Source organism: Sphaeramia orbicularis, chromosome 12, assembly GCF_902148855.1.
Source record: "Sphaeramia orbicularis chromosome 12, fSphaOr1.1, whole genome shotgun sequence".
In the NCBI taxonomy this organism is placed as follows: domain Eukaryota; kingdom Metazoa; phylum Chordata; class Actinopteri; order Kurtiformes; family Apogonidae; genus Sphaeramia; species Sphaeramia orbicularis.
The window spans coordinates 72,230,183-72,291,974 of NC_043968.1; the positions used below are offsets into that span (position 1 = coordinate 72,230,183).

The window sequence follows — 61,792 nt, forward strand, 5'->3', positions numbered from 1 at the left end:
ACCCAATCAGGAGCCATACCTGGATCATGTGACATTCTCTCAAAAAAGATGTATGCGCGGAAAATACATGGAGGGGGTCTCAAATTGACTGAGACATGTTTACTTTATGACATTGATGCCTAAGTAAGGCATTTTGATACTGGTAAAAGTTTTAAATGATTGGTCTTTTCAGGGCTATCATGTAAATAGTTTTGTTTAATGCTTGTTCAAAGTAGTTCAGTGTTCAAATTTGGCATTTTTAGATGGGCAAGGCTGTCCCGGAGTCAGGTCTGAGAAGGTGGCTCATTGATAAACTTGTGTATTTCATAGTCATTTTATATTTGAGTGTATGAGGCATTTTGACGCAAAATTTGTCATTTCATTTCACTTTCATTCTTTCATACTAGATTTTGGTCAAGTGGCCAATATTGTCCCGGCCTCAGGTTCAAATGAGAATTTGGCTCATTTACAGACTTGTCATTGATTTGATATAATCATTTTATCTGTGAATGTATATTTAATTTTGATGCAATTTTTGCATTTTATACACTTCTAATTTTTATTTTTTATGTTATAGATTCTGGTCAAGTGGGCAATGTTGTCTGGTGTCAGGTTCAAATGAGAATGTGGCTCATTCATCGACTGTTATCTATGAGTGTACGAAGAATTTTCAATACTCATCAATCCTCAGTCTTAAAAAAGTTTGTTCATGGTGTTGCACATCATTTGCCTACATTCCACAACTAATTCTCCTGCCTTTGAGGATTGAAGTATGGCTGGAAAATGGTTGTGTGCCATGAAAACTGAGTTAACACAATTTACTCAGGTACTCCAGGTGTCTAAACACGTTTCTTCACCATTCTACCTTTAATGAAAAAGGAGAGATGTGCTCATTTCATTTGTCAACCTTAAATACATGTGGATTGGAAAACACTAGCAAAGGATGTTTTTTTATGTTGCATTTTGTGCCATCAGTATAAAATACATGTGATCACTGACTAAAACATTTGTAGTTTGTTCATAACTTTTTTCGAAAAACAACTCTGGTGGACATAGAATGTCCTGATTTTGATCATAAGTGAAACCTGTAAAGGCACCAGGTTCTATGTTGGACATAGAACTTGTTGACCAGGGGCAACTTACATACCTTGGAATCCGAAAGTTCTATGTCCATTTTTAACTTCTTATATCTCTAAGCCTATGGAGATTTAGAACATGTTAACAATATGTTTAGGGGACCTTCCACAGTCAACACTATTCCACACAAAAGATGATTGATAACCAGAGCCGTCGGGATGACGTAGGCAAGGTAGGCAGCTGCCTAGGGCCCCCTCGCTGAAGAGGGCCCCCGATGGCCGCATGGTCATTTATCTGCAGAACTTATTAAAAACCATCCATTGTAAACACACCACCACAGTGAGGCAGTGCTAACCCTCTCCTGTACTGTTTTGTGACTGGGGCCCCCCAAACTAGAGGGATTCCCCCTATGCAATGACAAACGCTATGAGGGTCATGTAGAAATGTCTGCCCTTGCGTACCCCCCATCACACCCCCCACTTGCTGTCAGTGGAGGAACAAACGGTCTGTCCACACTGAGCACGGCAGCAAAAAAAAACAAACAAAAAAAACCACTGAGCACGGCGGTGCCGCCATTTAAAAATAATATCAATGAATGATGAAGCGCTCCTACCCTTCAGGGTTTGCAAAAAGACTAAAAAAGAAAGAAGAAGAAAAACGCCAACGACACAGCGGTAAGTATGAAGTAAACCATTGTGTTCTCCAAATAGGCCACAACTGTGGGATATGTTTGAAAGTGTGTGAACAAAAGCCCTCACATCAGTGACCAAAAACAGACAGATGTTAGCATGAGAGGGAGAGGATTCAGTTCAAATCATTTGGATGTGGAGGACCAAAGTACGACAGCATTAACAGTATTTAGTCATGAAAAGCCAAAAGCTAAGCCTACTGAAGTGTTTTCACTTACTCTGGACGGTTGTCTGCTCCTGCTGCGGTCACCCACACAACTTTATTCCAAACTAAATCGTCTGCTCCTATGAATCCCATCCAGTTTGGACAAATAATCCAACCAGTTCAATGGACATTTTCGGTTAGCTAGCAATTTCCGTTGGTGATCTCTCCATCCCATTAGGAGAAAAATGTCCCTTTTCCATTGCATTTGTCCGTCTCATCAATACGTCTGTTCCTTGTGTGTCAGCTGGTTTAGGCACAGAAGAGGACTAGAGTAGGACTGCAGCAAAAGTTTGTATTTTCAAGCCAACATTAGTTCAGTCCCTCACATCAGTTCTGTGCCCTCACTGCGGAACTGAGTTCTGTTCACGTTCAAGGAGGCACACGTTGTTTACGAGGCGTTCAGGAACAATTAGAATAATTAGGAAATTACAATACTTTTAAAAATCGTCAAATATTCAGAATATTCAAATACAACATCAAAAAAAAAAAAAAGAATGGCGGTGTCTGCGAACCATGTCTGTGAACTATGTAATCACAATCCTACATTTTAAACTCTGTAATTATCTGTATTTCCCACACTTGCCCATCAACACATCACAACACTTTGCACCATGTGCTCAGGTAGTTTTGCCGATGAGGTCTGACGTTACATTTTGGTGCATTATGGGAAGTGAACTTCTTCTCCTGCAAAGTTACTATCAAATCCTCTGCACTTTAATCATATACTTCTAGAATAAGGACAAAAGTAAGCCTACTCACCAAATGCCTTTTTTTTTGTTGCTTTTTTAGGTGCTTTGCTTAAATTTCTGTCAGCGCCAGTTGATAGTGACAATGCCACCTCCTCACAAGCTGAAGGTATTTATCAGGCTACATGGAATTAGTAACATCACAGTCTAGGAAAAAAAATCTTATCATTATTAAATCTATCACAATCAGTACTAATTGCATATTATTATATAATAAATAGGCATAATAATAATAATAATAATAATAATAATAATAATAATAATAATAATAATAATAATAATTAAAGCTGCAAGCAGCATTGGGCGGGACCTCGCACCGGGCGATCCGCCTCCCGTGACCGTTGACACCTCAGCTCCACTCACACCTCTCCATCCTGATACCAGTTCCCACCCTTTAGTGTCTGTCCTCCTTACATCTCTACAGAACACCAGTGATCCCCTGCTGAAACCACCAGTACCTTTAAATGACTACTGTGTGTATGTGCATTTGGTTTGTATGTGAGAGAAAGAATCAGTTTGAAAAATGAACTGAAATTGTATGAATAATTGAGCATAAAAGTGATGATTTATCACATTTAAAGCTATTATTTTGGAAAAACCCTATTGTGTGAGCATGTGTGTCTGTGAGAAAGAGTACTTTTGAATGAAGAAACATTGTACAGTTGAGCGTTTGGTCATAAAAATGAAAAGAAGTAATGTAATAGACATTATGTATTATTTTTAATAGGGGTTTTATTTTGAAAACATTTACTCCGTGTACTTTTTAATGTGTGCAAAATGTTCAATATCCACAATATAATGCAGCAAAACCTGTTTTAAAATGTGAGGGGGAGGGGAAAAAAAAAAAAAAAAAGTCAGTGCCTTGCCATGAACCCAGAACTCCTGCACTACAGACCAGTGCTCTTGCCACTAATATATTGTCAGACATATTCAAGGCTGCACTGGTAGTACTTATATAGGGATTTAGTCATTGTTAAAAGTGAAACTAAACCTGGTCTTCAAAAAATCGCCATTATTCCATCACCGTAGGTCGTATCTGAAAAATTCTTTCACTTTTGGATTCTGCAGACTTGTGGGAATTTAACGAGGTATAGCTTTTGTGTCAAAAGCCTGAAATGAATAAGCAGTAATTGCAGAAACTTAGAGTAACTTTCGAAGGCAGATTGCCAACTTCCTGTTGGAGTTAGCTCATGAGTGTCAGTGTATGATTTTTCGGGCTCAATCAGACCAACATTTTGGCATTTGTTTCATGTTTCTGTGACATTCCTACTGGCTGCTAGGGCAGATTTTGTGTTTTTTAGTACATAGGTGGCGCTACAGAGTGCATTTTTGCACCCAAGGGGTTAAATTTGATATTGTATGAAAGTGTTCACCAGCCATGACATACATGGCAAATTTGGTGAGTTTTGGAGCATGTTAAGGGGGTCAAATGGCAGTCTGAAGTAGAAAAAGTATGAAAATAAACAAATTGTTATAAATGAATAATCATACATCATATCTCAAAAATTTTTGCATGTGAGAGTTGTGCTGAGTCCCATGAATGCGTAGATATGTCACATGTGGGGAAAAACTCCAAAGTGAAAAATGAGTTCCATACATCGCAACTTTGCGGGCTTGTAAAAAAAAAAACTAAGACAGTTCTGGAAAAAGTACGAGATCACTTTTGTGAGGAGGGTTCACTCTATCTTTTGGTGCTATTTAGAAGTCAATACGACAAACGGTGTCATCGGAGTTAGTTTTAGAAATTTAATTTTGAAAGGCATATTGCGAACTTCCTGTTGGAGATAGGTCATAAGTGTCAGTGAATGATTTTTAGAGCACCTTCCAACAAACATTTTGGCTCTAGTTCCATGGCTCTACGACATTCCTACTGGCCACTAAGGCCGTTTTTCGTTTTTTTCATAGGTGGCGCTAGAGAGGCCGTTTTGGCACCTATGGGGTTAATTTTTTCATTTTATCAAATTTTTCGCCAGGCCTGACGTGTGCCAAATTTGGTGAGTTTTCGTACATGTTTAGGGGGTCAAAATCCAGGTCAAAGTGGTGTCTGAATAATAATAATAATATAAAAACAAACGAAAAACAATAGGGCCTTGCTTGCAGGCAAGGCCTCTCACTGTGTGAGAGGGCCTTACCTTTCGGTTCGGTCCCTAATAATAATAATAATAATAATAATAATAATAATAATAATAATAATTTTATTTGTTTATCTTTTTATCATCAGCAGTACTAGGCCTAGTAGTACTGATAGTAGTAGAATAATAATGATTTTTTTTTTTTAGGCTGTGATGAAACTTATGAAGTTAACTCTCAAGTCCCAGCCAGGGCCAGTCACCCATCATGTCAGTTTGAGACTGACTGTGCCTCACAGCTACTTACCGCCTCCACCTCTCCAGCCAAACAAAGCTCTTCCTCTTCTCCAGCCAAACAAAGCTATTCCTTTTCTCCAGCCAAACAAAGCTCTTCCTCTTCACCACCCGAGCAAAGCTCTTCCACTGCTCCAGCCAAACAAAGCAGCTCCACCTCTGCAGCAAAAGACACCTCTACTCCTCCTGAATCTGAAGAGGCTCCACTCACTGTAATCACTGATGATCCTGGGTTGTGGCCGGATGTAAAAGATGATGAAACCCGCTGTCAGATTGTGAGGAAGGGACCAGTTCAAATTTTGGACTTTGATTTTCCCAAAAACTCAGAAGTGCCACCACAAAGATTTACAGAAGACCACTACAAGAGAACCGTGAAAAATGGAGAAAAAATCCATCGGTCATGGCACCTGTATTCTGTGAGCAAGGATGCTGTATTTTGCTTTTCCTGTTCACTGTTCAGTAAAAGAGACAATGCTCTGAGCACCCATGGTTATTGTGCATGGAAGAACCTTTCTTATATCCCTAAAGAGCATGAATACACAAAAGCACACTCAGAGTCAATGAAAAAGTGGCACGATCTACACAAAAGATTGCTAACTAAAACTGCCATCGACCAAACCTATCAAGATCTCATGCAACTTGAAATTGAAGATCAAAAAGCAGTTATACACAGAGTCATAGCCATTATCTGTCACCTGGCTGAACAAAACCAAGCCCTCAGGGGGACATCTGATGTACCATTTGATAATCACAGTGGGAATTTTCTGCCACTTGTTAAACTCATGGGTCAGTTTGATTCTGTGCTCAATGAACACTTGAAAAGAATTAAAAACAAAGAGATGAAAGAACACTATCTAAGTCCAACAATTCAAAATGAGATTATAAATTTAGTAGGAGAGAAAATCATCGAAGAAATAATGCGGAGAGTAAAATTGGCCAAGTACTACGCTGTCATAATGGACTGCACACCAGACGTGTCACACAAAGAACAGCTGTCACTGGTGCTCAGAACACTAAACTGTGAGACATCTGTTGGAGCATCTATATCAGAGCATTTTGTGGGTTTTTTTGATGTTGAGGACACAACAGGAAGAGGGCTAACAGAAACTCTACTAGAATACCTTCAGCAACATGGGCTCAACATTTCTGATTGTCGCTGACAATCATATGATAATGGGAGCAATATGATGGGCCATAAACAAGGTGTGCAGGCCAGAATTTTGCAAATAAACAGCAAAGCTCTTTGTGTGCCCTGCAGCAGCCACACGCTAAATCTTGTTGTTTCAGATGCAGCAAAGTCATCTGTTATGTCCATGTCCTTTTTTGGTTTGCTCCAACGACTGTACAATCTGTTCAGCTCTTCAGTGCAACGGTGGGCTGTTCTCAGGCAAGGCAGGACAGGCAGGACACTGCACTGACAAGTCTCAATGACCGTTTCTCAAAAATGGAAGATGTGTATGCACTGTACAGTTTTCTATTTTCCAAGGACAACATGAGGAGAGCTGTCATAGAAGATAAACTGCAAGTGAATTGCACAACATTAGAGAAGACACTTCATGACACTGAGGCAGAGGATTTAGTTTTGGAGGTCAGATCAGCCATCCATACCTTTCCTGATCATGTCTTTACATGCCCACAAGACATGCTGAATTACATTTACAGTGAGGGCCTGCTGGATTTGTACAGCAATCTCAGCATAGCACTACGTCTCCTTCTTACACTTCCTGTCATTGTAGCTTCTGGGCAGAGGAGCTTTTCAGCTTTGAAACACATAAAGTCCTACCTGAGATCGTCCATGAGCCAAGAAAGACTGAGATGACTGGCACTTATTTCAAAAGAGCGCAACGTCAGGAAGTCGTTGAACATGGAGGATGTGGTCACTGCTTTTGTGCGAGCTAAAGTCCGCAAACGTTTCTAAAACTCTTATGATGGTTATTCTTTAACAGCAATCCTTTTTGAACCATGTTGTTAAAGATAGTGTGTGTTATTTCACTGTTTTAATACATCTCTTATAACATATATTGTGTAGTTCAAGAGAAAAGCACTTTGTTCCAAAAAGTCTTCGCATGTATAGTTCTTTTTAGGAATGATAATAATAATAATAATAATAATAATAATAATAATAATAATAATAATAATAATAATAATAATGTTTTACCATTTTTTTTGACTTATTAACAAAAATAAACATTAATATAACCAAATTGTGTCATTCACATCAACAATGCCTAATTGAAGACACTGTGTCCTTTACTACACTCTGGTGGATACTCTGTGTAGCATAATACAGAGTAATTCATAACTCATTCAATGCACCAGAAAACAGGAAATCAAATCTGGATTTTATTTTTCTTCTTCGGTGATTCGACCACCACATCATCGCGTATTAGGGGCCTCACTTTACTTTCTTGCCTAGGGCCCCTAGATATCTTGAAATGGCCCTGTTGATAACTCTCCAAATATCAGAGATCAGACGGGTGAAATTTTCAAACTGGACGTAGAACCAGCTGATTCTCAAGGGACGATATATAAAACAGATAGAAACATATATAAACCAGTTCAGCATCAGTGAACCAGACCCCTTAGCAGATATCTTATAGCTTAATCATCTACAGTAGCATTATTAGCCAACTTTGGTTCATTTCAATTCAGCTAGCTGTTTTTAGTAACATCAAACTTTTTATAAAATTATAAAAGGTTGCATACGTCTATAATTGGATTACTATTCTGCCTCTTCTTTTCACTGCTTTGAAACTGCAGCTAAGGGCTTGGAAGGCCTTTTCATGGTGAGAAATTCTGCAACTTTTAAGGGTGCTTCTGAAGAAAGCTCTATGAATTGCACTGTTTTGGGGCTGAAATGCATTTCAAAGCAAACACTTTGGACTTGTCTGGGATTTGAACCCCTAGACCAACAAGCCTCTTTTACACATTTTCCTAAAGTGGTTTTCGGCGGTATATAGACCCAATGAATGTCGTGGGCCACTGTGGAGTGGTTCATGCATTTCGTGCCACAAGAAAGATGGAGAAAAAAAAAAAAAACAGGGCCGAAGTTGATTTTAGCGCGAACCTTGTGGGCTCACAAGTTGTGCTACAGTTTCTGCAGTGTAGTGGGTATCACATTTGTCTCACACATGAAAGATTCCCGGTTTGAAACTGGGCAGAAACAAGTGGCCTGTATATGTATTCCTTTTGGGTAGCTTTTCCAAGCGGGTTAGGGGTTAGGGTTTTATGTGCCTGACGTAAGTGACTGAGACAACTGCATCTTGCAACCCCACCGACTCAAACCCGTTATTACTCCTGGTTTTAACGCCCTCAAAAAACCCCAGACCTCCATCATCCACCTCCGGCACCGTCACAGCCCCAGCTATGGCACTACGCTACACATCCATGCAAGTCCTCCAGTTAAACCACCAAACACCTCCTTCCATGGAACTCATCACCTCACTAAAAAGCTCCAAACTTCTTCTCCATCCCCGATACAACCACCAAAGCTCACGCCGCAAGTTTAGTTACCATTCCATCATGACAAACAGTATCCCCTCGCTCTGGTCCGATCGCAGCATGGACACCATCTTCCGCACTTCTGCGTTGTGTCATCACAACAACCCCAGCATGAACTCTTTCAACCCCGACTTCCACACCATCAGTTTCAAAACAAAAGCACCTGAAGCTCATCCTCTTCAACACACTATCCCTCAACAATAAAAGCCTCATTTTTAATGAATTCATCACTGACAATAAGTTGGATCTCCTCTGTCTTACTGAAACTTGGCAAAAACCACTGAATTACACTGCATTCAACCAAACCACCCCTGCTGGATATTCATACTTGGATAACCCACACCCCAAAGGACGTGGAGGAGGTATTACTGTTATTCACCGTCATGACCTCAATCCACGACCTCTCTCCATACCTACTGTTTCTTCCTTTGAACACCTGGCTTTTAAACTGCCTGGCCCTAAACCTCTCCTCATCGCTATCATCTACTGCCCCCCCAAACCCAACCCATCCTTCCTATCAGATCCCTCAGAATTCATCACAGTACTGTCGTCAACCTCACCATCTGTCCTACTGCTTGGAGATTTCAACCTCCACATTGATTCCCCTGACTGCAAAAATGCAAATGATTTCCTGGACTTACTTAAGGGCCTCAACTTCACCCAACACATAACTTTCCCCACCCACAGCTGTGGACATATCTTCGATCTAGTTTGCTCCATTGGCTTCCACATTCACAACATCTCCAGCAGCAACCTCACCATCTCCGATCATCTGGCCATCACACTGGATATCAACATTCCCGCCCCCCAACCCAAATAGGACCGCACAATAATCTTCCAAAATCTTAAGTCCATCTGCTCAGCCTCTCTCTCCACCTGCATATTGAACGCTCTCTCTGACCTCACCCTCCCTGTTAACCCAACCCCCAGTGGCGTGCACAGACATTTAGAGGGGCAGGTCCTCAGCCAACGAAAAAGGGCACCCCTCTCTCGAGTCATAAATATTGGTCCGCAACAACTTGCCATCGCTGTTTATTCAGCATTACACATATGTTAGCATTCTACAAAACAATGTACTGCTACTGCAATGGCCTTACACTTTTCACACCAAATAACTAGAAAAAAACAAACAAAAAACATTCTACTTGTAAAGTACAATGAGCACAGGCCTTAAGAGTCCAGGAGTAAAAAAAATGACAAGAGGAGGATTATGAACCACCCAACCGTGTAAAATCTACAAAGCTAAAACTGAGTCACATAACCATGACAATCACTAATTTACTGAACAACCTGTATCAACCTGAACAAACCGTATCATAGAACCAATCTAGGACTGCACACTGACACAACTGTGCATAAGGACTGACATTTGGCTTGATCCAGGACAAAAGAGAGCTGGTACTGTGGGCTGCCTGCTGCAAGTCTCTTTCCCTCTGTTTCTTTACTCTTTCCTTTCTTGGCATTTTGCTGCAATTGATGAATAAGAAACATCAAATTGCGTACTACAATGAACATTGTAGACCAGGGCCGTCAAACTCATTTTAGTTCAGGGGCCACGTACGCTTATTATGATCTAAAGTGGGCCGGACCAGTAAAATAATATAAATAATAGGATAAGAACTTTTGAGTGAAAAAAGTAAATTCTGTAATGAAAATGTTTACATCTACGAATTGTACTTGAACATAACATGAACAAATATGAACAACCTGAAAATTTGTTAGTAAAATAAATGCAATGTTAACAATATTACACCTCAGTTTATCATTTATACAAGTGAATCACAACTTAGAGATCACAGTAGATCTACAAATACACCAAACATTAATTAACAGGGAGAATATTATTAAAATTCCACATACTTCTCTTAAGACATTTCAGATATTCACATTTTTTGTAAAAAGCTTGTCTGTAAATGTAAACATTTTTGTGTAATTTTACTTTTTCTACGCTAAAACAAAGAGACAAATTTACAGTTTACATTATTTTTTAGGTTATTATGATAGTATTTTACTGGTCTGATCCACTTTAGACTGAAATGACCTAAAATGATTTGAACATCCTTGATTCATAATATCTTCAGTGTAATTTTTGCATTTCACAAATTCATCCCAGGGGCCGGATTGAACCTTTTGGCCAGCCGGATTTGGCCCCCGGGTCACATGTTGGACACCTGTGTTGTAGACATACAGATTTTTTTTCATGCTTGTGTAACTTATTACAATGACAAACAACGACTCTGACAATAATTTAATAATCTGAAACTTCACATCCCAATAATTTCCAAAAAAGGGGATTTGATTTAACTTTCATATTATGTGTAATACTCCAATCAATGTGAATGTAACATGAAGCCTATCGTCTGGGTGCTCACCTCTGATCTGCTCCTCTGGTCCACTCCCCACAAACTCCAAACTCCACTCCCTCTGTTCAGCCTGACACCACAACAACACGCACTTTTAGACACAGTTTGGATTCATAGGCTATTACAGATTTGTGACTCTGGAAATATACCGGGTACTCACAACTTTTCATGCACATAAGTAGCAGAGGATTTTTATCGATGTGCTGGTTCACCCCTCCATCTCTCCTCACATTATCAAATGCACTGAATTAGCATCACCGGGCCGTGGGCCGTGACCTCTGTGCTTGTTACAACTAATCACCCGACACACGCTAGTATTGGGTTACTGGCTACACTAACCAGCCAAACTTGTGGAGAACAGGACAAAGATTTGCTTAAACAGTTGTACGTCAAAGGCACCGCTATTCTTACCAGTTTGTCTCTTGCAAAAAGTCGAAGCCATGCGATGTGGGATCAGCAATAGAAGAGCTCCGACCGCACTGAGCGGCATGAGCAGGAGAGAGAGGCAGTGACAGGAGGAGGACTGGGGAAAGGACAGGAGGCACTGGGAATTATTTGGATTTAACTTAACCCTTTCATGCATGAATTATGAGAACCTTAATCAAGATTTTTTTCCTGAGTGTTTTTATTCTATTATTTATTTTATTATTATTGGGGCGTTCATGGCTCAGGTGGTAGAGCGGGTCATCCAATAACCAAAGGGCTGGCAGTTCGAATCCTGCTCTATCCTAGTCAGTCCGTTGTGTCCTTGGGCAAGACACTTCACCCTCCTTGCCTCCAGTGTCACTCACACTGGTGTATGAATGTTTGGTGGTGGTCGGAGGGGCCGTAGGCACGAATTGGCAGCCATGCTTCTGTCAGTCTGCCCCAGGGCAACTGTGGCTACATATGTAGTTTACCACCACCAGATTGAGAATGTGAGAGCGAATGAATAATGGATCAATAACTTAACACTTAACACAATAACACTTTGGGTGTCTAGAAAAGCACTATATAAAATCCAATCCATTATTATTATTATTATTCCTCTTTAGGTATGAAAAAAGCAATGTGATCGAATTTTTTTTTTTTTTTTTTTATGAAACTTTTTTTCATGAGGTTACAAAATGCTGGACACCATGCATTTACTGACATACTGTATGAAAACTATGAAATACATTTTTTAATGCTGTTAATCTGTTCTCACATTTTAGAATTCTATAACCTCCTGAGACCTAGCAATGCATTTTTGTCCTCTGTCAGGGACAAGAGTTTTACAGCTTTATAAAAAAAAAAAAAAAAAAAAAATGCTGTCCACTGCAAAGGACATTCCACAATTAAAAAAAAAATCTATTTGAAAAAACTGTTGCATCATGCTGTTTCCAATCAAGACAATTATTACATGTAAAAAAGCTAAAACTTTTCCTTACCTGGGTCTCTAGTTATTACTCAGATACGCCCAAAAAACATGTTGTTAAAAAACCCTGTTTATTACAGTCTAATAACCATTAGCAATTGATTGGCGCTCAAATATATTACTGCAGATCAGGTTGATCAAGAACAGTAATGGTATGAATTGCATTGTATGGGATGGTGCATAAGCGTCCACTGTGTTGGCTGATACGCAAGTAAAACAACAAAATCCATGAATATACAAGAGAACAACTTTGAATAGCTGTCCACTGGAGTGACCAGTATGCATGAAAGGGTTAATATTAAAATATGATTATAATGTCATGTCGATGGGGACTCTATTGTCTTCTTTGAATGAGGAAAAAAATAAATAATTACATTGAAAAAAAAAAAAAAAAAAAAAACAATCACAAAAAGGGCACCGAGGCCAGAGGGGCAGGTATTGAGGGACACCTCAGGTCTACCTGTGCACGTCCCTGACCGCAGTGCTTCAGTTTCAGCTTCAAAGTTTGTCATGTCTTTTATGTATTGTGGTCAACTCACCATATATTTTTTTTGTAATTTTTTTTTTTGTTTTTTTTGTTATATCAATTACTAAAAATTTCAGGCGACCCCATTTGAATTCCAGGTGACCCCATGTGGGGTCCCGACCCCAAGGTTGAAAAACGCTGTGCTATACAAATAAACTTGCCTTGCCTTACATGTTTTACTTGGAATGTACAATTAACTTTGTGCTCAATGTGGACACCAATAAATCAGATTAGAGTCATAAACTCAGTGTTTTCTGCTCCCACTGGCTGAACACACCTGAGCCTTTTATCTAATATTTCAGAGTCATTCCAGGTCAGGGCCAGACTGAGACTCATTTTCAGCCCTGGAGTTTCATACCTCAGACCGGCCCACTTTAGATAACGACCAATTCGTAGTAAAATCATGTAATTCTAACCTTACATATTATCTTCATCTGTCTCATTTGTGCCTAGTGGTTCAGGGTTGTGCTGCTGAGCTGCTCCTCTGTCATCAGTAGACTCTGCTCTCCCTTTCACACTTCCTCCAGTTTCCCTAGACTCGCCTGCACCTGTATCACAATAAAAAATAATATCTACAGACATTTTGACTTACTTAGCCAATTAAGATATTTACATTGGCAAAATATGCAGGCTTATTTAATATTACTTTATGCTATTGCCTTTCAGTTGTGGGCTTTGTGTATTTACTGTCTCACTTTTAATGATAAAAAATGAAATAGGTCAGGACTATGGTTTGGGTCTAGAAAGTGGTTTTAGTGGAACTAATGCTTGTTCACACAGTCTGTTCCAACAGCTCACCTTTTCCTTCCATCCTGACAGGAACAATCCCCTCCTCACTACTGGCTCCTGGCTCTGCTTCTGACACTAAAGCACAGTTTAAAAATGGTCAGAATTCTCAGCACAAATCTTCTATTTTGCAAAACCTTCATGTCAGTTTCATTCATGTAGTGCTGAATCCTGGAGCATCTCAGAGCACCTTTCATATTGAACAGGCCTACACCATACTCTTCATTGGAGCCTATTTCTTCTAATCCTCTTCCCTCTCTGAGCAGTCCTACCTGCCCACTCTGGACTTGTGGGCTCACGGCTGGTGTCTGCTGCTGGATCTGCTTTCTGACTCTGAGGAGCTACAAGACAAAGTTTCCCAGTTCTGTGGCGTCGCATCATACTATTATTTAACTGGCATAACGTTATGTTACACGCCACAATGCCACACAATTCACTGACTCAATAATTAACTAACTTGAAAGGTGGTTTACCCGGTTCATCGTCCTCATTAGCTGTTTCCAACCGGGAGGTTGTTTTTGTGAAAAAGTTGCCAATTTTGGCACATTTGGCTGCGTTTGCTTCCAGAGCTTTCCTCTTTTTAATTCTTGCTTCTCCGCACCACCTTTGCCCTTTCTATTATCCATGTTTCAAACAGCAAACACAGCTGACCATCCACAGCCTACAGAGCAGAGGTTGTATATGCTCCACAGTTACAGTACAGAGCTACTAACCGTATGCAAGGACAGATTACGTCAGGTCATGGTGCGTCTGCAAAAAAGAGGAAGAAAAAAACAGCTTGCTAGTAGAGGGGGTGGCGGCCCAGGAACAGCGGCTGCAGATTACGTGATCAACCCAGTGCTATGACTGAACAGCCCCCCCAAATAAATAAATAAATGAATAAATAAATAAATAATTCAAGTGAACTCCAGCCCTCGCAGCCTAATTATTATACTGGCCCACCGGGAATTGTCCCAGTCCTCCTGATTAGCCAGTCTGGGCCTGTTCCAGGTGTAATCCTACGTCATCTGTTGTCACGTGTACGTTGGTGCATGAACATAAACCAGTGAAATTAAATAGACTGTTTGCGTTGTATCTGTTGGACACTTTCATCTATGTCATGTTGTCACAGTCATGGCTGCTGATGTGCTTAAATTAAAGACAGGACTGTTGAATTTTCAGGGACATGCTCCTGCAGGGGGGGTCGGCAGTAGATGGCGCCATTGCAGCTCTTCTGTGTACGTTTGTGGTGAATCCTCAAAGTATGGGAATTGGAGGAGGGTCTATCATTACAATACGAGATAAAACAGGTTGGTCTTGTTTATTTGTTTCAGTGGCATGATTAAGGTTACAAATGATGTTTGGTAACTGAGGCTGAATACTTTGACTTCTTTTCAGGCAAAGTAAAAGTCTACAACTTCAGGGAGACCATCCCAAGACGAACCTGTTGAATGATTGTCCCACCACATTTAGATTGTCCTCAGGTACTGAGAGCACAGTAAAACATGCTATCAGAACATGCACATTCTCTGTTACACTTTGTTTATGTATCCTAATATAAATCAATTTCCATTTCTATGTTGTAATAAATAATAATACCAATCTTAACATTTATTCTAGATCAGCGGTGTCAAACTCATTTTAGTTCTGGGGCTACATTCAGCCCCATTTGAGTGGGTCAGACCAGTAAAATAATAACATAATAGCCTGTAAATAATGTCAACTCCAAGTTTTTGTCTTTGTTTTAGTGGAATAAATAACATTAAATTATGAAAATATTTACATTTACTAACTATCCTTTCATTAAAAAAAGGTGTGAATAACCAGAAAACAACTGAAATGTCTTAACCTCCTAAGACCCAGGAAATGTCAGCAAAGTACAAGCTTTTTTTTTTTTTTTTTTTTTTTTTTAAAATAAGTGCCTATATTGGAAACATCATGATGCAACAGTTTTTTCAGATGCAGTTTTTAAAATTTTTGTGGAATGTCCTTTGTGGTGGACAGTTTTCTTTTCTTTTTTTTTTTTTTTTTGTATAAAGTTGTGAAACTCTTATCCACAAATGTGGACAGAAAATCCATAGCTATATCTTAGTAGGTTAAGGAAAAAGTGCGATTTTAACAATATTATGCCTCGACTTATCATTTGTACATGTGGATTACACACAATGTTACACAAAACGTTTAGTAACAGTAGCAGAATATTGTTAAAATTGCACTAAATTTTCTTTGGACATTTCAAGTTCATATTTTACTCACATTTTTTTGTGAAATGATATTTTGTAAATGTGAATATTTTCATAGTTTGATGTTATTCTTCTGCACCAAAACAAAGAAAAATGTGTAATTGTCAATATTTATAAGTCATTTTGCTATTATACTTGTAATTTTTGCACTTTGAAAATTCATCTCGGGGGCTGGATTGGAACCATTTGCGGGTCAGGTTTGACACCCCTGTTTTAGATTGTATTTTTCATAATTCATTCTTGAAAGAGTCAAGTTAGTGATATTCCTCATGATATGTTACATTTAACAATTCAACGTCAGATGAAACAAAACAGTTGAATTGTTGAATCTGAGCTAAACAGGAACTGAAGTGTTACAGCTACTATTGTCTTTACTACAACTCCTGTTCTAAAGTTAGGAATATGTAAATAAATGCATAATCCATTCATAATAGAATATGGAAAATATATCAAACACTTACACTGAGAAAGTTCAGCATTTTTGAGGAAAGAATCTATTAATTTGAATTTGTTGGCAGCAACATGTCTCAAAAAATTTGGGACAGGGAAATAAATGCCTGTAAAAGTAAGTGTTATTAAAAAGAACCTGATTATGTGACTTGTCAACAAGGCAACTTGACAAATTTCAGAATAATGTTCCTCAGTGTGCTATAATTATCAAGACAACGTACTCATGTGGGTTTATGAGATTTGCAGATCATTGCATTCTGTTTTAACCCTTGAACCCCTGACGTGTCTGTGATGCTTGTTCTGAATGTATGATTTATTTTAAATATTCATAAAAATTCAACCATTTGCTGAATAAGGAAAATTTCAAAAAGTGTTGAGAGAATGGACCTTGTTCTTTCCATAGACATCTGAGCATGCTCAGTTCATCCCCCGCTGCCTGTGTAATCAGGGGCAAAACACAGAACAGTGAGTGAGACCAACCTGCTTTGAAAATAGAAGGTTTAAGCTTTTTTTTTTTTTTTTTTTTGCACAGTTTTCCTTGTTATTTTTTGTTTTTACTGTTGTTTCCAGTGTTGTTATAATTTTCCTTTTTTTTTTTTTTTTTTCTTACTGTGTTTTTGCCGAGTTTTGACCGTGTAACTACTTTTTGGAGTTCAACCAGGTGCAAAAAAGCAGCTGAACTGATTTAGAAAAAAAGAGCCCCAAAACTAAAACTACTGGGTCCAAATTCAGATACTCGTTGTTCAGTGTGTTCCAGTTCACAGTTCATGTCCAACGTCCTAAATCTCTTATTGATGTACATTCTGAGTGTCTTATTTAGTAAAAACCTGTAAAACTTCAATTCCTCTCTTTGTCTTTTCCTGTTATTCCACCTGTTTTGACCCTAAAACACAGTAAAACAAAACCACTGAAGAAAAGGAGCATAAGCACATACTCACAGCAGCTTTTATGAACCTGAAACACACGACAGTTCACAGCAGCACGTTCCCCTTGAATAATGTCTCAGGAGTTAAAGGGTTAATGTTACACAGTGTCCCAGTATGTTTAGAGTGGTACAAGTGATTCTCTGTGTGTGGGTGGATTCTCCAAATAAACTGTTGCCATATTTTCTGCAGTATTTGTCTGACTGAGCTGTTTCTTGTGTTAGGCAGCCAGTGGATCGGCATTCCAGGGGAGTTCCGAGGCTACGAGGCCATTCATAACCAGTATGGGAGGCTTCGCTGGTCCAAACTCTTTGAACCCACGATCAAACTGGCCAGAGACGGCATCCCCATGCCGACCTACCTGGGAAAACTACTGCAGGAGCCTATCATTAAAAACAGAGTGGAAAGTTCCTCGCTCTGGTGCAGTATCTGTTTAACACTTCCATCACACTGTGGTTACACAACAAAGTACCTAGAATTTATGAACTCAACAGACACATTTAGACAGACTGGTTTTCTGGACCCTGTCTGCTTTCTTGTGTAACAACATTAGAGTAAACTCCTTTCTGTTAAACCCAGCTGTGCATTTATGGAGTGTCTGGTTCACAGAAAACTTATCATGGCTTAGTTTAAAGTGATTTTAATATTTTAATATCAGCAGAACAGAGTTTAGTCTGTGAGAGATCAGGGGTGTCAAAGTCATTTGAGGTCTGGGGCCACATTCAGCCCCATTTGAATGGGTCAGACCAGTAAAATAATAACATAATAGCCTGTAAATAATGTCAACTCCAAGTTTTTGTCTTTGTTTTAGTGGAATAAATAACATTAAATTATGAAAATATTTCCATTTACAAACTATCCTTTCACAAAAAAAGGTGTGAATAACCAGAAAAAACTGAAATGTTTTAACAAAAAAGTGCAATTTTAACAATATTATGCCTCAACTTATCATTTGTACATGTGCATTACACACAATGTCACACAAAACGTTTCGTAACAGCAGCAGAATATTGTTAAAATTGCACAATTTTTTTTTTTTTTGTGCTTAATTAAGCAAAATAATTTGCCATTGGAACAAGTGAAAATTATCTTGATAAGATTTCTTGAAGTAAGGTTTTCAAGATCTATCTATCTATCTATCTATCTATAGATATATATAGATATATATAGATATATATATAGATATATATAGATATATATATTCATATGAATCACCTCTGGCTGGGGATGAATTTGACAGAGGCCATTTCTGCACCTATTGTGTTTGTTGATTCCAAGAACAATGTGCATTTTGAGCCACTCTTTGACAAGGTCAGTAATTATCTTTTCATACTCATTATCTCTGAAACACTGACATTCAGTGAAGTTTGTCTTTATTTACATGTCTTAATAGATTCTGGTGGAAAATAGACACCAATTTAAGTGTGTGACTTTAGGAATAGAAAAAAATAGTTGTATTAAATTTGTGTGTGTGTGTTTTGTATGCTTTCAGACTGTCATAGATGGCCTTAAAGCTGTTGGACACAAAATTACACACTGGAAGTACTTCTTAAATGTAGTCAACGCTGTGGAAAAAGAGGGTGGCTGCATTTCAGCATTTTCAGATATTCGGAAGATGGGACAGTCAGCTGGATACTGACGAATGCCTTCAGCTTTAGTCTTTGAGACAATAGAATATGCCACCGACCAAAGAAATGCCAGTAATTCAGGGCTCAGACAGCACTCTGGCAGACAAAACTCAGTTTAACGTCATTACAAACAAGAAACAAGAGCTAATACAGTCACCAAAGGTAGAATTAATCATGTTTTTTGTAAGTCAGGCCATACAAAGTTTTGAATATCATCTTACTGTCTTTGTTGATATCATCATGTAAACTGAGCTCTTGAAAATACAGTCAGGTTCATAAATGTTTGGATAAGGACACAAATTATTCTAATTTTGCTTCTGTATAACATCAGAGTGAATTTGAAATGAAGCAATCAACATGTTATTGTGAACTTTCAGCTTTAATGCAAGATTTTTAGAAAGGGTTCAAAAGAAAGTGGAAAACTGACTGACTAGTAGCTCCAGTGTCACATGGGGCTTGTTCCTTGGGAAATTTGTGCCAAACTAAGCAGATAAAAGGTCTGGACTTGATTCCAAATGTTGGTTTTGCATTTGGTGACAATTCATTGGAATTCTCAAAGTGAAGAAGGTTGTTACTCAGCTGACCCCAGTGCCCACTGTGGAAACAAACCCCAGTGTCTACTGTGGAAACAAACCCCAGTGTCTACTGTGGAAACAAACCCCGGTGTCTACTGTGGAAACAAACTCCAGTGTCTACTGTGGGAACTGCCACCAGGTCTTGCTGCAGGTGTTTTGCCTTCACTCATGGGTTTTTGACCATCTGATGACCATTCAGAACTCTGGTGGCAGTCATTCATATCTTCCTTTTTCTTCCATGTCCACATAGTGTAGCCACTAGGGTAATAACTTTTGAGTTTTTTCTCAAACTTGATTTCCTGTGGCAGGAATGAATGAACATTTGCTAACAATTGCAGAAAATGACATTTATCCCATTGAACTATCAAAAAAGGTCACGCACAAAGCACTTTGAAAAATTTACCATTTCCATGAATGAAGGCAAAATCTAATAACGACAACGAAACATTGACAAATGGTCTCCGGTGTATTAACCGTTCAAAAGGAAGTGTTTAAACACCTAAAAGGTGAAATAAAGGTTGGTAGTTATTTTAGAGTTGATGAATATGAGTAGCATTGAATGCTTAATTCCAGAAAATCAGTATTTCCCCTTGCAAAATCAGGTTCGCATTCTAAGACTTATCACTTGGGCACTGGGCACCCAGTAGCTCATGTGGATGATTATTAGTTTTCAGAACTCTTTGCATGACCTTCTCAACTGTTCTGAAATCTTCTATTACCTCCTGGGCATGCTGGTATGATCTTGTACATTCTGTTTCCAGGACATTCTGAAGTGTTCCTGAGTGACACAACAGAACAGTCGTTGCTTAGTACAGTGCAACATGTCGTTCAAAAAGAGTTCTTCTACCACGGAGAAGAACAAGGAAACCTGGACAAACAACTTGGTGCAGTTTCAAGGACCATCAAGACGAGGCAATGTGGCAGTCTATGAAGAACCCCTGAGTGACCGGAGCCGCATACCTCTGAAGAGTCACATGATAGGATGTTTCAAATCCCTTGAATCCATCGCCAAAGAATGGAAAGACAGGGTCGGTCCGATTGCTGTGGAGCTGAAGTCTTTATGGAGCATGACATTGAACTTTCCACATGTATCTGATCAAGCCATTCATGCAAAATTAGAAAAGCTGTGATCAAAGTTATGCAGGACCTGCATGAGTCCTGCCGCAACAAGGACAACCTCCCCCTGAGATTCATCCTGTCCAATGACATCAATGTGACCAATTGACTTCTTTGTGTGTTTTCTGACACTTTATACTGCTCTCCATAGCCCATGTATGTCATTATTAACTTTTTGATCAAACTGGCATGTGCTTCAAGAATTGGCCAAAAAGCTGAAAATTAAAGAATTTAAAAACATTTTGTGCGTAAGGTTTTTTCATCCAATAAATTTTAAAATGGGATTTTATTTAATCTTTCATAAAAGTTCATCATGTTATGACACAGGAATATGAGGTTGCAAAAAAGTTATCACCCTAGTGAGCACAAATAGTTGTGCTTCACTGACATCCAGTTGAATCTCCGGTTAGTTTTGCTGCACCTGTTGGGGTGGGGCAAGTTTCAGCTCAACGGCACTGAAAAATGAATTTCACTGAGATCAGATTCTCGGTGTAGTTGATCCATGTCCAACAAAAGAGATCCTCACTCCACACTAATGTGAGAAATACATACTAAGCAAATAACGAGCTGTTTGATCCACTAATGTACAAACAAGACAAAGCCTGACTGTGAAAACGTTTAAATCTGGAAACACAATATGCAGTCCAAGAAGCGCTAAGATTGCATGCTTCAAACTAAACTAAAGAAGCAAATTTTTGATCGTGCTTGAAGGAGATGTAAAATCAGATATCTAAATAAGATAATTAAAAAAACAATGAAAAAAAAAAAAAAAAAAAAAACATACCAGCACACAGAGTTCTGTTGTTGGTACATAATAAATATAAACCCAAATCTAACTTTTATAGAGCTGGACTTTGACTTTACTCTTTTCTCAATAAACCTTTGGAGATGTTTGACCTTCACACACAAATAATACTGGTTTTGCATTGATGAAGATTTCCATAGACTGCCAGTGAAATCCAAGTAGTAGTTCAGTAAAAAGAGACGGCTTAATTAAAAAGATTTATAGTTGTATGTGTGTGCATCTGCCGTCACCTCTGGTTTCTGTCTTTTCTCTCTTTATTCAACACAGTTCTACAATATTAGCCTCCTTAAAGCACTTTAGAAAATGTGTATAGCAGTGATGAAAGGATGTTGGGTCAGTGTTTAGTGGAGTTTCAGTGGATTTATCTCAACTATTTCCATTCTTCGAAGCGTCAAGGTATCTTTACTCATAAATCGTCCCAGTAAATAGTCCCAGTATTAGTCAGTAAATTAAAAAAAATGATCCAGTATTGACAGTAACCAATATCAGTCATTCAACAACAGCAAATACAGACACAATTCTGAGTGAATTACACTGTGTCATTTACCAGGCTTATCGCAATAGGAATAAGTGACTTTTGGATCCTGTTTGTTCTGCTTCATGGTAGACTGTATTGTGCCCTAATGATGATAACAAAAAATCACACCATAATGCAGTGGTTCCCAACCTTTTTTGGCTCATGACCTCATTTTAACAGCACAAATTTCTGGCGATCCCAGACATTCAAAACAGAGACATTTTTTTGCCAAAATTGATTTGTTTTAGCTTATCGGCCGATAGGCTGTAAGCTATTGTCGTCATGCGGCCTCTGGCGCTGTCAGCATTGTCTGTCATCTGTCGTCTGTCATCTGTCGTCCGTTACAAATCTTCAATCGTCTTCTTTTGTGAAACGACAATTCCGATTGACTTCAAACTTGATATACAGCTTCTTTATGATGATGTCAACAAAAGTTAGTAAAATTATTTGGATCAGGCTCTAATTCTGGATTTGGTGCAACTCTGAAAAATTTCCCTATTATAAGACATTGGAAGTGCCAGTAAGCTACAGGGCCATTGGTCCTATTTTTAGCTTCCCGGCCGACACGCCGTAAGCTATTGTTGTCTGGCGGCGTCTGGCGGTGGCGTCTGTTACAAAAATTTCAATCGTCCTCTTCTCCGAAACTACAATTCCAATTGACTTCAAGCTTGGTATACAGCTTCTTTATGATGTCAACAAAAGTTAGTGAAATTATCTGGATCCGGATCTGATTCTGGATTTGGTATGACTTTGAAAAATTTCCCCATTATAAGCGATAGGAAGTGGATCGATGCAATAACTCAGGAAATATAAATGATATCAAGTTGAAATTTCTACAGTACAGCCCTGATGGGGACATGATCAAAACATAATGGCCACACCCTTATGAAACAAAGATATATGGCAATATATAAAAAAATATAATGCATTATTTTAAAAAATACATTTCCATATATGGGAAAGTAGTGTATATATTTTCCAATATACTGCAATATATGCTTAAATTATATATTGATACATATAAAACATACATTGCAATGAAGACAAAAACTGCCCTATATTTTTACATATAGTTTTATTGAAACTCAATTTCTTTCCATTGACACAAGTTTACCTGAAGCAGATATTTATCAACACTTACATTACTTGGCATGCATAATAACATATTTCATGAAAATATGCATCGTGATATACATAAAAAAAAAGTGTTAACTGAAAAAATGCTCAATAAGATGCCTTCTTAGTCATTTTGGCAACATAGGATGAAAAAGATGTGATTTTATGTTTATGTTTATGTTTACGCATTTGGCAGACGCTTTTTTCCAAAGCGACTTACAGGGGAAAACCAATTAAATCACTCAATCAATCAAATTTTATTTATATAGCGCCAGATCACAAAAAAGTTATCCCTTGACATTTTATATCTAGAGTTGGTCAAAACCAGACTCTAAGTCAATTTACAGAAACCCAACAGAATCCTCCTGGAGCAAACACTTGTGACTGGTGACAGTGGCGAGGAAAAACTTCCCTTTAACAGCAGAAACCTCGAGCAGACCCAGACTCCTGGAGGATGGCCGTCTGCCTTGACCAGTTGGGGTTAAAGAGAGAGAGTAGAGAAGGGGAAAAAGAGAGAGCGATAGAGATAGGGACTGGGGGAGAGGGGGAGAAGGGGGGAGTAGGGGGAGACACATGGAGGCGGTTGAGGATAAGTGAGTGGTGATGATGAGGGCAGGGAAGAGGCCGGACCACCGCAGCAGGTCCAGAGATAATCGTGAAAGAATCTGTGGTTGTCCTGGGAAAAACCTTATTAGAATATTTAAAATGGAATGTTTGAAAGTGCTAGGACAGGAGGTGCTCTCGGAAGAGCTGGGTCTTCAGGAGCTTCTTGAAGATAGGCAGGGATGACTCTGTTCTTGTAGCACTTGGTAGAGCGTTCCACCAACGTGGAACAACCCATGAAAAGAGCCTGGATTGTCTTGTACAAGGTCTGGGGACCACCAGACTACGTTCCCCAGACGAGCGGAGTGGTCGTGGGGCGACATAAGCTTTTATTAGTGCACCTAAGTAGACAGGAGCAGACCCACGGAGAATTTTGTAGGCTAGGATTAAAGATTTGAATTTGATGCGTGCAGCTATGGGTAGCCAGTGTAACTCAATGAGTAAGGGGGTGACATGTGCCCTTTTAGGCACATTTATACCTTAATGGGCTGAGAAGAGTTTCCAACTTCAACTTATAAACACAGCTATGTATATGAATTTTACACACTCGCTTTAGGCCCTTTCCCACCAAAAGGCCCCGGAACTTTATTACCAGGAACTTATTTACCAGGAACTTTTTGGGGTAAAAGAGTTCCTGGTAACTGCGTTTCCACCGGACCCGAAAGTTCAGGGTAATTTATTCAAATCAGGTTGATGATGTATGAGGAGCAGTAACAGAACCTGTAGTCCAGTTCATGTACATTCACAAACTAACCTCTAGTTCAATAAAATGACACAGTACTTTAAATGGACAGGTTGGGTTTAACATTTTACTAGTTGTTGAATCACTTAATCCATCTGGAATATATTTCTAATGAAGTTAACCATTATTACATATCCTTAATTTGTATTTAAAAATGGTAGAACAGGTATTTTCAACTTCTTATTCCTTAAACAAAATCACATCTAACTTTCAGTGATGGTTGGTTCTGTTTCATTTCTATTGTTTTACAGATATAGTCCAGGTTCAACCTAAAGTCAGACAGATTTACTCAAATGCCTGCATTTAATTCAACTGCATATTACTGATAAAAGTACTTATACTCATATTTTGATGCCTTGTAAATGAACAGACAGTATTAGGTTAGATTTCTTTTTTATTAAAACTTGAAACAAAACAAAGGTGCCTTGAGATTAAAAGGGAAATAAACTCGTGTGAAAGGTTCAGGCTTCTGGACCAGGGTCTGGTCCAGCTAGACAGCCGGTCTGGAACTCCATGGTCCTGGTCTCTTTTTCGCTTTCCTACCGGAAAAGTAATAAAAATGCTAAAATGAATAACAGAACACATGATGACAGATTCCTACCAGTGTGATGTGACATGTGTGACCTGGGCCGTTGTAAACAGCAGTAGATGATGGACCTGGACACAAACGAGCCACAGGTTTGGAAAAAGAGGCGAGTCCGTCCGGTCCATTTCAGGTGGAAATCACAAAACATACAGAATAAATGTGGTCCAGAAGCCTGAACCTTTCACATGTGCTTATTTCCCTTTTACTCTCAAGGCACCTTTGTTTTGTTTCAGTTTTTCAATAAAAAAAAAATCTAACTTAACACTGTCTGTTCATTTACAAGGCATCAAAATATGAGTATAAGTACTTTTATCAGTAATATGCAGTTGAATTAAATGCAGGCATTTCAGTAAATCTGTCTGACTTTAGAGTTGAACCTGGACTATATCTGTAAAACAATAGAAATGAAACAGAACCAGACAAACTGAACCTCAGGGACTTGGTGTCCATCTCAATAGATGGGCCCAGTGTGAATTGGAGGCTCTTCGACCTTTTCCAGAAAGATCAAGCTGAGCAGTACGGAGGTGAGGAGTTTATAATGCTATTTCTGCGTGTGGGTGAGTGTGTATGTCATCCATTAATTAATTATAATAATGCATTTTATTTGTAGTGCTCTTTACATTGTATAAACAATCTCAAAGTGCTGCAGAGCATTTTTACAGAGAATTTGGTTTCTAATATCAAGTTTGCAACGAAACCTTCAGGTGTTCAGCTCGTTTGTGTGGGCAGCTGTGGCCGACACGCTACACAACGCATTCAAGTGTGGGTTCAATGCATGGCAGCTGGACAAGTTACTGAGAGCAATGCACACATTGTTCCACAATGTGCCTGCCAGGAGAGAGGATTACATCACAGTAACCAAGTCCATTGTGTTCCCCCTGTCTTTCTGTGCCCATCGTTGGGTAGAAAACCTTCCGGTTGTGGAGAGAGCCCTGGCAGTCTGGCCATCACTGCTCCTGTACATGGAAGCTGTGAAAACAGAGACTCTCGAACCCTGGAACAGGTAGGCCCTTCTAAAATGCTGTGAATAGGTCTGTGACTGTGACCCTGGTGGTGGTGTGGCCTTGTCATAGTTTTTGTAATATACGGCTAAGTTGAAATGTCCTGCCTCTCTGTCTGTCTGTGTGTCTCTCAGCATCCTATGACATCGTTGCTGCAGCCATGAAGGATCCACTCATCTTGGCCAAATTGCAGCTCTACGCGGCACTCGCCAGGACCTTCACTCCCTTCCTGAAAAAATATCAGACAGATGAGCCTGTGCTTCCATTCCTCCCCAAGGATCTGACTGAGTTGATGATGGTAATAATTTACCTAACGTTGTAATCACCAATGATTGAGCTCAATTGATATGATTTGACAATATGGGGTTTGTGGTTAGTATGTGTAAAAAATCTGTAAAAAATAGTGGATACATTGTGCATCATAATCAGACAATTTGATGTTAGTGATTGTGCCGCACCAGACATTTTTGTGTTTGTCTGTTGACAGAGTCTACTCAGACGCTTCATAAAGAGAGACGTCCTCCACGATATCACTGCCCTGCAGCTGACCAAACTGGATGTCACAGAGAAGACCATCTGGCTCAGCCCACAAGACATCAGCATTGGTCTAGGTGCAGAGTCAGTCCTTAAAGTAGTGTGATGTTTTAAAAAGATCATTTTACAAATGATTAGGCTGAACAAGGTCACTGAAAACATGGTCACATGGCTAATTTCTCTCTCTAGTGCATTAAAGGTGCAGAGCTCAGGGTGCTAGAGTTCAAGAGAGAGTGCATGCAGGGACTGTGTAACATCATCAGGAAAATGCAGGACAAGAGCTCCCTCAAGTATCTGACTGTTAGGCAGATGGTGTGCCTGGATCCATCAGTAATGTACAGAGGCCCAGAAAGATGCAGGAATCACATGAAAGGCTGGTTCAGAGGTTTCTCCCGGACAAACAGCTAACTGATACTTCTGTGGGTAGGAAAAAGAGGTGCAAATTATAGGCTACACATGAATTTGTCCTCAATCTGATTGGCTGGCAATGTCCAATGATTTATCAATGTTTTTGTCTATTGTCTCATCTGTTTTGTCATAGGGGATGTCATACTGCAGCAGTTTGACCATCTCTTGTCCTTGGAGAGCCGGAGTGAGGACTTCCTCTCCTTTTCTCCCATGCAGAAGAGGCTGGACATCTTCCTGAGCAGTGCCATGGAGCCTTATCCAGAGCTGTGGGCCTTCTGCAAGAAGCTGCTCATCCTTTCCCACGGCCAAGCTACAGTTGAACATGGATTCTCGATAAACAAAGAGGTGGAGTCAGACAAAGTGCAGGAGGACACTGTGGTCACACGGAGGCTGGTGTGTGATTACATCATACAACATGGAGGTGTTACCGAGGTATGAATGACCCCTGCCTCGACTAGTAATATGCTGTTGACTTAAAAGTTGATAGAATCAACATGGTTGGTCTCTTGAATTTCTCATTGACTCTGGTTCTCTTTTCCTGACCCTATACCCAGGTTCCACTCAGTAAACCGCTACTGGCGAGTGTAGCAAAAGCTAGAACCAGATATCGTCTCCATCTTGAGACAGAGAGAAAGAAAAGAGAGGCAAAAGGCCAGGCTCTTAAGAGGAAGGAGGCAGAGGACTGTCTTCAGGAGCTAAAGGTGAAGAGGAGACATGTACAAGAGGTATCTGAGGGTCTGGCTGGGGATGCGGACAGGCTGGCTGAGGAGGCTGAAGCGAAGGCAGGGAGCAAGATGGCTGACCTGATCTCCAGGTCCAACCTCCTGTGGAGAGGCCATAAGGACAAGTTGGTGGAACTGGCTGTCCTTGATGAAGAGATCGCTGCCAAGAGTGCAGAGCTAAGGAGTTGACTCTTTCTGATCTGAATTTTATTTATTGTTGAGTTCTATTGTTGAGTTGATTTTCATTTTTTGTTGTTCAAGAGTCTTTCTACTCCCCATATTCCCAGCATGGAATAAGTAGCTAGCTAACGTAACCAATGTTAAAAAACAACTTAACAGTGTTAGTCAAACTTTCCACTGAACTTTCACCTCTGTTTGGCTTGTTGTCGGTGGTCTGTGTCTGTGCTATGTGTTATAGCGTGAGTACTCACTAGTATGCTGCAATGAGGTTACATCATTCTCCACATTTTCACATTTATTCGAGAAATAAATGAACACAAATTCAAGAATTTTGTTTTTCTTTGTCGGTAGGTCTATGAAATAGGTATTAAGTTTTTATATAAATGGTCTTAAAAAGGTCTTAAAAAGACTTGAATTTAACTTGAAGAAACCTGTAGGAACCCTGTGATAGTCCTCTTTGTACCTCTGGAGTTTATTCTGTCCACTCCTCATTGCACAGATGAAAGCCTTCGTATTCTTGGTGCAGAGCTTCTTTATTTACATCTTCCATTCCAAACCCTTTCTGAATGATGCTCCTGGACCGTTGAGTGAAACTGTTGAGTGTCTGAACCCATAAGTCAACTATTTGAAATGAACCAACAAAGCAGCTTACTTTGTTAATCTTTGGCATGTTTTCCCATCACTGCAGATAAAGACCCTTTTATTCATGGAACCATACGTACTATAATTGTAATTGTAACTTCCTCCCATTTCAGGGTCATTCAATTGCTTTGTGGTATTAAAGAAAATAAAGTGATGATTGGAAACAGATGACAAATTATTCCAAACTTTAACTTCTGTCTCTGTCGGTATCACCTGTGAAGAGTTTTATGGTAGAGTAGGTTAATGTTTAATGACATTTAGTGAGAGTTGGAGGTTGAGAACTCAGTTTAGTCATCTGCTGCACACAGTGCTTTGTTGCACACAGTGAAGAGCCAAGGTAAGACTGATAACTATTGTTATATATGTGAGGATTCATTTTAGTCATCTAGGAGGAAAACAATTAAAGCTCAATCCAAATCATTTTACTATAGGATTTAAATCATCCTGTTGCTTCACAAATTATCTTTAAATTTTTACTTGTTGAACTGACATTGAAGTTTGATTTTAAAACAGCCTGTATAATAATAATAATAACAATAATAATAATAATACTAATAATAAATGTAAAATTTAGTTTCGTTATTTTGGCAGAGTAAAGAATCTGCATGACAGGTGACTCGAAAGGTAGGTTTTGAGACATTAGTTAAAATACTGCCACATGAATGTACTTAATGAAATACTTTTGTCTGCCACGAAACACTTTCTCAACATGCTATGTGATTCCAAAACTTACTACTACTTAATAAGTAGGAAAAACATTAAAAAAGAAAATCATGAAAATTCCCTGTTTTTTGTGCAGGCTGCTTTGTTGTTGTAGTTACGTCAACTTTTTTCCAACAGGCTGGAGTTGTTTGTGTTTCAGCTGAACACAGACCAAACTGGTTCTGTTTGTTAGACATAGGCTCGAAGGTGTTAATCACTGATAAATTTTGTTTCATATCTACGTCATTATTCGTCATGTGATGTTCGCATTTGTTGAATGTAGTTACATAGACAGTTACGTCGCACACAGAGCTGCCTGGTGTTAACCCTTTAGGTGCCAGAGTTTTTTATTATTATTATTTTTTTAATATTCAATTTTGATTTCAAAAAGCGGTCTGTTTGATTCAGTTATGTTGCTTGTCACAATATTGCAACTTTGGTGCAAAAAGGTTTAATATAGCGGAGACCAGATCTATTTGAAAAACAGCCGTTGTTCAGATGATGCCAACCAATTGTACTAACTGACATTAATTAAAAGTATTTTACTCTTTTATTTATATTCTACAAAAATACACAAATATTGGTTAGACTGGAATTGTGTTAATATGTGTGTGAAGTGAAAAGTCATCCTTTTGACCTTTAACCTCCTAAGACCCAGGAAATGTCAGCAAAGTACAAGCTTTTTTTGTTTTTTATTAAATAAGTGCCTATATTGGAAACATCATGATGCAACAGTTTTTTCAGATGCAGTTTTAAAATTTTTGTGGAATGTCCTTTGTGGTGGACAGTTTTCTTTCTTTTTTTTTTTTTTTTGTTTGTATAAAGTGGTGAAACTCTTGTCCACAAATGTGGACAGAAAACCCATAGCTGGGTCGTAGGAGGTTACATCATCAGGTAGGTGGGGACATTCCCTATTCATGTTGCATATCATTAGCCTCACAGCATAATCGCCAAGTCATCCAAGACAAGTTGAATTCAGGTGTTTCTTTTCTAACAGGGGTCTGGGATACAAAACAATAATGACATATATCATAATATAGTTTTATATTGTGATAAATATTATATTGATTATTAATGTTAATGTTTACATATCAAAATCAACATAAACAGGACATCTTACAGCTGTAGACATGATTTGTCCCAGTATTTTTGTCCATATACTTAATAAACATCAATATTTCCTTAATGTTTAATGGGAGATTTTTCTTCTTAAGTGAGATGTGACAAAAGTAGATGGTTAGTTGTGGTAGAAAATTATTATTTACAGTCAGAGCATGAAAAATGTTTTAGAAATTTAGAGGTAGAACATTTAAAATCATGGATAAAAAACAAAACAAAAAATGTTGAGGGGAATTAAGTTAAAAAAACATCTCTGAGGCATTTTGGAAGCAAAGATAACAGTTTAAACTAAACTAACCAATGCACTGATATTTATCACAGCATAAAACTATATTATGACATTTGTTATTATTGTTTTGTATCCCAGACTCGTTAGAAAAGAAACACCTGAATTCAATGTGTCCCAATACTTTTGTCCATATAGTATATGACAATGTGTATGGCTAACGATACGTAGATCTCATTACAATAGTGAACTAACAGGTTATTTACAGAACCACACAGCCCTGCTGGAGTTTCAAGATTATTTAGTCAGATTTGGATTTAAGTGTTCTAGAGTCAAATATTTAGAGTTAGTAAGAAGTTTTCAGAACTGGTTTGAGATTTGCATTTTTTTGTGATTTTCAAGCTTTGCAATAAAATATGTTTTCTGTCCTTACAGGCATCAAACGAACCGTTTAGTTTGTGAGCTGTAAACATGGTGAAGAAGACAGTCATTGTGGCGTTGATGATGCTGGTGGTGGCAGCCGTCGCCACCTTCGTAGGCGTGTTCTTCGGTGTCGGGAAAAGGAAACCTCCAAATGAATACTTTAAGGCAGCTGTGGCAGCAGACGCTGGGCTGTGTTCAGAGGTCGGCAGGTCAGACATGAGTGACTGTAATCAAATATTACACTTAAAAATGTCATTATCCCAGTTAGTCCCTTGTTTGGGATCAATAAAGTCTATCTATCCATCTATCCATCTATCCATCTATCTATCTATCTATCTATCTATCTATCTATCTATCTATCTATCTATCTATCTATCTATCTATCTATCTATCTATCTATCCACTGATCATTTTCCTTCCTTTTACCACAGAGACATCCTGATCAAAGGTGGTTCTGCAGTAGATGCAGCCATCGCTGCTATGCTGTGCACTGGACTGGTGAATGCTCACAGTATGGGAATTGGAGGAGGACTGTTCCTCACGATCTACAATGCAACGACTGGTATCACTTTAAACCTTTACATGCATGTTTATCCAATCAAAAGGTCTCATCTCACAAACTCAAGACAGCAATACAATAAATCCTAGGACCCTGACTATATTTCCTGATGTTTGTGCCTCATTTTCAGGAAAAGTTGAGACCATTGATGCCAGGGAAACTGCGCCTCGCAATGCAACCCAGGACATGTTTGGAAACAGCACAGATTTATCCCTGACAGGTAATATTCAACCTGGGTTATCAGACAAGGAGGATTAGCACTTTTTCAAAGGGAAATGACCTTGTGATACTAAGAGACCTCAGGTTTAACACTCTTATAAACAAGCCAAACTCATACATAAATGGACAAAAGTATGTGGACTAGGGATGTAACGATTACCGGTATAATGATAAACCGCAGTAAAATTTCCGACGGTTAGTATTATCGTTTAAACTCTAATTATCAAGATAACCGTGTTCGATTACGGCACTTTGAAAATCACGGTGATACTGCTCATTTTCTAGAGAAGCAGCGGCACCCCAGGCGTGTGTGTGCAGTTTGCAATGTTTGGCCTCTGAAAACATGGCAGAAGGCACCTGCATGGACAGAGGTCCAAAGATTGGGGATGTTGGGCTCCCACAAGGACCCGGGTCCGTCCGAGCATGTGAGCGCACGGACCCGGTTCGTTTGAGCGCACGCATGCGCACAGACCGGGTCCGCGCTAGTGTTAACTCGTGCCAGTTCAAATGGGGCCCAAACCAGTGAGCTTCAACGGTACAAAGACACATGATGTGTGTAGAAACCAAAGAAGAGGAGGCTTTATGAACTGAAGGACATTCAACAGGAAAATCAGTGACTGACCTCCAGAGGAACTGGACCATATGACACTGTTGTGACTGGTCTGTCACTCACCAGGAGTGAACCACTGACCAGTCTGGATCAGATCAGCCTCACATGTTTTAAAATCCTCATTCTTTCAGAATATTTATATTTGTTCATTAAACAGTTCAGGAAAATTTGACTGTGTTTCACTTTCTGTTTGTGTGTATAAAGGTGTATACATGACATTATGAATGATTTGATATGGAAAATGGTCAAACAAGCTCCACTGTGACCTGTCCACCTACTTTTTTTCCCACTCAAAAAAACACTCAGGAATCAGTAAGAGAATTGTTAAGGAGTTGGTTTGGTAAGCAGAATGGACAATAGCATTGATATTAATAAAATCCTATCAATTCCTACCAATGGTGCAGATGTTTGATATGTCCATAAGGTGCTATCTTTAATGTTTAAAATACATGTTTAATGTTTAAAATATTGACATGTCAACATCAATGTTTCTGCCAACAGAAAGCACATTGTGTGTGTTATTTATTAGTTTTTTTCAAAATACAACTTGGTTACATTATTTCAGTGTGTATAAGTACTTTTTGAACATTTTGAACACATTACAACAATACCGCGATAATAATGATAACCGTGATAATTTTGGTCACAATAACCGTGACATGAAATTTTCATATCGTTACATCCCTAATGTGGACACATTGAATTCAGGTGTTTGTTTTTTTTTTTTCTAACAGGGGTCTGGGATACAAAACAATAATGACAAATGTCATAATATAGTTTTATATTGGGATAAGTATCATATTGATATTTAATACTGCTGTTTATATCTCAAATTGACATGAACAGGACATCTTACAGCTGTAGACATGATGTGTCCCAATATTTTTGTCCATATAGTTTATAAACATCAATATTTCCTTAAAGTTTAATGGGAGATTTTTCTCCTCAGCCCTCCGCCTTAGCCCTTCCCCTCCATCTAACTGAGAATCGGGACAACACTACCCCTTCACATGTACGCGCAAAACAGAGGGGGAGGGGTAAGTGGGAGGGGCCAAAGGGTGAATTGGGATTCAGCCTTATTATGTCATTATTGTTTTGTATCCCAAACCCCTGTTAGAAAAGAAACACCTGAATTCAACGTGTCCCTATACTTTTGTCCATTTGTGCATGAATTAGGCTATTATGCTATGAGGCAAACAATATTAAGATTTTTACAAGAGGTTTAAAACGTCAGAATATAAATAAGATGCAGTACATTCCTCTAATTCTTTGTGGTTCTCTGTAGGAGGGTTGGCTATTGCGGTACCAGGAGAAATTCGAGGTTATGAGATGGCTCATCGACGACACGGTAAACTGCCCTGGAAAGACTTGTTTCAACCCAGCATTGATCTTGCTGAGAAAGGTTTTCCTTTGGGAAGGGCACTGGCCGATGCATTGAAAATTCGCAAAAAAAAACATCATAAAGGACTCAGTCCTGTGGTAAGAACCAGTAACCTTCAGCATATATGGCTTTTAAAACATCAGAGCCTGATTATTACAATTTGCTGTTTGTTACATCACAAGCTTCTTTGTTTTAGTGAAGTATTTTGCGGGGAAGATGGTGATGTTCGAAAAGAAAATGAGACCATCATGTTTCCAAAGCTCGCAGAAACCTACAGGAAAATAGCAACGGAGGGTCCGAATGCATTTTACGAAGGACAACTAGCACAGAATCTTGTGGCAGATATAGCAGCTGCAGGTACGATGTTTATTGATCTGGAACTGTCCTTCATATGAGTAAAATTCAACAAAGCTGCACTTGTTTCAGCCCATATGAAAATAAAACAACCACTGAATGTGTCTAGTTCATCCAAGTCTTCAGCAGACCATAAACTGTTTCTACTCTACACAATAGCAATTGTAGTTCCAATGTTTTTCTGAGTTACAGTAAACAGAATACAAAATAATTTTTTACTTTGAGATAAAAATTGGCAATTAGCTTAATAACAAATAAAACAGTTATTCACTCAGGAAACAAAAAAAAACATGATCTATGTCATTATTTTTGCCACTAACACTACTGTCCAAGTTTACATTTTCTTAAATAAATAAATACATACATACATACATAAATAAAGCACCCATCTCTGTACCTTTAATTCCTATGGTTAAATGGATTTGAATTTCCATTTGTGTCCAGGTTGGATTTACAGTCTTTGATCCGTGTTTAGGTGGAATCATCACAATGCAGGATCTCCAGGAGTATGTGGCGATCTTGGATGAGGAACCACTAAGGGTAGATGTGGGGGAGTACACCATGGTGGCTCCCACCGCCCCTGCCAGTGGGCCGGTGCTCTCACTCATACTAAACATCCTGAAAGGTAAGACTGTTTCTTTCTTTTCCCACTTCTTTATAGTGAAGTGTTTTCATTTTGCCATATAATCTGTAAAGTATAAAGTTACAGTATGAACTGTAAAGTTTAACTATAAAGTGTATATATCATCTATAGAGTGGTCCAGAGGAACAGGAGGCAGGGTTATTCTGTCTTTACCCGAGGAAGGATCATGAGGCAACCAAAAAAGATAAGAAAGGAAGGAGAGAGGAGAGAAAATGAAAAGAAGGGAAGCAGCTGCTGTTTAGACTCAAAGATGTTAGCTCTTTATTTCGACAACATAGATTAAACACAGTCATAACTAGAAGCACTCGGAGAGCGCAGACCTCTGCCAAGGCTGATCAGTGGCCCCCCCCGTGGGCCCCCCCCACCCCCGATCACCACCAAAATTTAATCATTTCTTCCTTATCCCATTTCCAACAAACCCTGAAAATTTCATCCAAATCTGTCCATAACTTTTTGAGTTATGTTGCACACTAACGGACAGACAAACAAACAAACAGACAAACAAACAAACAAACAAACAAACAAACCCTGGCAAAAACATAACCTCCTTGGCGGAGGTAACTAAAGTTCGGAATCATTTCACAATGAGGCGTCTTGGACCCCGTGGTAAAAACACTGAAAAACTGGATGGAACAGCCCTCGAAAACAGTTACATTAATACCATCATTTTACAGAGGGTTAAAAGTGGTCAAATGAAACAGAGGAGGCAAATACTTTAAGGCAGTGGTTCCCAACCTTTTTTGGCTCGTGACCACATTTTAACATCTGGGCGACCCCAGACATTCAAAACGGAGACGTTTTTTTGCTAAAATTAATTTGTTTTTGATCATGTAATAGTTTGCTATACTATGTTGCAAATAAACATTAATTTCATATGACATTTAGTCTATATAATCAGTATTATTATGGACGGAGGCAGAAAAGCCAGGTGTAGATTACTGCACAAAGGGAGAATTTTATTTTACTTGGTCAGGATATGTACAGTCAGTCCAGCTTGGATTTACAAGGCTGACAATTAATACTGAACAAACAAGAACTCAAACTATGAATTATGAAAGAGCTGCAGCATCTGAAACCGACCACAATGAACATTTGACAGATAAACAGAAGCACAGTGCTTCAGTTTCAGCTTCTTTACTTTTGTAATGCGTTACTCCTAACACTGAATGTCAATGATACCGGAGTGTTTCTGTGTTGAGTTTACCTGTTCTATCCACACCGTGCAGGTTTATCCCAGTCCTCCGCTGTCCCCCCTTCATCAAAAACAGGTTCATAAAAGGTTAATTCTCCTGTTTGTGTCCCTGACCACAGTACTGATGTAGATCTGGAGTCGGTCACATGGCTTCCTCAATGGCAGCTTACTGATACGAATGTGTATGTGCTAATGCTTATGCTAATGCTAGTGCAAGGTATTGTGTGTGTATTATGGATAAAAGGCAGAGACTGAATTTCCCTACAGGGAATATTAAAGTGTGTTAAGCCTAGCTTATAATTAGTGATTTTTTTTGTATTTTCTGTAGGATATAACTTCACCTCAGACAGTTTGGGAAGCACTGAGAATAAGGTCCTGACCTACCATCGCATTGTGGAGGCCTTTCGATTCGCTTATGCAAAAAGGACACTTCTGGGAGATCCAAAGTTTGTGAACATCAGTGATGTAAGTCACGGTGAACTCTGATAAAACACATGATACTACAGATTTTGTGAAGGCTCTTTGCACTAAACCTGAATATGGTCTACGCTAGATGAAAAGGACTAGGACTTTGAACAGTAAAAGTACCAGTAGAGGAATATAAAAATGCTGAATTACAAGTAAAAGGCTGCATGAAAATCCAATTGAAGTAAAAGTAATAAAGTCACACAAAATAACAAGTAGTAAATTAAAAGTAGATGAACTGATTGAGCAGCAACAAGTTCTTTAACCCTTTAACTAATATAGTGAGTACCTTCTCTTACTTCAACAACCATCAATTTCTCATGGACCACAAAGATTGGAGCAGTGAAAAAGGGTCTTATGGTCTGATTCCAGTCTGTTCCAAAATGATGGGTGCAGTAGGAATAAAAGAGGTGGATGAAGGGATTACCCATCATGCCCTGTGCCTACCATAGATGCCTGTGGAGGCACTTAAGAAACATTATTACTGAAAGGGTGGGGAGGCGAGGGGTATAGTTTTTGGTTCGGTTTGTTTGTTTGTTAACATTCGAGCAGCAACACTATTGGTTGAATTCATACCAAATTGGGTTTACAGACTGCCAGTGACCCAGAATAAATCTGATTACATTTTGGGAAAAGCGGTTGTATGTAGTAGGCGTGTAGTTTATTTTGAATGGAAGAACTGCTTATATGTGCATTACATTTTCAACATAAAGTAGACTATATTGACAAAAAAACGATTTTCTCTATCATATTACTCACAGCTCGGTCATAAATACAGGTTTGACATTTGTAACAAAGGAAGACATAAAACATCACTTCTCAAATTTGCAGATCTATGGTGATAAAAGTCTGTATGCACGGTGACCCCGACTGACGTTCATTCATTTAAAAGGAGCGCTACCCCACACCAAGATGATGGCTCCAGTGATGCATTTGTTCTCATAGACAGCAGTGTCAATGCGACATCTATTTTATATATATATATATATATATATATATATATATATATATATATATATATATATATACATTTGCCGCGGTATTAGTACCCTGTGCTACTGTAGTATTAGTATTATGCTAACCCTGTGCTACTGCAGTATTAGTACTATGCTCTCCCTGTGCTACTGCAGTATTAGTACTATGCTCTCCCTGTGCTACTGCAGTATTAGTACTATGCTACTATGTCATGCTGTCGTCCCATTGCTTGTGTTAAACTGGTTGAATTTCTGCTAGGTGATGTCAAAGTTCATCACACAACTATACTTTAATCAATGCCTGATATTTATTATATGTAAGAAAAGTGCTGATCATTCTTTATATGTCCTGTTTCGTCCTGTGAAGTTGATTCAGAATATGACATCTGACGTCTATGCCGATGCCCTCCGTGAGAAGATAACAGATGACACCACACATGACACAAACTACTATGAGCCTCAATTTATTCTGCCTGAAAACCACGGGACGACACACATCTCTGTAGTAGCAGAGGACGGAAGCGCAGTGGCAGCCACCAGCACCATCAACCATTAGTACGTCACTGATAAATCAGAAAAAAAAACATCCTCCTCCCTGGACTGTTGTTCTTGACAGCTTTTATCGTTTTCCTGCAGTTTGGGCTCCAAAGTCATGTCTAATTCAACAGGGATTCTACTCAACGATGAGATGGACGACTTCAGCTCCCCACTCTTCGACAATGGCTTTGACTTACCTCCTTCACCAAACAACTTCATTAAACCAGGTTAGACTGAGAAGAAATAACACATAAACACATACACCAGGGTTTTCAAATGGATTTGAAGGTCATATATGTCATGACATGATTAAAAGGGCTTTTCTTGTTCAGATAATATTAATCTTGGATGTTAGTTCATTTATGTTGTTTATGTAGTTAACTTACTGAGCAGTAATGAACAGAATATTAATACATTCATTTTAAATGCTCATTAACCTGCTTAACAAAAACAACCAGTCACAACAGGTTATATGACACAATATTTTATGTTATTATGTGGCTTTTTTCCCCACATTAATTGATTATTGCTTTGTTATTTGCAATAGAATTATTACATTAAAAAACTCAATCACTACTTTTATTTTTTTGAAAGTATCTGTGTAATAAGTGGGATGATGTAAATGTACAGCAGGTCAGTACGTAACAGACTAGGGCTGCAACTAACGACAATTTTATTAATCAATTAATATGCAGATTATTTTAATAACTAATCGATTAATTGGATAAACACCAAAAACTCAATTCTCAAAGATCAACATTTAAACCAAAGCAATACAGGCTGCAGACAAGTCGCTAATGATTACATCCCCGCAACGCCTTTGGGTATAGTTTGCGAGCACTAGCCCGCTACCAAGACTTGTTAAAGCTAGAGACTAGCAAGATATAGTCTTCAACCAGCTCCAGTAGGTAACATTTGTCTGGTGGCCTGATAAACAGAGACAGATAAAAACATTATACTTATGACAACAGTGTCTAACTAGCTAGCGGGCTAAAGTAATCACGACACGTAGGCTATCTTAAGCTAGGTTTATGTTCCTGGTGGCCACGACAGCCCTGTTGGCCCAAAATGTAGTGTGCCATGGGATTTTGGCCATTTTTTTCTCCATATTCAAGTTTTGTTACATTAACACTACATTTCGGGCAAATGGGGCTGCTGTGGCCAATGGGAACATAATGTAAAGCTTAAAAAATCTGGCCCGGCATCCGAAGCCTCAGTCATGCTGCTCTGTGTTTTCCTCTGTTACACTACACAGCATTCGGGCATGCCTCAATACTAACATGCTCAAGAGCCAACGAATCAGCTGCCGAATTGTTGTTGCTAAAATGAAGAAACGATGACTTTGGGATGGTCTCAGGGAGTCTCCCCGATTCTTTATTCAACAGGGGTTTTATACAGGAACATTACACAACATTTGCACATCCTTTACACCATAAAAGGAATCTGATCATTCACTATGTGCGTGATACACTCCTTTGCCAAATATGATGTTACCAGATTAATGACTTTGTTTTGACCATGGCTTGGTGGGAATTTCTTTTCGTCCTTATTTTCAGGTCAACCTGACCTGCACACACACACCCCACTTTAGGAGAAATTGCTCAGTCTCAGGAAACAGACACACACACACACACACACACACACACACACACACACACACACACACACACACACACACACACACACACACACACACACTTAATGCTTATCAAAACATTACATGTGACACTGGACAGATGGTGGTACTGTGAAAAACACACAATATTAAAGTATTGTTTTTAGTTTAAATTCCATAATTTAAACGTCAACCTATGTTTCCACAGAATTTGTTGCCAACTCTTTTAAGAATCAATTTGGATCGATTTAATCGATATTTTGTTGCACCACTAAAATAGATCTCAACAGAGTGTTGTAAACTGTAATGACTGTTTTACTTTATGGTTCCTCGAGTTTAAATAGTCCTATTATCGACTGCGTAAAGCTGAACTCATAACTCAATTCTCTTCAAAGGTAAACGGCCGACATCCTCTATGTGTCCTACCATCCTGCTTGACAAAAACAACAAAGTTAAAATGGTGGTCGGTGGCTCAGGAGGATCTACAATTACTACCTCAGTTGCTCAGGTAAGGCATACTTTAACATTTCTGAAAAATATATTAGAACTGTTGTAGAAATTGTTATTTTTGTAGAAACAGAAATTGTTTGACTGACTGTGGCCCTAAAATGTGCCCTAACCTAACCTAACCTAACCTAACCCTACACTAAACCCTGAGCCCTAACCCTGTCCCTATTGTAGGTGATTCTCAATGTTCTGAACTTTGACTACGATGTGAACAAAGCTGTGTCAGACCCTCGACTCCACAACCAGCTCGAACCAAACGCTACTGAGGGAGAGCCTGGCTTTGACAAAGTGAGTATCACAGAAGTAAATGTATTGGATGTGACTGATAGTAGAGAAGGTCTGGATTACAATCAGGTCTTACTGTCTGCTCCTGCTTACAGACTGTCATGGCCGGTTTGGCGTTAAAGAACCATACAACAAAGTTCCATGACTCTTGGGTGGGTGTAGTTCAGGCTGTGGTTCGTTATGAGGATGGTCTTCGTGCTCAGTCGGACCCTCGGAAGTGGGCTTATGCTGCAGGTTACTGAGGTCATAACTACACCTGTGATGTCACCTCCAGACTGATGCTTCCTAAGGTCATAACTCGTAACTACACCTGTGCTCAAACCCACGAGGACCTTGACACCAGCGGTAGAAGAACAAATGATTAACTTGATAAAGAACCAGAGACCGATGTTCACTGTTCTGTGTTCTTTAAATATATTAAACAAACAAACAAACCATTCTTTGTTCTGACCTTGAAAAAATGTATCTTTAAATTAATTGTGAATATTGATTCTTGTCGTCTCCTTGTTTCCATGTGATTTTTATTGTAGAAGGAACTAGAGATTATTCCAGACAATGCAGTTCATCACCTGTAAACACTGTGAAATTATTTCATTTCTCTTTGTAGAAGTCATGTGTAACACATAAAAATGTGTAAATCGTACTTATTTATGAAACACTTTTGTAAATCATTCACAATGTAATACTGTATACACACACACACACACACACACACACACACACACACACACACACACACAGTAATGGAATTTTCTGATTCCCTTCTTTGTTTCCATATCCATTCCTGACTACTCTTCCCCACTACATGCTAACTTTCCCGAATACCCCCCACTGCATACTAATTTTTGCATATTCTTACCCAAATGCCCCTACTTTATGTGTACATTTTCTTGCAAGGTAACAAAAGGTGACTGATTGTCAAAGCTGTGAGTTCATCATTCAGTCAAAAGGCCCTTTGAGGAGACTGGAGGTGTCACTTGCAAATGTGATTCACCCTATAAAAGGTGGACCTTGTGAGAAGCTCTTTGTGTTTTCTTCACAATCGCCACTTGTGTGCAGAACTGACCTTTCTTGACAAAGAAATAAAATATTGTCGGCTGGCAGATGTCTCTATTTCATTACTCACCAGCAGCAGAGAAAAATTTCTGTAACAACACACACACACACACACACACACACACACACACACACACACACACACACACACACACACACAAAAGAGGAGATAGAAACATATAAACTAGCCCACCAGCAGTAAACCAGAAAGAAATATATATAGCCTAAACTGGACCAAAACAAATCGTCCCTTGAGAATCAGCTGGTTCTATGTGCACTTTTTGCAGAAATCGAGTTAAGCATATCAGGACATTCTAAAACCATTTGAGTTTCTGTCCCAAAGTTCTTAGCTCCAAGCTAAACATCTACACACACTCTCACCTAGAAACATTTAGTTCTACATCCTGAGTGGTGCTCGTTTCAAATCAGGTAGTTCTATGTCCAAGAGCACCCAATCAGGAGCCATACCTGGATCATGTGACATTCTCTCAAAAAAGATGTATGCGCGGAAAATACATGGAGGGGGTCTCAAATTGACTAAGACATGTTTACTTTATGACATTGATGCCTAAGTAAGGCATTTTGATACTGGTAAAAGTTTTAAATGATTGGTCTTTTCAGGGCTATCATGTAAATAGTTTTGTTTAATGCTTGTTCAAAGTAGTTCAGTGTTCAAATTTGGCATTTTTAGATGGGCAAGGCTGTCCCGGAGTCAGGTCTGAGAAGGTGGCTCATTGATAAACTTGTGTATTTCATAGTCATTTTATATTTGAGTGTATGAGGCATTTTGACGCAAAATTTGTCATTTCATTTCACTTTCATTCTTTCATACTAGATTTTGGTCAAGTGGCCAATATTGTCCCGGCCTCAGGTTCAAATGAGAATTTGGCTCATTTATAGACTTGTCATTGATTTGATATAATCATTTTATCTGTGAATGTATATTTAATTTTGATGCAATTTTTGCATTTTATACACTTCTAATTTTTATTTTTTATGTTATAGATTCTAGTCAAGTGGGCAATGTTGTCTGGTGTCAGGTTCAAATGAGAATGTGGCTCATTCATCGACTGTTATCTATGAGTGTACGAAGAATTTTCAATACTCATCAATCCTCAGTCTTAAAAAAGTTTGTTCATGGTGTTGCACATCATTTGCCTACATTCCACAACTAATTCTCCTGCCTTTGAGGATTGAAGTATGGCTGGAAAATGGTTGTTTGCCATGAAAACTGAGTTAACACAATTTACTCAGGTACTCCAGGTGTCTAAACACGTTTCTTCACCATTCTACCTTTAATGAAAAAGGAGAGATGTGCTCATTTCATTTGTCAACCTTAAATACATGTGGATTGGAAAACACTAGCAAAGGATGTTTTTTTATGTTGCATTTCGTGCCATCAGTATAAAATACATGTGATCACTGACTAAAACATTTGTAGTTTGTTCATAACTTTTTCGAAAAACAACTCTGGTGGACATAGAATGTCCTGATTTTGATTATAAGTGAAACCTGTAAAGGCACCAGGTTCTATGTTGGACATAGAACTTGTTGACCAGGGGCAACTTACATACCTTGGAATCCGAAAGTTCTATGTCCATTTTTAACTTCTTATATCTCTAAGCCTATGGAGATTTAGAACATGTTAACAATATGTTTAGGGGACCTTCCACAGTCAACACTATTCCACACAAAAGATGATTGATAACCAGAGCCGTCGGGATGACGTAGGCAAGGTAGGCAGCTGCCTAGGGCCCCCTCGCTGAAGAGGGCCCCCGATGGCCGCATGGTCATTTATCTGTAGAACTTATTAAAAACCATCCACTGTAAACACACCACCACAGTGAGGCAGTGCTAACCCTCTCCTGTACTGTTTTGTGACTGGGGCCCCCCAAACTAGAGGGATTCCCCCTATGCAATGACAAACGCTATGAGGGTCATGTAGAAATGTCTGCCCTTGCGTACCCCCCATCACACCCCCCACTTGCTGTCAGTGGAGGAACAAACGGTCTGTCCACACTGAGCACGGCAGCAAAAAAAAAAAACAAACAAAAAAAACCACTGAGCACGGCGGTGCCGCCATTTAAAAATAATATCAATGAATGATGAAGCGCTCCTACCCTTCAGGGTTTGCAAAAAGACTAAAAAAGAAAGAAGAAGAAAAACGCCAACGACACAGCGGTAAGTATGAAGTAAACCATTGTGTTCTCCAAATAGGCCACAACTGTGGGATATGTTTGAAAGTGTGCGAACAAAAGCCCTCACATCAGTGACCAAACACACAGATAGATGTTAGCATGAGAGGGAGAGGATTCAGTTCAAATCATTTGGATGTGGAGGACCAAAGTACGACAGCATTAAAAGTATTTAGTCATGAAAAGCCCAAAGCTAAGCCTACTGAAGTGTTTTCACTTACTCTGGACGGTTGTCTGCCTCCTGCTGCGGTCACCCACACAACTTCATTCCAAACTAAATCGTCTGCTCCTATGAATCCCATCCAGTTTGGACAAATAATCCTCCCAGTTCAATGTACATTTTCAGTTAGCTAGCAATTTCCGTTGGTGATCTGTCCATCCCATTAGGAGAAAAATGTCCCTTTTCCATTGCGTTTGTCCGTCTCATCAGTACGTCTGTTCCTTGTGTGTCAGCTGGTTTAGGCACAGAAGAGGACTAGAGTAGGACTGCAGCAAAAGTTTGTATTTTCAAGCCAACATTTGTTCGAGTCCCTCACATCAGTTCTGTGCCCTCACTGCCGAATGGAGTTCTGTTCACGTTCAAGGAGGCACACGTTGTTTACGAGGCGTTCAGGAACAATTAGAATAATTAGGAAATTACAATACTTTTCAAAATCGTAAAAGAGCATGAATACACAAAAGCACACTCAGAGTCAATGAAAAAGTGGCACGATCTACACAAAAGATTGCTAGCTAAAACTGCCATCGACCAAACCTATCAAGATCTCATGCAACTTGAAATTGAAGATCAAAAAGCAGTTATACACAGAGTCATAGCCATTATCTGTCACCTGGCTGAACAAAACCAAGCCCTCAGGGGGACATCTGATGTACCATTTGATAATCACAGTGGGAATTTTCTGCCACTTGTTAAACTCATGGGTCAGTTTGATTCTGTGCTCAATGAACACTTGAAAAGAATTAAAAACAAAGAGATGAAAGAACACTATCTAAGTCCAACAATTCAAAATGAGATTATAAATTTAGTAGGAGAGAAAATCATCGAAGAAATAATGCGGAGAGTAAAATTGGCCAAGTACTACGCTGTCATAATGGACTGCACACCAGACGTGTCACACAAAGAACAGCTGTCACTGGTGCTCAGAACACTAAACTGTGAGACATCTGTTGGAGCATCTATATCAGAGCATTTTGTGGGGTTTTTTGATGTTGAGGACACAACAGGAGGAGGGCTAACAGAAACTCTACTAGAATACCTTCAGCAACATGGGCTCAACATTTCTAATTGTCGCTGACAATCATATGATAATGGGAGCAATATGATGGGCCATAAACAAGGTGTGCAGGCCAGAATTTTGCAAATAACAGCAAAGCTCTTTGTGTGCCCTGCAGCAGCCACACACTAAATCTTGTTGTTTCAGATGCAGCAAAGTCATCTGTTATGTCCATGTCCTTTTTTGGTTTGCTCCAACGACTGTACAATCTGTTCAGCTCTTCAGTGCAACGGTGGGCTGTTCTCAGGCAACATGTCACACAGTTAACTTTAAAAATGTTGTCAACAATCAGATGGGAAGCGCGAATAGACAGTGTCAAGGTGTTGCGGTACCACTTACCACAGGTTTTGGAAGCACTGTCTGCACTTCAGACTGTTGCTGCTGAAAAGAGGGATGCTGAAACATTATCCATTGCCAAATGTTTGTACAGTGAAATGAACTCATGGCGCTTCCTTTTATGCACCATTGTCTGGTACAATGTTTTGTACCAGATAAACCACATGAGTAAACTTCTGCAAAGTCCTAACGTTTCTCTGAAAACACTCAGAAGAGAAACAGAAGGTGTGAGAGGTTATCTTATGCAGTTTAGAGAAAGTGGTTTGTCTTTCTGTCAGTCAGATGCCATGAACATTGCAGAGGAGTTGAAGATTGAAAAAAGACTTCCTGCAAAGAGACAGAAAAGAACACCAAAGCATTTTAACTGTGACTCAGCAGCAGAAGAAACTTTCCACAGTCCAGAAGAGGCATTCAGAAGGGAATTCTTTCTCCCTTTAGTAGACACTGCACTGACAAGTCTCAATGACCGTTTCTCAAAAATGGAAGATGTGTATGCACTGTACAGTTTTCTATTTTCCAAGGACAACATGAGGAGAGCTGTCATAGAAGATAAACTGCAAGTGAATTGCACAACATTAGAGAAGACACTTCATGACACTGAGGCAGAGGATTTAGTTTTGGAGGTCAGATCAGCCATCCATACCTTTCCTGATCATGTCTTTACATGCCCACAAGACATGCTGAATTACATTTACAGTGAGGGCCTGCTGGATTTGTACAGCAATCTCAGCATAGCACTATGTCTCCTTCTTACACTTCCTGTCATTGTAGCTTCTGGGCAGAGGAGCTTTTCAGCTTTGAAACACATAAAGTCCTACCTGAGATCGTCCATGAGCCAAGAAAGACTGAGAGGACTGGCACTTATTTCAACAGAGCGCAACGTCAGGAAGTCGCTGAACATGGAGGATGTGGTCACTGCTTTTGTGCGAGCTAAAGTCCGCAAACGTTTCTAAAACTCTTATTATGGTTATTCTTTAACAGCAATCCTTTTTGAACCATGTTGTTAAAGATAGTGTGTGTTATTTCACTGTTTTAATACATCTCTTATATATTGTGTAGTTCAAGAGAAAAGCACTTTGTTCCAAAAAGTCTTCGCATGTATAGTTCTTTTTAAGAATGATAATAATAATAATGATAATAATAATAATAATAATAATAATAATAATAATGTTTTACCATTTTTTTGACTTATTAACAAAAATAAACATTAATATAACCAAATTGTGTCATTCACATCAACAATGCCTAATTGAAGACACTGTGTCCTTTACTACACTCTGGTGGATACTCTGTGTAGCGTAATAAAGAGTAATTCATAACTCATTCAATGCACCAGAAAACAGGAAATCACATCTGGATTTTATTTTTCTTCTTCGGTGATTCGACCACCACATCATCGCGTATTAGGGGCCTCACTTTACTTTCTTGCCTAGGGCCCCTAGATATCTTGAAATGGCCCTGTTGATAACTCTCCAAATATCAGAGATCAGACGGGTGAAATTTTCAAACTGGACGTAGAACCAGCTGATTCTCAAGGGACGATATATAAAACAGATAGAAACATATATAAACCAGTTCACCATCAGTGAACCAGACCCCTTAGCAGATATCTTATAGCTTAATCATCTACAGTAGCATTATTAGCCAACTTTGGTTCATTTCAATTCAGCTAGCTGTTTTTAGTAACATCAAACTTTTTATAAAATTATAAAAGGTTGCATACGTCTATAATTGGATTACTATTCTGCCTCTTCTTTTCACTGCTTTGAAACTGCAGCTAAGGGCTTGGAAGGCCTTTTCATGGTGAGAAATTCTGCAACTTTTAAGGGTGCTTCTGAAGAAAGCTCTATGAATTGCACTGTTTTGGGGCTGAAATGCATTTCAAAGCAAACACTTTGGACTTGTCTGGGATTTGAACCCCTAGACCATCAAGCCTCTTTTACACATTTTCCTAAAGTGGTTTTCGGCGGTATATAGACCCAATGAATGTCGTGGGCTACTGAGGTGTGGTTCATGCATTTCGTGCCACAAGAAAGATGGAGAAAAAAAAAAAAAAAACAGGGCCGAAGTTGATTTTAGCGCGAACCTTGTGGGCTCATGAGTTGTGCCACAGTTTCTGCAGTGTAGTGGGTATCACATTTGTCTCACACATGAAAGATTCCCGGTTTGAAACTGGGCAGAAACAAGTGGCCTGTATATGCATTCCTTCTGGGTAGCTTTTCCAAGCGGGTTAGGGTTTTATGTGCCTGACGTAAGTGACTGAGACAACTGCATCTTGCAACCCCACCGACTCAAACCCGTTATTACTCCTGGTTTTAACGCCCTCAAAAAACCCCAGACCTCCATCATCCACCTCCGGCACCGTCACAGCCCCAGCTATGGCGCTACGCTACACATCCATGCAACTCCTCCAGTTAAACCACCAAACACCTCCTTCCATGGAACTCATCACCTCACTAAAAAGCTCCAGACTTCTTCTCCATCCCCGATACAACCACCGAAGCTCACGCCGCAAGTTTAATTACCATTCCACCATGACAAACAGTATCCCCTCGCTCTGGTCCGATCGCAGCATGGACACCATCTTCCGCACTTCTGCGTTGTGTCATCACAACAACCCCAGCGTGAACTCTTTCAACCCCGACTTCCACACCATCAGTTTCAAAACAAAAGCACCTGAAGCTCATCCTCTTCAACACACTATCCCTCAACAATAAAAGCCTCATTTTTAATGAATTCATCACTGACAATAAGTTGGAACTCCTCTGTCTTACTGAAACTTGGCAAAAACCACTGAATTACACTGCACTCAACCAAACCACCCCTGCTGGATATTCATACTTGGATAACCCACACCCCAAAGGACGTGGAGGAGGTATTACTGTTATTCACCGTCATGACCTCAATCCACGACCTCTCTCCATACCCACTGTTTCTTCCTTTGAACACCTGGCTTTTAAACTGCCTGGCCCTAAACCTCTCCTCATCGCTATCATCTACTGCCCCCCCAAACCCAACCCATCCTTCCTATCAGATCCCTCAGAATTCATCACAGTACTGTCGTCAGCCTCACCATCTGTCCTACTGCTTGGAGATTTCAACCTCTACATTGATTCCCCTGACTGCAAAAATGCAAATGATTTCCTGGACTTACTTAAGGGCCTCAACTTCACCCAACACATAACTTTCCCCACCCACAGCTGTGGACATATCTTCGATCTGGTTTGCTCCATTGGCCTCCACATTCACAACATCTCCAGCAGCAACCTCACCATCTCCGATCATCTGGCCATCACACTGGATATCAACATTCCCGCCCCCCAACCCAAATAGGACCGCACAATAATCTTCCAAAATCTTAAGTCCATCTGCTCAGCCTCTCTCTCCACCTGCATATTGAACGCTCTCTCTGACCTCACCCTCCCTGTTAACCCAACCCCCAGTGGTGTGCACAGACATTTAGAGGGGCAGGTCCTCAGCCAACGAAAAAGGGCACCCCTCTCCCGAGTCATAAATATCGGTCCGCAACAACTTGCCATCGCTGTTTATTCAGTATTACACATATGTTAGCATTCTACAAAACAATGTACTGCTACTGCAATGGCCTTATACTTTTCACACCAAATAACTAGAAAAAAACAAACAAAAAATATTCTACTTGTAAAGTACAATGAGCATAGGCCTTAAGAGTCCAGGAGCAAAAAAAATGACAAGAGGAGGATTATGAACCACCCAACCGTGTGAAAATCTACAAAGCTAAAACTGAGTCACATAACCATGACAATCACTAATTTACTGAACAACCTGTATCAGCCTGAACAAACCAATATCATAGAACCAATCTAGGACTGCACACTGACACAACTGTGCATAAGGACTGACATTTGGTTTGATCCAGGATAGAAGAGAGCTGGTACTGTGGGCTGCCTGCTGCAAGTCTCTTTCCCTCTGTTTCTTTACTCTTTCCTTTCTTGGCATTTTGCTGCAATTGATGAATAAGAAACATCAAATTGCGTACTACAATGAACATTGTAGACCAGGGCCGTCAAACTCATTTTAGTTCAGGGGCCACATATGCTTAATATGATCTAAAGAGGGCCGGACCAGTAAAATAATATAAATAATAGGATAAGAACTCTTGAGTGAAAAAAGTAAATTCCGTAATGAAAATGTTTTCATCTACGAATTGTACTTGAACATAACATGAACAAATATGAACAACCTGAAAATTTGTTAGTAAAATAAGTGCAGTGTTAACAATATTACACCTCAGTTTATCATTTTACAAGTGAATCACAACTTAGAGATCACAGTAGATCTACAAATACACCAAACATTAATTAACAGGGAGAATATTATTAAAATTCCACATACTTCATATTCCATATTCCACTTCCATATTCATCCACGGACTCTGATTCAGGTTTTGTATGGTTTTTTTTTTTTGAAGGGAAAAAAATAAGTTTATTTAACAAAAATGAAAACAACACAACGAAAAACCTAACACCAAAACTAAGGCAGAGTCCATAGAAAAAAAAACAACATACAAAACCTGAATCAGAGTCCGTGGATGAATATGGATAAATGTCCGGGTTATGGAAAGGAGTGAGGAGAAATGGACCAGCGCTGCATGGCTCCAAACCAAAGCCTTAAATAGGCTAGAGGTAATTGGCTGCAGCCACGCAGCGCCAGCAGGTGAGTCTGATGATGATGATTAGGAGATGGAGGAACTGAGGGTCACACCGGCACAGACCATGACCAAAAGGGAGGAGCTAAGAGTCACACAGGCACAGATCCATATCCAAGAGGGAGGAGCTGAGAGTCACACAGGCACAGATCCTGACAATCATGGCTTAATTAAAGTGATTTTAATATTTTAATATTAACAGAACAGAGTTTAGTCTGTGAGAGATCAGGGGTGTCAAAGTCATTTTAGGTCTGGGGCCACATTCAGCCCCGTTTGAGTGGGTCAGACCAGTAAAATAATAACATAATAGCCTGTAAATAATGTCAACTCCAAGTTTTTGTCTTTGTTTTAGTGTAATAAATAACATTAAATTATGAAAATATTTCCATTTACAAACTATCCTTTCACAAAAAAAGGTGTGAATAACCAGAAAAAACTGAAATGTCTTAAGAAAAAAGTGCAATTTTAAAAATATTATGCCTCAACTTATCATTTGTACATGTGCATTACACACAATGTCACACAAAACGTTTCGTAACAGCAGCAGAATATTGTTAAAATTGCACGATTTTTTTATTTTTTTTTTGCTTAATTAAGCAAAATAATTTGCCAATGGAACAAGTGAAAATTATCTTGGTAAGATTTCTTGAAATAAGAGCCTCTTCCCTGCCCTCATCATCACCACTCACTTATCCTCAACTGCCTCCATGTGTCTCCCCCTACTCCCCCAGTCTCTATCTCTATCGCTCTCTCTTTTTCCCTTTCTTTACTCTCTCTGTTTAACCCCAACTGGTCAAGGCAGACGGCCATCCTCCAGGAGTCTGGGTCTGCTCGAGGTTTCTGCTGTTAAAGGGAAGTTTTTCTTCGCCACTGTCACCAGTCACAAGTCACAAGTGTTTGCTCCTGGAGGATTCTGTTGGGTTTCTGTAAATTGGCTTAGAGTCTGGTTTTGACCAACTCTATATATAAAGTGTCATGAGATAACTTTTTTGTGATCTGGCGCTATATAAATAAAATTTGATTGATTGAGTGATTTGATTGGTTTTCCCCTGTAAGTCGCTTTGGAAAAAAGCGTCTGCCAAATGCACAAACATAAGATTTTCAAGATCTATTGTCTAAAAATCAGTTCTTATATCTCACTGAAAAGTTACTCTTTAGGTGATTATGTCTTATTTTCAGTGTGATGAGATATTTAGACTAGAAATGAGAAAAATACACTTGGTAAGATTTAGATTTTTTCCAGTGTGACAGTGTGATTTATTCTTGATAAAGTGCAACTGGGACTCAGTATGTGATGATTACACCTGGGCAAAGGTGCTTAAATAGGAATAAAAAGAGGAATGTGTCCGAGAACAAAATGACTCCACTGTACGGACAACGGTCTATTAGTACTTCTACTGAAGAACGTTTGAGTTTTTTTCCCCCAGTGCATAATTATGTCTCAGTCAATATGCAGTTGGTCACTGGTTATATTTCTCTTTCAGAGTGCTGCTCATTTGATGAATTCATCATTCATTAATCACATCAGAGAGATGATATCTTCAAACTCCACCCATGACGACTCCTACTACTTCAACGTCAAACCGTCCTCTGATCAAACTGGGACAACACATGTTTCTGTGATGGATGAGGATGGACTGGCTGTTTCTGCCACCAGCACCATTAATCAAATGTGAGCAGTCCTGTATCCTTCCTGTTACTGTGTGATAAATTCCTGTGATATGAAGTGATTCCATGGTTTTACTCTGTAGATTTGGAGGAGCCATTTATTCTTCACGAACAGGAATAATTCTCAACAATGAACTGTCTGACTTTTGTGGGAGAGCAGACGCAGTGAAGGCAGGTACGGTCATCAGTGTAAACGCTGCCCACTGGAGTTTATGAGCAGTTCTGCACTCGTCTACCATCTGATTGTTCTTACAGGTGAACAGCCTCCGTCTTCAATGACTCCAGTAATCCTGGAGTCAAAATCTGGACGAATCCTTGTGATTGGAGGATCAGGAGGAAGTCTGATTACCACAGCAGTGGCCTTGGTAGCTCACCTCAGCCCCGTTCTTGATTTGTATGTGTTCCTGTTTGTGTTTCTGTGGTCCTGTTTGTTTACATGGCTTCTTTTTTTCTTATTCATGTAGTCTATAATGAATCACCTCTGGCTGGGGATGAATTTGACAGAGGCCATTTCTGCACCTATTGTGTTTGTTGATTCCAAGAACAATGTGCATTTTGAGCCACTCTTTGACAAGGTCAGTAATTATCTTTTCATAATCATTATCTCTGAAACACTGACATTCAGTGAAGTTTGTCTTAATTTACATGTCTTAATAGATTCTGGTGGAAAATAGACACCAATTTAAGTGTGTGACTTTAGGAATAGAAAAAAATAGTTGTATTAAATTTGTGTGTGTGTGTTTTGTATGCTTTCAGACTGTCATAGATGGCCTTAAAGCTGTTGGACACAAAATTACACACTGGAAGTACTTCTTCAATGTAGTCAACGCTGTGGAAAAAGAGGGTGGCTGCATTTCAGCATTTTCAGATATTCGGAAGATGGGACAGTCAGCTGGATACTGACGAATGCCTTCAGCTTTAGTCTTTGAGACAATAGAATATGCCACCGACCAAAGAAATGCCAGTAATTCAGGGCTCAGACAGCACTCTGGCAGACAAAACTCAGTTTAACGTCATTACAAACAAGAAACAAGAGCTAACACAGTCACCAAAGGTAGAATTAATCATGTTTTTTGTAAGTCAGGCCATACAAAGTTTTGAATATCATCTTACTGTCTTTGTTGATATCATCATGTAAACTGAGCTCTTGAAAATACAGTCAGGTTCATAAATGTTTGGATAAGGACACAAATTATTCTAATTTTGCTTCTGTATAACATCAGAGTGAATTTGAAATGAAGCAATCAACATGTTATGGTGAACTTTCAGCTTTAATGCAAGATTTTTAGAAAGGGTTCAAAAGAAAGTGGAAAACTGACTGACTAGTAGCTTCAGTGTCACATGGGGCTTGTTCCTTGGGAAATGTGTGCCAAACTAAGCAGATAAAAGGTCTGGACTTGATTCCAAATGTTGGTTTTGCATTTGGTGACAATTCATTGGAATTCTCAAAGTGAAGAAGGTTGTTACTCAGCTGACCCCAGTGCCCACTGTGGAAACAAACCCCAGTGTCTACTGTGGAAACAAACCCCAGTGTCTACTGTGGAAACCAGTCCCAGTGTCTACTGTGGAAACAAACCCCAGTGTCTACTGTGGAAACAAACCCCAGTGTCTACTGTGGGACCTGCCACCAGGTCTTGCTGCAGGTGTTTTGCCTTCACTCGTGGGTCTTTGACCATCTGATGACCATTCAGAACTCTGGTGGCAGTCGTTCATATCTTCCTCTTTCTTCCATGTCCACATAGTGTAGCCACTGTTCCTTTAACTGTAAACTTCTGAACTATGATTCCAACTGTATCTGTAGGAATATTCAGTGCCTTTTCCAGCTTTTTGTATCCTCTTCCTTGTTTCTGCAAGGCAGTGATCTCCTCTCTGAACTTTGTGGACAATTCTCTTAACTTAGCCATATTTCTAACATCTAATCTAACGTCACCATCAGCTGTCCAGGTATTTGAAGTGTTCTATCTCAAGCACACCTGATTTGCCTGAAAACCATCTCCTGGAAAGCACTGCACCATTTGGTGATGTCTTAGATCAGACACTCTAAGCAGTTATGGACCGCAAAGGACTTTTATCTGAATATTAAAAACAAGCCTCATAATTATAACAAGCTGCCTAATTACTCTTGAGCCTCTGAAAATGGAAGAACGATGTTTAACATGGTTGTAATTCCTTTACGCTTAATATTTTTGTTAAGCTCTTTAAATTAAAGCTGAAAGCCCAGATTTTACTCATATCTTGATTGCTTCATTTAAAATCCACTGTGTACGGAGGTAAAATTACATTTGTGTCACTGTCCAAATACTTTTGGACCTTGCTGTGGCTGTGAATCCATCTGTATTTCAAGTTAAGACTATTATGTTTCACTAAAGTCTGTATAATGCATCATCAAGCAACTCTGGAAATCGGTTCCAATTTACATGACAATTTGTGTGACACGTGTTCTGCTCAGTCTTGATCTTAGTGATGAACAAGTCGACTTTTTTATCCTAAGAGCCGTGGTTTAGCAAAAGTCTGAATAAAAATGTGATTTTTTTTCAGGTTACAAATGTGAAATTGTACCACAGGGAATTGATGGGCACGGTTTTCTAATGCAGCCACTGTGCAGCTATACAAATACATTTAGCATTGTCAAAACAAAAAGCAGCTGTAATTATTATGTGTATTATGGTCTTTTGACTGAATTGTGTGATTCTTTGGAAATGCTGTTTTCTATTAAATAACCAGCCTTTTCCAAGTGAAGTCCTGACTGGTGCGAGTAGAAAGTGTTTGAAACCTACTGTGAAGTTTACGTGACTGTGACGACTGTATCTGTGTTTGCATACCCTGAACACATTAAAATGTTTGTTTTAAGACTAAATGCATGTTGCACTTTATTTCTTAAAAAAAACAAAACAGTAGATTCACAATAAACATTATCAGCTTTTACATAACATGTATTCCAGTTTGCTTTCTGTCTGCACTAGGTATTATTATTATTGTCTTTCATTTTAGTAAGTAATTATTTGTGAATGTCAAACAGGTGATCTATAATCTGAAATCTTCACCTTATTTGACTGTTTTTTATCCACTTATACTTCTTGGATAATATACAACTGTCCAAGTATTAGTTTGACAAAGGAGTGAATTGGATAAGATCAGAATGAATTTTAAATTCATATATTTAGTGTTGTAATATGTTTTGAATCGATGTGTATCTTTTAGACCAGGTATCATTTTAGAACTGCTGTAATTAAAAGCCTTCATATCATCTTGTCAACAACCTGACTCAGTTTTAGCGCATACTGATTTACAACGTCCTTTAATGAAACAAATGATCTAAATGGTATTTTTATATTTGGATATTTCTATGAAACTGGGTTTATTCTGTCTGTCTCTGTCTGTTTGTCTATCTGCACAGACAGTCTGTGTCTCTCTCGATGATTGACAGTGGACATGAAGCTGTGTTAAGCTTTTTCTCTATAATGTGCACCTGTATGGAGGAGAACTTTTAATGCATATAGCACCCATAAAAGTGGGATTTTTGTTTTGATTTCAGGAGAGGTGAAAGTGGGCATAACCAGAGATGTCCACACGAAATCTGGTGATGATAATCGCAGTTTTTGGGCATTAAACTATGTTAATCTTTTGTACATTAAATGTTTGAGGCTGTCCCACAGTGGTATCAGTCACCCTTTCAGATGGTGAGTCTGTGTGAAAATATGAGTGAAAATAGCAGCCGAGCGCATACACAGGCTTTTCCTTATAGCAGGTAAGAAATAAAATACGGTGTTTTAAAGAGCCATAAGACAGGGTTTCTTATGCTGCTCTTAAAACAGTACATGACGCTGCAAAAAAAAAGTGTTTTTGTGGGAATTAACGCTGTTTTTTATGGCGTTTTGGTGGGCTGGATGCTGTTTTTTACAGCATATAAATGACCAGACGTGTTGTGGGAGTGGCAAATAGTGACAGAGTTGGTCTGCCATACCCGCGGGCACCGTGTTGGTGACCCCAGGCATCAGCCATATAGGCGGTTACCTTAGGGGCGCTGCTGGTAGGCAAAAAATAAATAATAGTAATAATAATTATAGTAAATAAAGAAATACTAGAACTAATAACGTGATAATTTCTCATTAACTGTCTGTCAGAATTTCTCACCATGAAAAGGCCTTCCAAGCGATTAGCTGCACAGTTCTGAAGCAGAGAAAAGAGGAGGCAGAAAAGTAATCCAGCTACAGAGGTATGCAACCTTTTATAATGTTAGAAAACATTTGATGTTACTGACAACAGCTAGCTGAATGGAAATGAAGTAAAGTTGGCTAATAATAACGGTACTGTAGATGATTAAGATATGAGATATCTGCTAAGGTGTGTGGTTTACTGCTGCTGAACTGGTTTATATATGTTTCTATCTGGTTACCTCTGCCAAGGAGGTTATGTTTTCATTGGGGTTTGTTTGTCTGTCTGTTTGTGTGCAAGATAACTCAAAAAGTTATGGACAGAGTGTGATGAAATTTTCAGGAAATGTTAATACTGGCACAAGGAACAAATGATTACATTTTGGTGGTGGTGGTATCGGGGGGGACTGATCTGCCTTGGCGGAGGTCTGCGCTCTCCGAGTGTTTCTCTAGTTTACTTACGTTTCTATCTAGTTTCTATATGTTTGTATCTGGTTTACATATATTTCTATCTGGTTTAATGCTGGATAGCTGGTTTATAAATGTCTCTATCCAGTTACCTCCACCAAGGAGGTTATGTTTTTGCTGGCGTTGGTTTGTCTGTCTGTCTGTCCTTGTGCAAGATAACTCAAAAAGTTATGGACAGATTTGGATGAGAATTTCAGGAAATGTTGATACCAGCAGAAGGAACAAATGATTAAATTCTGGTGGTGATCGGGGTGGGGGGTGGGGGGCACTGATCTGCCTTGGCGGAGGTCTGCGCTCTCCGAGTGCTTTTCTAGTTTATATATGTTTCTATCTAGTTTATTTACATTTCTGTCTGGTTTACTGCTGGCTGCTTTGTGCATCTCCTCTTCTGCACTTCACACTAAAATCAAAACTGTACAATTGTACAACTGTACCAGTGACACACATAGGTTACAGTTTCTGGGTGTTCTGTGCTCTGGACTCTCCCACCATTTTTTTGATGATGTCATTTTTCTCAAATGTGCAACATTTCACTTGAGTCCTGATCACAAACAAGCGTGCGACAAAAAAAAAAAGTTGACTCCCCGTCAGGGAATCAAACCCCAGTCTTCTGTGTGACAGGTGGAGATACTGGCCACTATACTAATGAGGACAGGAACAAATGCAATTTTGGCCCTTTTTTTTTCTATATCTTTCTTCTTGGCGCACGAAATGCATGAACCAGGCCGCAGTAGCCCACAACATTCATTGGGTCTGTATGCCACCGAAAACAGCTTTGGGAAAGCATGAAAAGGAGGATTGTTAAATGAGGATTGGTACAGGTGCATGTGTTCTTTGCAGGCAAGGGCGTGTACGGTCAGTCCAGTTTTGTTGTGTTGGTTTCAAGCTGTCAAAGTTGTTTTTTGGGTTTGTGAAGTTCTGGGGTGTACCAGGGGGCTGAGTAAGTGAAAGTAACGTTTTTTGTTTTCATGGGGGCCAGTTGGTTGAGGGAGGTAGACAGTGTGTTGTTGTAGATGTTGACGAGGTCTGCAGGGGTTGGCAGGGACATGCACAGATAGACCTGAGGTGTCCCTCAAGACCTGCCCCTCTGGCCTCGGTGCCCTTCTGGCAATCGTTTTTTTTTTTTTTTTTTTAATGTAATTATTTATTTTTTTCCTCATTCAAAGAAGACAATAGAGTCCACATCGACATGACATTATAATCATATTTTAATATTCAGTTAAATCCAAATAATTCCCAGTGCCTCCTGTCCTTTCCCCAGTCCTCCTCCTGTCACTGCCTCTCTCTCCTGCTCATGCTGCTCAGTGCGGTCGGAGCTCTTCTATTGCTGATCCCACATCACACGGCCTCGACTTTTTGCAAGAGACAAACTGGTAAGAATAGCGGTGCCTTTGACGTACAACTGTTTAAGCAAATCTTTGTCCCGTTTCCCAAAAGTTTGTCTGGTTAGTGTAGCCAGTAACCCAATACTAGCGTGTGTCGGGTGATTAGCTGTCGCAAGCACAGAGGTCACAGAGGTCACAGCCCACGACCCGGTGATGCTAATTCAGTGCATTTGATAATGTGAGGAGAGATGGAGGGGTGAACCAGCAAATTGACGAAAATCCTCTGCTACTTATTTGCGTGAAAAGTTGTGAGTACCCGGTATATTTCCAGAGTCACAAATCTATGATAGCCTATGAATCCAAACTGTGTGTAACAGTGCGTGTTGTTGTGGTGTCAGGCTGAACACAGGCAGTGGAGTTTGGAGTTTGTGGGGAGTGGACCAGAGGAACAGATCAGAGGTGAGCACCCAGACGATAGGCTTCATGTTACATTCACAATGATTGGAGTATTACACATAATATTTAAGTTAAATCAAATTATTAATCAATCAATCAATCAGTATAATCAAATTACTGGGATGTGAAGTTTCAGATTATTAAATTATTGTCAAAGTCGTTGTTTGTCATTATAATAAGTTACACAAGCATGAAAAAAAATCTGTGTGTCTACAACACAGGTGTCCAACATGTGGCCCGGGGGCCAAATCCGGCCTGCCAAAAGGTTCAATCCGGCCCCTGGGATGAATTTGTGAAATGCAAAAATTACATATTAACAATCAAGGATGTTCAAATCATTTTAGGTCATTTCAGTCTAAAGTGGATCAGACCAGTAAAATACTATCATAATAACCTATAAATAATGAAAACTGTCAATTTGTCTCTTTGTTTTAGCGTAAAAAAAGTAAAATTACACAAAAATGGTGACATTTACAGACAAGCTTTTTACAAAAAATGCGAATATCTGAAATGTCTTAAGAGAAGTATGTGGAATTTTAATAATATTCTCCCTGTTAATTAATGTTTGGTGTATTTGTAGATCCACTGTGATCTCTAAGTTGTGATTCACTTGTAAAATGATAAACTGAGGTGTAATATTGTTAACATTGCACTTATTTTACTAACAAATTTTCAGGTTGTTCATATTTGTTCATGTTATGTTCAAGTACAATTCAATACAGTACATTCAGTACAATGTAAGCATTTTCATTACGGAATTTACTTTTTTCACTCAAAAGTTCTTATCCTATTATTTATATTATTTTACTGGTCCGGCCCACTTTAGATCATATTAAGCATATGTGGCCCCTGAACTAAAATGAGTTTGACGGCCCTGGTCTACAATGTTCATTGTAGTACGCAATTTGATGTTTCTTATTCATCAATTGCAGCGAAATGCCAAGAAAGGAAAGAGTAAAGAAACAGAGGGAAAGAGACTTGCAGCAGGCAGCCCACAGTACCAGCTCTCTTCTGTCCTGGATCAAGCCAAATGTCAGTCCTTATGCCCAGTTGTGTCAGTGTGCAGTCCTAGATTGGTTCTATGGTATTGGTTTGTTCAGGCTGATACAGGTTGTTCAGTAAATTAGTGATTGTCATGGTTATGTGACTCAGTTTTAGCTTTGTAGATTTTCACACGGTTGGGTGGTTCATAATCCTCCTCTTGTCATTTTTTTGCACCTGGACTCTTAAGGCCTGTGCTCATTGTTCTTTACAAGTAGAATGTTTTTTGTTTGTTTTTTTCTAGTTATTTGGTGTGAAAAGTGTAAGGCCGTTGCAGTAGCAGTACATTGTTTTGTAGAATGCTAACATGTGTAATACTGAATAAACAGTGATGGCAAGTTATTACGGACCGATATTTATGAAAACACTGCAGATCAGGATTGTCGGACTCAGGAGAGGGGTGCCCTTTTTCGTTGGCTGAGGACCTGCCCCTCTAAATGTCTGTGCACGCCACTGCCCCTGCTCTAAGCCAATTTACAGAAACCCAACAGAATCCTCCAGGAGCAAACACTTGTGAGTGGTGACGGTGGCGAGGACAAACTTCCCTTTAACAGCAGAAACCTGGAGCAGACCCAGACTCCTGGAGGATGGCCGTTTGCCATCCTCCAGTTCTGTGTGTGCTTTTAAAAACAGAGTGGGCGTCTTTCCTGCTGTCTCTTCTGGTGTGATTTATAAATCAAATTATTCATGAACATCCACTGGTAAATTCTTCTGGAGCTAGTCCTATTTCCGGAGAAAAATAGATCCTCTGCACTGCAGACCATGTGAGTCTGAAGGGAAGTCATCAGGCCTGTAGGGGGCAGCATTCACTGGACATGAGTGTCAGACTGAGGCTGCATCTGCTGTTCATCTGTTTCACTTGGTTAAGTATCAGTGCAGTAAGACTTCAAAATACCAAAATTAGAAGAAACCGAGTCATTCTGTTCAGTTGAAGTGAAGCTGTGAAATTTTATGTGCAACTTAAAACACAGAGACTCTGAACCGCTGTGTCAACCAAACTATGAGCTCTTCATTTGGACTATGACACTGCAAAGCATTATAGTGAAGCAAACCATAGTTCACCCTCTTTCTTGATATTCTGTGGGCTTGACAAGAGCACAATAACTATGAGGCTTCAGAACGAGGTTATAATAGTTTTGGATTTTTCATTATAGTTTAGTTTTATTTAGTTTTGACTTTTTTTTCTCTACGTCTGTTTTAATTCATTGTTAGAGCAGGTTTCCTCATTTTTATTAGTTTTCATTTTTTTCCTAAATGCTTAGTTTTAGTTTAGTTTTGTCATATCTTTTGTCTTTTTCACCGTCATCTTCAAATAAATCCCAGACAGGACTCTGCTGCTTTCTCCTAACTTTAGTCTCCATGTTTCCAGGTAGAGTGGGGACCAGAAGACGACTGTAAACCACAAGTGACCAGAAGTGACGGACCATGAAGTGCCATATGGGGCTGCTGGCTAAAATTGCTTGAATGATACAAATCGATTTCGTAACAGTCTGACGCTGACAAAGGTGAAAACTAAGGGAATTTTAGCCGTAATTTTCATATGTTTTAGTTAGTTTTGTAAACACACAATACAGTTTCAGTTAGTTATTGTTTTTTTCTTTTAATTATAGTTTTTATTTATTTCAGTTAACAAAAATGTTTTTTCAATTCTGGTTTTTGTCAATTCGTTAGTTTTCGTTAACAATAATAACCTTGCTTCAGAATCAGAAATACTTTATTAACCCTTCAGGTGCCGACCTTTTTTTTTTTTAAATTCAATTTTGATATCAAGATTTCAAGTGTCTTTGAGTGTCCAAAAAGCACTATATAAGTGTGATGTATTATTATTATTATTATTATTATTATTATTATTGTTGTTGTTAAGATTTCAAAAAGCAGTCTGTTTCCTTCAGTTATGTTGCTTGTTGCAATATTGCGACTTTGGTGCTTAAAGGGCTCATCTCAGGATGGGAAATTATTTGTTGCATCATACAAAGAAGTGCAAAACAGCCATATAGTATAATATATACACAGAGAGTGACTCCAAGTAAACAAATGGACTGTCAATAAATTCCAGAAGGTGATACACATGTGCCTCCCTCTGTAGTACATATGTTACATAATACCTCCAAATGTACTTTGTACTCATTCATTCATCTTAAGATGTTTTCTAAGTTAGAACAGTTTGAAAACATGTACGCTAATTATAAATATGACTTTCAGCCAACATAATAAAAGTCTGACAATGATATAAACAATGAACACATTTGACGTTCACCTCCTGAAGTTGCTACATTAGTCCTCTGGGATTCATCACTCTATTCCAGCTGAGAAGAAGCGTCAACATGGATGCAGAGCTGGTGCTAAGCTAAAGGCTATGAGGTGGAGATGCAAGCCTGTTCTGCCATCAGTTCTCATGGAAAATATCAACTCACTGCAAAACAAGATGGATGAGTTGGAGGAACTACTGACAAACCAGAGGGTCTGTTGTGAATCTGTCCTCGTGTGTTTTATTGAAAGATAGTTGAACAGAAATACTCCAGACTCTTCTGTGGATGCACCTGTGTTCACCGGGATTACAACAGACAGAAATACAGCAAGTGGTGAAAGGAAGGGGACATAAGATAAGATAAAATAAGATATGCCTTTATTAGTCCCACAGGGGAAATTTCAGGTTTACAGCAGCAAAGTACAAAGCACACAGGAGCAAAGAAGTAGAAAATCAAGATAAACACAAACCAAACACAAATCAAGAAAGCTATATATACTATTTACAGCTGTTTACGTGTACCATATTTAAGTAAAAGTCAGGGGGTGTAACCATGGTAACATTATTAAGTTAAGTTAAACATCTGCTGTGAAGATGCTGGACTGTTATCAGATGGTCTCAGACTTTCTTTCTTTCTTTCTTTCTTTCTTTCTTTCTTTCTTTCTTTCGAGC

The 61,792-nt window shown here is 39.1% G+C and overlaps 1 protein-coding gene, 1 long non-coding RNA gene and 2 pseudogenes across 2 annotated transcripts; all 4 read left to right on the forward strand.

Moving 5' to 3' along the window:
• The first annotated feature begins 14,790 nt into the window (after nucleotides 1–14,790).
• Nucleotides 14,791–17,904, forward strand: LOC115430043 (glutathione hydrolase 5 proenzyme-like; annotated as a pseudogene).
• A 523-nt stretch (nucleotides 17,905–18,427) lies between these two features.
• On the forward strand, nucleotides 18,428–19,555 carry LOC115430044 (uncharacterized). The gene is made up of 2 exons (XR_003936864.1): nucleotides 18,428–18,537; nucleotides 18,719–19,555. It is a non-coding gene; the product is annotated as an uncharacterized LOC115430044 (long non-coding RNA).
• An 11,364-nt stretch (nucleotides 19,556–30,919) lies between these two features.
• LOC115430040 (glutathione hydrolase 1 proenzyme-like) lies at nucleotides 30,920–40,454 on the forward strand (annotated as a pseudogene).
• Nucleotides 40,455–51,181: 10,727 nt separating this feature from the next.
• On the forward strand, nucleotides 51,182–52,714 carry LOC115430041 (glutathione hydrolase 5 proenzyme-like). Its single transcript, XM_030149916.1, has 5 exons — nucleotides 51,182–51,432; nucleotides 51,512–51,603; nucleotides 51,684–51,793; nucleotides 51,893–52,003; nucleotides 52,185–52,714. The coding sequence occupies exons 1-5, from the start codon at nucleotides 51,197–51,199 to the stop codon at nucleotides 52,329–52,331; spliced, it is 696 nt and encodes a 231-aa protein (XP_030005776.1). The 5' UTR covers nucleotides 51,182–51,196; the 3' UTR covers nucleotides 52,332–52,714.
• The last annotated feature ends 9,078 nt before the right edge of the window (nucleotides 52,715–61,792 follow it).

What these genes read in the sequence shown, in the direction of transcription:
- LOC115430041 (XM_030149916.1), top strand. Translation starts at nt 51,197, where the DNA reads ATGTCTCAGTCAATATGCAGTTGGTCACTGGTTATATTTCTCTTTCAG. An exon ending in ACCAGCACCATTAATCAAAT is followed by an intron (nt 51,433 to 51,511) that starts GTGAGCAGTCCT and finishes TTTACTCTGTAG; the next exon opens with ATTTGGAGGAGCCATTTATT. An exon ending in TTACCACAGCAGTGGCCTTG is followed by an intron (nt 51,794 to 51,892) that starts GTAGCTCACCTC and finishes TTATTCATGTAG; the next exon opens with TCTATAATGAATCACCTCTG.